General features: G+C 41.7%; 4 protein-coding genes across 4 annotated transcripts; 1 reads left to right on the forward strand and 3 right to left on the reverse strand.

Moving 5' to 3' along the window:
• Positions 1-10,660: 10,660 nt before the first annotated feature.
• On the reverse strand, positions 10,661-14,115 carry LOC121457823 (olfactory receptor 13A1-like). Its single transcript, XM_041666851.1, has 2 exons — positions 14,102-14,115; positions 10,661-11,603 (listed from the first exon to the last, which is right to left on the reverse strand). Exons 1-2 carry the CDS (start codon positions 14,113-14,115, stop codon positions 10,661-10,663), a joined length of 957 nt encoding a protein of 318 aa, XP_041522785.1.
• Positions 14,116-31,079: 16,964 nt separating this feature from the next.
• Positions 31,080-32,021, reverse strand: LOC121457815 (olfactory receptor 13A1-like). Its single transcript, XM_041666833.1, has one exon. It carries the CDS (start codon positions 32,013-32,015, stop codon positions 31,080-31,082), a length of 936 nt encoding a protein of 311 aa, XP_041522767.1. The 5' UTR covers positions 32,016-32,021.
• A 9,421-nt stretch (positions 32,022-41,442) lies between these two features.
• Positions 41,443-42,366, reverse strand: LOC121457968 (olfactory receptor 13G1-like). Its single transcript, XM_041667070.1, has one exon. The coding sequence runs from the start codon at positions 42,364-42,366 to the stop codon at positions 41,443-41,445; it is 924 nt and encodes a 307-aa protein (XP_041523004.1).
• Positions 42,367-63,429: 21,063 nt separating this feature from the next.
• On the forward strand, positions 63,430-64,353 carry LOC121457632 (olfactory receptor 13A1-like). Its single transcript, XM_041666540.1, has one exon. It carries the CDS (start codon positions 63,430-63,432, stop codon positions 64,351-64,353), a length of 924 nt encoding a protein of 307 aa, XP_041522474.1.
• The last annotated feature ends 4,980 nt before the right edge of the window (positions 64,354-69,333 follow it).

A 69,333-nucleotide genomic window follows, 5' to 3' on the forward strand; every position in this document is an offset into this window, starting at 1 on the left:
GTGTGTGTGTGGCAACTTCCTACTGCCCATGCTACCACAAACTATATGGGTAATGGGGACAGCTGTCCCATGCTCACAATTTTGGGGCTGGCTCACTTATACCTCCACTAACAGGGTTGTTTCTGTTATGCTACCCTAGTGTGGTGTAGGGCCTGCTTTCCCAAATGTTGTCTGGTAGGATCAGGGATGTTTCTCCAAGTCTTATGACCACAGTGTCTGCTCTTCCACCTGCTCCAGGCATTAATGGGCCAGGGGGAGGGCTTCTTTCTCTCATCCATGCTACCACAGGACAGATGAAAAATGGGGGCAGGTGTGCCATACTCACTACTTTGGGGCTGGCTCCCCACATCTGCACTAGTAGGATTGGCTCTATTGTCCTGCCCTGGTGAAGTATAGGACCTGCTCTCCCAAGTGTTGCAGCTGGTGGGGGTCAAGGATAACTCTCCCACTCTTAGGACCACAGGGCCAAAGCTTCCACCTGCCTCTGGTGTTGATGAGAAGGATGGAGAAAAGGATGGCAACTATTCCCATCCATACTGCCATAGAATAAATTGGGAAATGTGGACTACTTTTGGTCAAAATTTCAGGGTTGTCTCACCCACACCTGTGCTAACTGTGTTGACTTATTTGTGCTGCCCTGGCCAGTGCAGGGCTTGTTGTACCCTGTTTTTGAACTGGTATTTTTTGATATACAGTTTTTTTGAGTTCATTATGTGTTTAAGATATTAGCCCTCTAACAGAGGTATAGTTTGCTGTGGGATGCAATACAATGCTTTTGTACACTGTAAAGATTTGTCACTCATATTGGCTTAGTAAAACACTGACTGGTCAGTAGACAGGGAGGAAGTATAGATGGGGCAACCAGATTAAGAGAATTCTGAGAAGAGGAAAGGCATAGACAAAGTCACCAGCCAGATGCAGAGAAAGTAAGATTAATGTGAGTTATTAAGAAAAGGTACCAAGTCATGTGGCTAAACATAGACAAGAATTATGGTTAATTTAAGTTGTAAGAGCTACTTAATAATATACTTGAGCTAATAGGTCAAACAGTTTATAATCAATATAAGTCTCTGTGTGTTTCCTTGGGACTGAACGGCTATGGGACTCAGCAGGACAGAAACTTCTATCTATTGCAGTTTATAAAAATCTTTTCCGAATCTGTAGTTTGCCATTTTGTCTGAATGATGGTGTCCATTGGCATACAGAAACTTTTTGGTTTCGTGAGGCCCCATTATTGATAATACTACATTTGCTGTTGGTGTCCTGTTCAGAAAATCTTCCCTGGGTTAATGAGTTAGGACAATTTGTCATTTTCTCTTCTCTCAGATTTAGAGTATCTGGCCTGATGTTGAGTTCCTTGACCCATATGGAACTGAGTTTTGTGGCAGATGATAAGGATCTACCATCACTCTTCCACATGCAGCCATCCAGTTGGATTAACATAGTTTTCTAAAGACAGTAATGTTGAGCTATATCCTTTATCGCTTGTGTCCCAAATCAGAGATGTGTGGTCCAGAAGCAAGTGAAGGAAGGGCTTTTAAAGTCAAAACCACAAGAAATACTTTAATATCTTTTACAAAGAATTTGCAGAAGCCAAAATTTAGCAGTTAGTCATATAAGAAGCAGTAGGTCATGCTGTACATTTCTGGGTGGGGGTCAAGGAGTCAGGGTTGCTGAGAACTTTTCTCTTAGGAACTTCAGTTATAGACAAATGGCGATTAGGTGCCAAGATGGATGCCTAGCACAAAATGGAGTTTCTTTAGCCATCATATTTCACACTGGCTCTAGATCATATGAATCAAAAAATTGATTCATGCTGAGGTAGAGGTTAATATCAAGGCTATAGAGCTTGAATTTGAACAGAACTGATTCTGTTTTAGAAGTACATTAGTAAACAATTTAAAGTCCAAGAGCAGATCATAATGCAAAGGAGTCTGAAAAGAATAGATCCATCTATGGCAGTTTAAGAGGTGGTTTGCCATGGGACTAAGAGTGCTGTCTCAGTTAGGGTTTCTACTGCTGTGAGGAAACATCATGGCCATTAAAAATGGAAAATCATTTCATTGGGGGTAGCTTACATTTTCAGAGGTTTAGTTCATTATCACCATGGTGCGACATGGTTGTGTGCAGGCAGACATTGTGCTGGAGATGGAACTGAGTGTTTTACATCTTGATCTACAGGAAATAGGAAGTTAAACTGAGATCCTGGGCATGGCTTTGTTGTAATAAGAGCAGCGGGGCTGCGTCCCCAACACCCCAGCCGCCTGCTAGCTTATGCCCAAAATAACAACACACAAACTGTATTCATTTAAACACTGCTTAGCCCATTTCTATCTAGCCTCTTCTAGGCTAACTCTCGCACCTGGACTAGCCCATTTCAAATATTCTATGTAGCACAGCTAGGTGCGCTTACCGGGAAGATTCTAGCCTACGTCCATCCTGGGTCGGAGCTTCATTGCGTGTGTCTGCCCAGGAGCCGGGAGCATGGCGTCTCTGCTCCAGAGAGCAGAGCTGTCAGTCTGAGCTCACTTCCTCTTCCTCCCAGCATTCTGTTCTGTTCTGTTTTCTCCACCCACCTGTGTTCTAACCTATGAGGGCCAGCCAAGCAGTTTCTTTATTTTTTTAACCAATGACCTTCCTCCATCATGGCTTGAGCATAGATGACACCTCGTAAACTTTCTCCAACAAGGCAACACCACCACTAATAAAGTCACACTTCCTAATAGTGCTTCTCCCTATGAGCTTACAGGGGCAATGATATACAAGCTACAACAGGTACCAATTAGAGGCCTCAGCATGTTACTTTGCTCTTGTATTTATTTTTTTGAACTATGTTTAATGCTTCTTTTTAAATTCCTTGTTGGAAACCAATTATGAGTGAGTACATCCCATGTTCATCTTTTTGGGTCTGGGCTACCTCACTCAGGATAGTGTTTTCTATTTCCATCCATTTGCATGCAAACTTCGAGAAGTCATTGTTTTTTACCGCAGCATAGTACTCTAATGTGTATATATTCCATACTTTCTTCATCCATTCTTCCATTGAAGGGCATCTAGGTTGTTTCCAGGTTCTGGCTATTACAAATAATACTGCTATGAACATAGTTGAACAAATGCTTTTGTCATATGATAGGGCATCTCTTGGGTATATTCCCAGGAGTGGTATTGCTGGGTCCAGGGGTAGGTTGATCCCAAATTTCCTGAGAAATCGAAACACTGATTTCCACAGTGGTTGCACAAGATTGCATTCCCACCAGCAATGGATGAGGGTACCCCTTCCTCCACAGCCTCTCCAGCAAAGGCTATCCTTGGTGTTTTGACTTTAGCCATTCTGACAGGTGTAAGATGATATCTCAAAGTTGTTTTGGTTTCTAGCCATAAATAAGGGTCACGGAGTCTACAATAGGTGAATCTAAAGAAGCTAAGTAAGAAGGTGAACCCAAGGAATAACATATAGTTATCCTCTTGGCTAAGGGAAGTAGACAAAATTGCCAGAGAGAAAATTGGGATCTTGGGGGTGGGGTGGGATGGGGTAAGGGGAGATGGGGAGATAAAAGTTAGAAGGGAAGGAGGGGGGGCCTTGGGGAAACAGGAGGATTGGGATAAAGGAAGGTTGGACAGGGGAGCACGGAACCACAATTCTTAGTTAAGGGAGCCACCTTAGGGTTGGCAAGAGACCTGACCCTAGAGGGGCTCCCAGGTGCCCAAGCCGAGGTCCCCAGTTATTTCCTTGGGCAGCTGAGGATAGGGAACCTGAAATGACCCTATCCTATAGCAATACTGACGAATATCTTGCATATCATCATAGAACCTTCATCTGGTGATGGATGGAGATAGAGACAGAGACCCACACTGGAGCGCTGGACTGAGCTCCCAAGGTCCCAATGAGGAGCAGAAGGAGGGAGAACATGAGCAAAGAAGTCGGGACCACGAGGGGTGCACCCACCCACTGAGACAGTGGAGCGGATCTATTGGGAGCTCACCAAGGCCAGCAGGACTGTGACTGAAAAAGCATGGGATAAAACGGGACTCTCTGAACATGGCGAACAATGAGGACTGATGAGACGCCAAGGACAATGGCACGGGGTTTTGATCCTACGTAATGTGCTGGCTTTGTGGGAGCCTAGCCAGTTTGGATGTTCACCTTCCTAGGAATGGACGGAGAGGGGAGGACCTAGGACTTACCACAGGGCAGAAAACCCTGACTGCTCTTTGGACTGGAGAGGGAGGGGGAAAGAAGTGGGGGGAGGGGGAGAAGTGTGGGAGGAAGGGGAGAAGGGTGGGAGGAGGGGGAGGGAAATGGGAGGCTGGGAGGAGGTGGAAACTTGTTTTTTTTTTCTCCTTTTCTCAATAAAAAAAAAAAGTAAGCCGGGCGATGGTGGCGCATGCCTTTAATCCCAGCACTCGGGAGGCAGAGGCAGGTGGATCTCTGTGAGTTCGAGCCCAGCCTGGTCTACAGAGCTAGTTCCAGGACAGGCTCCAAAGCCACAGAGAAACCCTGTCTCGAAAAACCAAAATAAAATAAAATAAAATAAAATAAAATAAAAATAAATTCCTTGTTGGAATAAAAACAGCGTTTTGTCTTGTTTTTTGTTTTTCCCCACAGTGTGCCAGGATGACCTCCTTTCTTTAGGAATGATAGATCTACTCTCCAACAGTTCTGTAAAACCATTTCTGCTAGGGAAATTCACTTATTTTTAACGTTGTCCTATGGAATCCTTGAGGTGTTGTATATCTTGGTCTACTTTATGACTACTGCTACTCTTTACATGCTATGAACCTCGTCATAGGAGTGTCCTTTACATGCAGGCAAGTGTTTTTTACCCTCTTCTCCAGTCTACACACCTACCTGGAGAGGGATATGTTTAGAATCCAGAGATTTCCTTCCCATGGTCCTAATATACAGCTCTTACACATCTAGGGAGGCCAACTGCACAGGCCCAATATTCCCATAATGGAAACAGAAAATGTCTTCTAATTGTTCGGAGTTATTGGTGTATGTGTTAGTACTCTAGGATTGGCCATATAGGGAAGCTGAGTCCTAATAAGTTGAAGAGATTAAACAAGCACCTCTTCCTTAGAGATCTTCTAGGGTAAGCTTGGTTTCTTCCAGTCCACATTTCCAATTTTTTTTTTGTGGAGGTTGTAAATGAGGTAAAAGAGAGATAAACCTCTGTCTCCAGCACAATGTCTGCCTGTACACAAACATGTCTCCATGTAAAAATGAGGCCAAGAGTATAGCAAAGCTAGCAAATATTTTCTAGGTTGGTAAGGGTATGTTTTTATCCAGCTATGTAGTAACTTTAAGGTCTAGTGCTTAGGGACATTATCAGGAGATGAAACTATTCCATGTCTTTTTTGGGTTAGGAATGATGTTGAGTCTGTTACCATAGTCCCCTTGGTTGAGAATGAGGGTTGCTTTATCACTGTGGATGGAGTGTCCATGAAAGGAGGACAGGGAGGCAAGACATCCTGTTCTTTGGTTTAGGCAGCAAGCTTTTACCTGGGCCTGTTGGACTAGGTTTCTGGTTTGTTATGTTTTATATAGAGAATTCCACAGCATACTTCCATCCATCTTCTTTAATGGCTAGGCAGAAACCCCAGACCCAGGTTTTAATCCAAGATTGTTTCCTCAATTCATTCCAGGTTAGGACTCTTAGAGTAAAGGGGTTACATTTCCTGTAGGCACATTTCTGCTGAAATGCCTGTAAGGGCTTGAGGAAGGAATAACTAGATGTTGCAATAGACTGCGGTCTTCCCTTTGCTGGAATAAGTGGAGGTGGGCAAGAAAACTTTATTTTAAATGGTGATAGCTTGTCCTAATGGAAGGAGTACCTGATCCTAAAGAGAACCACCAGGAGCAAACCAGTCCATCCCTTGTCAGTTTGTACATGGAATTTAATTAATGTTTCTTTAGTAGCCTTGTTAGCTCTTTCTCCCTGTCCTGAACTTTGGGTCCTAGAGACACAGTGGGATTTCCAAAGTATTCATAGAATTTTAGGAACACTTGCTGACACAGACCTTGGCTGTAAAGGCTGAGCCATTGTCAAGACTCAGATGGAGGGAAGCCTGAACCAGGGAATGATCTCTATCAATAACATTTTAGTAAGTACATTGGTTATTTCTGACCTAGTGAGAAAAATTCTACTCATTTTGAAAAAGCATCTTCAAACTCTAGAAAATATTGGTAGCCAAACCTTGATGGAATAACTTCAATGAGGTTCCCAGTGTTTGCTGGGACTGAGTCCCCTTTACTGATCACTGAGGGGTGCTGATTTTCTTTCTCTTGGGTTCACTTGGGCATAGATGGCAGCGGGTACCTTGTTCAACACTTTCCTCTGGTGATGGAGAAAGTGCTTGTTTATGATTAATTATTTCAACTTGGCTAATTCCAGGTGTGTACTTTGATGAATATGAGAGAGAAGAGATGTCCCCAAGACTTCTGTTGGATGGGGTGTCTGTCTGGAATAACCCACCAGTCCTCTGTCTTTGTGTCCTGCTGTCTGGCCAAATTTTATTCCTCACTAGGGTATATAGGATGCTCTAGCTGGTCTGGTTCAGGCAGAAAGGTGAGAATTGAGGGAAGCCCTAACATTATTAGCAAAAGCCCCACTGGCTCTGTGGCTGCTTATTTTATGACTGTGGCAATGAGTCTGTTTCCTCAGGGTTCAACCGAATTCTCCTTTTGAATTCCTGGGCAATAGACAATAGCAAGCTTCTTTGACAGCCAAAGAGTTGTTCCTAGGGCAGAGACCTCCTCTTTGTTTTTGATCTTCTTTCCCATGGAGGTCTACAGGCCCTGATTCTTGTTAAAGCACCAAGGACTGTTGCAGTGGCTATCAGTATAGATGTTGACTGAATGCCTATATCCCCGTCTTAGTTCCTGGTTTAAGGCTATCAGTGTGGCATTTTGGGCCTGTGTCCCTTGAGACTGAGACTGAGCTCAGATTATCTCAGTGTCACCACAGTGTTGCGTGGAGGGGGACGCTTGTTCTTCCCAGCTGCCTGGCTAGCTTACACCTGAAGTAACCACATAGAAACTGTATTCATTAAATCACTGCTTGGTCCATTAGCTCTAGCTTCTTATTGGCTAACTCTTACATTTTATTTAACCCATCTTCATTAATCTGTGCATCACCAAGAAGTCGTGGCCTACCAGCAAAGTTTCAGCACATCTATCTCTGGTGGCGGCTGCTCCATGGCATCCCTGACTCTGTCCTTCTTCCTCCCAGCATTCAGTTCTGTCTTCTCTGCCTACCTAAGTTCTGTCCTATCAACAGGCCAAAGCAGTTTCTTTATTCATTAATGGTAATCACAGCACACAGAGGGGATTCCCACATCACCACAATTGCTCCGGCATACTTGATCCTGTGCCGTGCATAACTGCTTCCATTGGTGAATAGGGTCACATCTCTCTTTCTGAGGGGCTGGTCTCAGAGATCCAGTCATCCTTATGGTGGTCAAAGACCTGGGCACAGCAGTAGACTGGTTGTTCTTCATGGTCAGGTAGGAGGCATGGTATGATTAACAGTGCAGAGGATTAAAACCTGATCCTGGGTGGATCTATAGGGGTAACCTGATAATGGAGGAGGTATGTGTCTCTGAGGGACACTTCCGTTTATGCAGATGGGAGTGTTTTCAGGAAGGATTCCCTGAAGCAGAGTATCTCCTCTCCATGTGGGCAGCAGCATCCCAGGGACTGAGGACTAGAAAGTGAGAGTGTTTCAATTCACTAAAACAGGGGATCCACTCTCCATGTGGGTACTACTATCCCAGGGATTGGGGACTAGAAAACCTGGGCTAAAGGGAAAAGGAGAAAGTCAGTTGAGCACAGGTGTTCCTCTAAGATGTGTGCTGAGCCACCATGTTGGGAAGAAGTTCTTCACCACATATGCCTACTGCCAGGAAGCCCTGCCTTACAATAGTGTAGAAGGAGCTGTGGCCGCTTCCTGCCACCCAGCTCCAGCACGGCTAGCTTTACCCAAAATAATTACACGGAAACTGTATTCATTTAAACACTGCCTGGCCCATTATATCTAGCCTCTTTTTGGCCAACTCTCACATCTTGATTAACCCATCTCTAACAATCTGTGTAGCACCATGAGGTGGTGGCTTCCCGGGAATATTCTAACCTGCATCCATCTCAGAGAGGAGAGCTATGATGTATTTTCTCACTGTCTTCTTCTTCCCAGCATTCTGGTCTGTCTACTCTGCCTATCTAAGTTCTGCCCTATCAGGCCAAGCAGTTTTCTTTATTAATTAACCAATGAAACCAACAGATAGATAGAAGAACCACCTACATCACAATAGGCTGACACAAACCACCACATGCCCATGGAATGAGTACTCTGAAACCATGAGACAGAACAAATGTTTTGAAAAGGTAATTTTCTCACAAAGTTGAAGAGCTAACTGGTACAGTATGCCTGATTAGCATCACAAATCCTGGTGTGATACAGCATTTAAGAATAAGGAAGTAAGTTGATGAAGAATATGTTTAATCTGAAAAGGATACGGCATCATTTCAGCAGCATCAGATGCTGCCCTTTCTCCACTCCGCTGTCTTCCTATCAGTGTCTTAGAGTGGCCGCACATGCACTTCCCCTTCTCAGTCTTTCCTATGCCTCCTCATTCCAGTTCTCAGAGTGTTTTGGCTAGGAGTAGTAAATGAACATCAAAAGGACCACTTTTTGTATTTGCTTTTTGTTTTGCTTTGGTACTTTTTGTCATATTGTCTTGGATTTGTTTTGCTTTTTGAACACAAATACAGACACACACACACACACACACACACACACAGAGTGAGAGAGAGATTGAGAGCCTGAGTTGGGTAGTTAAGTAGGTATAAATGATGAGGGAGAAAATCAGGAGCAGAAGGAGAAAGAGCACGAGCAAGGAACTCAGGACCGCGAGGGGTGCACCCAAACACTGAGACAATGGGGATGTTCTATCGGGAACTCACCAAGGCCAGCTGGCCTGGGTCTGAAAAAACATGGGACAAAACCGGACTCGTTGAACAAAGTGGACAATGAGGACTGCTGAGAATTCAAGAACAATGGCACTGGGTTTTGATCCTACTGCATGTACTGGCTTTGTGGGAGCCTAGGCAGTTTGGATCCTCACCTTACTAGACCTGGAAGAAGGTGGGAGGTCCTTGGACTTCCCACAGGGCAGGGAACCCTGACTGCTCTTCGAGATGATGAGGGAGGGGGAGTTGACTGGGGGAGGGGAAGGAAAATGGGAGGCGGTGGCGGGGAGGAGGCAGAAATCTTTAATAAATAAATAAATAAAATGATGAGGGAGAAAGAAATATGATTAAAATATGCTGTAGAAAAAAGGTGTAGCCATTGCATTTTTATATAGGATTCATTTTTTTTGTTGATTTTCATTCATAATGTGAAGGAAGAGTTCCACTTTTGTGTGTAAATATTTATCTAGTTTCTTCAAAACTGTTGGAAATATTAATCTTTCTCATGAGTCTGAGTGTCACCATTGTCATAAGTAATCTGGAGTCACTTATGTGAGTTCAGTTTTGAAACTTAAACTTCATCTATGCTCCTCTAATTGCCTTCCCCTTCATGCCAATGCCACCAGTTTTGACTTCCACAGCTCAGTAGGAATCTATGAAAGTTACTTGTGTCTTCCCAAGACACTATAGCATGCTGGCCCCTCAAGTATCCTTATGAAGTTTAGATCCATTAGCCATAGTTTAGGTTTTTTTTGTTTGTTTGATTGTTTTTTTTTTTTTTTTTTTTTACTTTTCTTTGGGATTTTCGAACAGGGTTTCTCGGTGCAACAGCCTTAGCTGTCCTAGAACTAGTTTTGTAGACCAGGCTGGCCTTGAACGCACAGAGATCCACCTGCCTCTGCCGCCTGAGTGATAGTATTGATGGCGTGCATCACCACTGCCCAGCTAGCAAAAGTTTTAAAACAAATTCCTGTGATATTTAGAGGGTGACATTGGATGAAAGGATAAAAGGGCTCTTTTTTTTTTTTTTTTCTATTACCACTGTGAGCCACTGAAAACCTTCCAGGAAGTGGAATGTGGCCACCCATATTTAGATAAACTTTACTTTTGAAATGGTTTGTATTTATCAGGAAATAAATCTTGAGTGTTTTATTTACATTATCTCTAAGACATTTGCTGGTTTTTTTTGTTTTCTTTTATTTATTGAATTTTATTGAGCTCTACATTTTTCTCTGCTCTCCTCCCTGCCTCTCCCCTCCCCCTTCAACCCTCCCCCAAGGTCCCCATGCACTCAGGAGATCTTGCCTTTTTCTATTTCCCATGTAGATTAGATCTATGTATGTCTCTCTTACTGTCCTCATTGTTGTCTAAATTCTCTGGGATTGTAGTTTGTAGACTGGTTTTCTTTGCTTTATGTTTAAAAACCACCTGTGAGTGAGTACATGTGATAATTGTCTTTCTGTGTCTAGGTTACCTCACTCAAAATAATGTTTACTAGGTCCATCCATTTTCCTGCAAAATTCAAGATGTTATTTGTTGTTTTTGAGGTTGCAGTAGGTAGTATATTCCAGTTGCTGCAACTCGGAATGTGTTTCCTAAACAACATTAGGTTCACCACACTCCATGAGGCTGCTCTCAGGAAAGCATGTCTAGGAACAGCCCAGGCCAGGAAAACAGCCTTCACATGTCCACTTAATGTGAGAAAGAGGGCAGGAGCCTCCCCAGGGCCAGCTTGACATCCTTGTTCCTCAGTGTATAGATGAGGGGGTTCAGGGTTGGGCTGAGGACCGAGTACAGCACTGAAGTCACTTTGCTTCTTTCTGGGCTGTAGCTGGAAGCAGGACTGATGTAGGCACAGAACACAGATGAGTAGTACACACAGACCACGATGAGGTGGGAGGAGCAGGTAGAAAAGGCCTTCCTCTTGCCCTCAGCAGAACGCATGCGCAGAATGCTGGCAATGATGCAGCCATAGGAGAATAAGGTAAGGAAGAAGTTGATGCCTCCATAAAAGGCATCTGCTATAAGAGTCATGATGCTATTCACATATGTGGAGCTGCAGGAGAGGAGGAGGAGTGGGGGGATCTCACAGAAGAAGTGGGTGATGATGTTGGGGCCACAGAATGACAGCTGTGTCATCAGACCAGTATTGATGGATGAATTCAGAGCACAGATGGACCACACAGCCATGGCCAGGACCCCACACAGCTGTGGGCTCATTCTAGAGCTGTAGTGCAGAGGATGACAGATGGCCACGTAGCGGTCATATGCCATGACCGTGAGCAGCAGCAGCTCAGAGGATCCAGACCAGACAAGGAAGAAGAGCTGAGTCATACATCCATGAAAGGAAATGGTGTTTTTCTCAGACACAAGACCAAGCAATGCCTTGGGCAGCACAGAGGAGGTGCACATAATATCCATGGTGGCCAGGTTGCACAGGAAAAAGTACATGGGACTGTGGAGCCCAGTGCTGGAGGTAACCAAAACAATGATCACAGTGTTTCCTATCAGAGCCATTGTGTAGAGGGTCAGGAAGCAGCCAATCAGAAACAGTCTCAGACTAGGGTGCTCTGAGAACCCTTCCAGCACAAACTCAGTCACCATTGTCTCATTGGGACTAACCATCATTGTGTGTCTGCCAGCTTCTGAGAACATATTACTGTTCACCTCTCCAAAGCCTGAGTTTTAAACTTGGTCGTCTCAAGATTCTCTGTTGTCAGAAATGGAGAGAGTGAGTGTACTTACATCAGGAAAGCCTCTTGTCTCTTGTGTCCTTACCATACCATTTTGTATTTCATTCACTTTGGGTTTCCCACCTAGAATCTTTCACCTTGTATTCTTGGGTCAAGGGGGACATCTGTACCTTCCTCATCCTTTGAACATGTGGATGAATGAAGCAGCCCTCACCCGGAACCTGCCTGTGCTTTGCTTTCTATCCCCTGTGACACTGTGCTCTGTTGACGTTGACATTGCTGGAAGCAGAGTTCCTCTTACCTCCACAGCAGGTATTTTCCACAAGGGAAACTCTTGAAAAAAACCCACATTGAGATGACACCTGGCCTCCTGGCTTCTCAGTCACTTTCCTTTCTTTGGTATTTGTAGTGGTGTCTCTACTACCCATTAAAACCTGATAATTATCATTACCCATGGTTAAGTACATATATATCATCTGGTTTAGCCCATTGTGACCTGTGATTTCTCCTGTGGATGTCACTGCCTTGACTAACACACTACAAACATGGTTGTGGGAACTCCTTCAGCCAATGGCCTTTGGGACACTAGCCCACTTTGGGCATGCTCTCCTGTACTATACATGAAGATGTAGGGACTTTCATAAGCCCCTTGGATTTTGGATTTGACTTCAGTTCTCCATGCATGCAGAAGAATGAGGATCTCTACTCTTTTTGTGAGTTTGTTCCCAAATAAATAAACCTTTGATATACTCCATTTGGGCTAGTGTGGCACTAATTTTTATTACAACGGTTGTCACCTAATGTGGCCAGAGTCCACATCATTACCAGGACCTGCACATTTGTTTAAAGATTTTTTAATATTTTAATATAAAGTCTCTTTTAAGTTATATAGGTATTAAGAATTATAGGTCATTAGCCATCCATATTTGTCATACTTATATTTAGCCTAATCAGGTTCTTTAGATGCATAGAGATTGTATTCTGCATAGATAGGCAATATTCAACCACTTCAAAGAACTGTAGAATATCACATTTAAATAACTTAGGCAGCACTGATCTTTTCCCAAGAGAATGTTGGGCACTGAAGACACTCACTTGGAGTTTTCTTTCTTCTTGGCACTAACCTTTGGTCAAAACTGCCCCTGCCTCCACCACTGACAAAATACATGGTGTCCAGACTGGACAAGCTGAATACAACCGAAAAGGCTGCCAAATCTTGCCAAGACAGAATAAGACAATTTTTAAATTTTTCCTGCCTCTGAAAATGGTCTGTCAGTTATTCTAGGCCTCAGCCAAACTTGGTTGCCCCAACATTGCAAATGAGACATTGGGTGATAGCCCAGGTACATCCAGTTGTCTCTGTCACTTCTTGCTTAATTGCACTTCATGTTTACTCAAGTAATATTATTTCCTTTCTCAGGTCTTGATGAGGTTAAAGACTAGATAGTTATAGTTACTTTCCTCTCATGACTTAGCCAAACCATTTCTAATATAAGACTTAGACTACTTAAGATAGGATAACTATGGAAACATTTTGCATATGTTTCTGCTTGATGTTGTTCATGCTGGTTGTAGTTCTAATTCTCATACTTGATATTTGTTCTCATTGTATATTTGTATTAGGATTGGAACCCTCTTATTTAGACAAAAGGGAGAGGTGCTGTGGGAACTCCTTCAGTCAATGGCCTTTGGGATCCTAGCTCACTTTGGGTGTGGTCCCCTGTACTATAAATGAAGACATAGGGAGATGCATGATCCCCTTGTCTGCTGGATTTGGGTCCAGTTTCCTGTACACCCAGAGAACTGTGGATCTCTACTCTCTCTGTGAGTTTGCTCCAAATAAATAAACCTTTTTTATACTCCACTCTAGGCTAGTGTGGAACTACTTTTTTTTTAATCACAAAAATCTATCACTCCAGAGAGAATTTCTCAAAATCTCTGCCTAAAACTGGAATGTACTTCCGGGCCTTTCTGTCTCAGCTATCCACAGTAACATCAAAGTCAGCAGACGCATCACTGAAATCGTTGCCATAGTCTACAGATGTTCTTGTGTGCTTTAAATGGCCATGCATATAAAATTATTACCACCTACCCAGGGCTTTAAGGCTTTAAGAAGCTTATTTTATAGAGCACAGCTCCATCTCTCTGACTCATGGTTTGCCTTTAGCTAATGATAGATCCTCAGTAGATTCATGTTCCATGGGCCAAGAATGTGTTCTGCATCCTCTTGCCTCCCTCATCCATCTGGTCTTCAAATTCTGCAACTGGAGCTTTCCCAATATTGTACCTTATCTTCTCAATATCTTCACCTCTTTCATATTTTTGAATTCTTTCCATTTACAACATTCATTTTTCTCCTCCATCACCCAAGGTCTGTGCACCTTATGATAGACATCTTCCCCTAGGTTAAACATATTATGCCTCTCCTCAGTCTTTCAGCAAAATATACTCCATAGCTTGACATAGAAGATCCAGCTGATACCACCCATTTGTTCTTTCTATAGAATATTTCATGAGTTCATATGTAAACACATTCTACCCATATCTATAAACAACTTTGTGGAAATGATTTGCAGCGAAACTTACCTGGAAATATTCTTTGCTTTGCATGTCTCTTTCAGTGGCCAAGATAAAATGAAATTTTCCCTTCATTTCTGAGCACATCCATGACATATAGCCTGTGAAGTATGTTCACTTACTGAATCCAGTGTCACTCTCCCCTCCACACTTTGCCCCACACCAGTCTTAAAACTCTTCATTTTCTTCGATCACACTTTTTCCCCTATATCATTTCTATTATTATGGCTTGCAACCCATTTTGTTCCCATCGTAATGGTAAATGTTTTATTTACAATTTAACATTTTATTACTGCCTCCATTTGAAACTAGAGATACTCACATATCACATTCACCCTTTGCAACCACATGGACAGTGTTATGTCTGACCATATTTCTCGCTGCCGTTGATTCAATTGCATAAAGAACACCAATTCATAGTTTGATATTTCCAGTTGTTCATGGAAAACAAATGACAGAAACAAATTACTCATATGTTCTTGGCACTTTCTAGCTCTGTCTGACTAATTCAAGTACACCTGAACTTGTATTACTCTCCTGATAGTTCTGATAATCTGGGGGTGATATTACCCTAGCACCAGGGAGTGTTCATTAACTTGGCCCTAGGCTGATGTAGAGGGAAAGATTTAAAAATAATTGAAACCCATAAAAATATTTACTATCTGACCAAGGCATCCTTCCAAAGAGAATGGTTTCCAAAAAGTCAGAACAAGCAATAGAGATAAATCCTGGTCTCATAGTTAGTGGCTGCACAGTCTGCCCAGTCAGAAGCCTTACGCTCTCTAAGGAGTGGATGGGGGTGGGATGGGGAAAAGGTGGACAAAGTGGGAGGAGCAGAGGGAGTGGGAACTGAATTTAGCATGTAAAACAAGAAAAGATAGCTTAAAAAAATAAATTAGAAAACAAAATAAAAAATATTTACTGTCTGATAGACTTCTCCTATAACCAACAGTACAGCTATAAAATTCTAATTACATGGAAAACAACTAATAGATTCCTAAATGACATTCCTAAAAGGCAGTGGCAGAAAAATGTAATAAGTTGGGTGATTTGTGGACCCAGAAATGTGTCCATAGACCTATGGCCACATGATTTTTTACAAATGAAGCAAAAAAAAAAAACAAAACAACAACCCCACAATAGATAAATGTTGTCATCTTCAACTAATGGTGTTGGTCAAACTGGACAATTACACATAGAAAAATTATAATAGATCCTTATCCACCATCTTTACAAAATTAGACTTCAAGTGGATCAAGACCTCAGCATAAGACCCAACAACCTTAAAACTGAAAGTTGACAAAAGAAGAAAATAGGGAATATGTTTGAATTCATCACTACAGGAAAGGACTTTCTGAACAGGACCATGGGAGTATTGAATTTGAGACCAATCATTGACAAACAGGCCCATTTGTAACTGTAATGTTTCTGTATAACAAAGAATACCGCTATTTGAAGAGGCAACCTACAAAATTGTAAAAAAAAAAAAAACAACAAAAAACAAAAAAACCCAAGAAAATAACAACAACAACAACAAAAACAAATACTCTATCATCTGACAGAGGGTTATCGCTAGAACATAAAAATAATTAAAACTGTTAAGCAATAAGAAAACAACCTAACTCAAGCTGGGGAATGAAACTAAATAGAGAATTTTCAACAGAAACACAAATAGTTGAAAAATAATTTTTTAAATGTTCAATTTACTTAGTCATCAGAGAGGGCAAATTAAAACCCCTTTTAGATGAACTTTTACTCCAATATGAATGACTAAGAAAAAACTGATAGACAATGCTGGGAAAGACATGGGAAAGAGGAATACTTTTTTTTTTTTTTCGAGACAGGGTTTCGCTGAAGCTTTGAAGCCTGGTCTGGAACCAGCTCTTATAGACCAGGCTGGCCTCAAACTCACAGAGATCTGCTAGGATTCAAGGCATGTGCCACCACCACCTGGCTAGGGAAAGAGGAATACTTATTTACTGCCAGTGGGAGTGAAAACTGGGATGATTACTATGGAAATCAGTAAGGAGGGTCTATATATAGTACAAGCTTCAGGCAGAAACCTGAAAGATTTTTGCAGCTCTATTCACAATAGCTAGGACATGGAAACAGTATAAATGTCCACTATAGGAATAATAAATGATGAACCTATGGAATTGACAAATGTAACTAACATTGCTCAGCTGTTAGAAAAGTGAAATTATGGCATTTGCAGGAAAATAGGTGGACCTGGAAGCAATCACCCTGAGTGAAGTAACTCAGACCTAGAAAGACAAATGTCCTATATTCTCTCTCTCTCTCTCTCTCTCTCTCTCTCTCTCTCTCTCTCCTTTTATCTTTTAAGCTTCAGCTATGTGTGCTTCCTTTGGAATACTCATAGAGGATAGCATCTAGTAAGGTACCATGGGGAGGTAGAAGAAGAAATGACACAAAGTTTTAAGTATGAAAAAGAGATCAATAAAATGATAAAGTAAGGTGAAATATGGGATAAAGAGCAGAAGAGGGATTGTGCAGAGCATATGTAACACCAAAACCTTTAAAAACATATTACAGAATGAAACCTGTTGCAGTAGAAGCTTCCTAAAATATATGTATATACAGGCATAAAAATTTTAAGTAGTGGGGGACAATATCTCAATTAGACACCACATGCTGCCAAATGAAAGTCCTGTAGCAGGAATGAGTTAACTCTAAGAGATGCTGATCACTAGGTCCCATTGACTCTCAGACATTACAAGGTATTTCTATTATTCCTGGTTATCTTCCAGAATGTGATAGTAAAATCCTACTTCTGGAGATACCATTATAACTTGAATCATAAACATGGAGAAATCAAGTGGGTACTGGTCTTTAAGCATCACCCCTATGCTAGCTTCCATAGTAATTGAAGATTCTATGCACGTTACTTGAGAAGAAAAACATCATCCTCAGTCTCACCCAGCTCTGGACCCTATGGGCTACAATAACAACATGCTTGACAAGATATGCTCACTGGTGTAAGAGTGGCACAAATGTTATGGGTAACTAACCACCTTCTGGCTGAATTTATGGCCCACTTGGAACTGCTGACAAGGTCAAGGAACTGTGGCAATATAGATCATTGGCCTATGTATTCATCAGATAAGAGGGATGAAGAAGAGGTAATATATATGCACAGAGGAATGTTATCCAACCATACAAGCATGATGCCTTTTAGAAATAAGTGGATGGGAAAGGAGAACATTGTCAAGAAAAATAAACCAGACACAGAAAGACAGATACCACCTTTATCTCTCACAAGTGGAAACCAGAAAACTCTGTCTTAGCAGAATAATGATTGACAGATGTGATAAATGGTAAAGGTGAGGAAGTGCTAAGGGAGACAGGACAATGGGAACCAAGCACATTTAGACAGAAACATTGGTTCTATGACTCTGCATCATGGAGTGACTACATGCCGCAGTCATCCCTTATGTGTTTGCAAATAACATGAAGGCAGGAGCTCAAAGCTTGAGAAGACAGAAATGACAAAGTCACAGAAATATAAACATTTACTGAGAATATGTGTACACATATTGACATATCAACCTATATCCCAACAACATATGCAGTGACCGTCTATTACTAATAACAGTATTGATTGACAGAATTCATGATAGCTTTTGTTATTCATGACATCCATTCAGAAAAATATATTAGAAAAGTCTTATATCAACATAAAACAGTATGGATGGAGTCTAAAGTTTAAGACGAGCACAATAACTGTTCACAGTGAAGTTATGTGGGTTCATGGGAGGGAAATGCACTCACAACCTGATCTGTAACAGAAGATGCACACCTGTGTCACCTCCTAATTACTGTGACCTGAACAAGAGGGTATAGAGGACTTTTGAAAATGTCTTGCGTCTTCATATAACTGCTACATGAAGGGAGTATTTGAAGCCTGGTTAAAAAATGGAAACCTCTTCTTTAAATGAACCTTCAAACCTATAAAGAAAGATCACTTTTATGTGTTAAGTTTCCTTTAATGAAAGCTTTGGAATTCATCATCCAAATCTTTGAAGTGTGTTAGAGCAAACGGAAACTGTATTTAGGGTAATGGGAGCCCCATCTTTTAAAGAGGAGAGAGTAACGGGAATGGGGAGAGTGTGACCTCTGTGGAACTGGACTATTCCTGGAGAGATCGCACAGAGACATGTCTTCTGAACAGTGGGACATAATGCCTTTGCTACTCTAGGAATCCCAAAGCAGCATCTATGCTCGTACATTCACTTTGCAGCAGTGGGAGATAGAAGGTTAGTGTATGCACAGCTCTCACAGGTCTGGACAGAACAGAAGTACATCAATGATTCCATATCATGTGTGTCAAATTTTCTGATCAAATCTGTATCAGCCGCATTGATAAATAAGGTGTTCCACCTGTGTTCACTGAGAACACTTAGAAACAAGAATAGAATGATTGCAATGAACACCCGAAGGCTGACAACATGATCCCTCAGTAGAGGGACAAGGAGCAGGTTCAAGACCTGGGCATTGACAGTGTGGTGACAGCCTGTAAGATTCTTAGTGTTGTGATGAATAAGAAGTACCTCTCCTAGGAGACACAGACACCATCAGGGCTCTATTTTTTTTTTTTACCCTGAAGTTCCTAGACCAGTAACAACTAGTGATACCAGACAGGTGCCCAATACTGGGATTACCAAGTCTATATTGAAGCTGGCTAGCAAACTGGAGGAGTGGAGGAGGGGGAGGGAAATGGGAGGCTGGGAGGAGACGGAATTTTTTTTTTCAATAAAAAAAAAAGAACCACCAGTGGGAAGGAGATTAGAAGTTTATCGCCATGACTATGAATCTGTGATGGACAAAGACTGGGTTAGGCACAGCACTTTCACAGTCTCAGTTCCCTGAAGAGTATGTGTCTTCTTCACAGGAAAAGTGATATGGAGTAGACAGAGGAACCCCAGTGTTTGTACTATCAGAGAAGACAGACTACAGAGAGAAGAGATCGGTGGGAACTCACTTTGGGGTACAAAGACTGCCATTTTACCTGCATTTGTCACCTAAGGACCTGTCTTACTGTTATACCTCACAAACTAATGGACAGGTTTTTCTTTTTTCTTCTTCCTTCCATTCTATCTTTCTTTTGTGTAATATTTTGCATGCATGATGGGAAGTAGAATTCTACTTCTGGAGAATTATAAATAAATAATTATTCTTTTCATAATTCTATGTTTAGCAAACAATATTTTGATGCCTATCATTCATATTGGCCTAGCAGACAATATTATCTTACTCAGATGTGATATTGTTATATAGAGGGGAAATTAATAAATAATTTTCCCAAATGGTCAGCCATACACATTGTGAACCAGAGATTACAGTTGAGTACACCCATGCCCTTTTCCCATAATTCTCTCTTCATGGTTGTGCATTTAATTTTGATTGCTCGTATTCCCATTTGTGCCTAAGTAGATGTGGGAGAATCTAGTATACAGGTGGTGGAGTTTGTGGCAGAGCAATTTCACAACAAATACTCATGACTACATGTAAGCCAGATCTCAGCAAGGCTGAATGAAAAACCTTCAGAAGCTGAACCTCGACCAGGAGCAATGCAGCTGTCACAATCACAAACTGGCGAGTCTGCAGATCCCATGATAGTTCCTCAAAAATTGGTAGAGGAAATCTTTACACTTGCAGCCCTTTTATACAAAGCCCTCCCCCTTTTTATTCACCTATTTTTCTAGCTACTTCTGTTTAGATGAATATAATTGTTTCTTTAAATTACTCCCAGTCATGGAAAACCTTATCTGTTGCAGACTGTATGGCTAGCACCAGAAGGCTGGGCTGTGTTTTCAACTCCATGGAAGGCGAGGGTCATTTTTTGAACATCAACATTAAACTCTGGACAATAGGGTAAGAGAATCTCTTTGTGGCATTTTCTTACCATCCTCTCTGGATGATATGACCAAACAAGACACCACTCAACTCCTATGTAGTTATGCATATAGATAGACAGACAGACAGATAGATAGGGAGATAAATAGACAGACATACAGATAGATATAGATATATAATATATTCATCTAAACCTGTTGATTTCATTTCAACATTAGTGTGAATATTGTGCATGACAAATAAAGAAGTCAGATTTTGAACATAAGGAACAAATAACAGATAAATAAACTCTCTCATCATGATTGGAATCTAGACATTCTCCTGTTTCTACAATGGAGCATGAAACCACATCTTTCTGTCATAATCTTTTCTCTGACCCAGAACTCTTTTTCAATCTCAGAACTCACTGAGAACATAAGTTGTTGACCCTCTGTGCTGATACCCAAATACTGGAATAAATGGCACTTCCATAGTGAGACTTTTGTTTTGAACTCCACTGTGAGCTGGAAGAGCCACACAGTGGAAATTAAACTCCCACTTACCTTTATCTGTCACAGTGAACTCAGGTGACAGATGGCTCCCACAAAGGTGCCCATGGCTGAGCACAGACTCTCTTTTCCTACAAGCGCCAAGTCTTTAGTGTCCCTCTGAAGCTCCTGTCCTTCATAAATACCAGTGATTTTCTGAGACCAGGGACAAGTGTTTGTCCTAGGGACTCCTGGGATAGAAACTGAAGGAGAACGCTCTTAGGATTAATTAAAGGGGACTTGTGGCTTCATGACCCACGCTCCCTGCAGAATGATGTGGAGGAGGATGGTCAAGGGAGTTTCATAATATCAGTAGCAGCAGTCTCTCCTTTATACCTCCCTCCACCAACACTCTGCATGCTTCTCCCAAAATTTGGTTGGTATTCTTATGACTTGTTTGGAAGGTCTCACATTGATATAAATGAACTCTTCTGTATTCTTCTGAGAGTACTTCATTTGACTTTTACACTCACACAATGGGTTTATTCTAAGTATGTTCTATATCTGTGCCTTCCTTACCTCTTCTTACACTCAAGCCTTTCAATGTTATTGTTATGATTCCAGCATTTCCATTCTGTTTGCTACATTTATAAGCATTTAAAATATAAGTCAGTCTTGAGACTATATATATATGGCACTATACATCATAACAGTTTTTATTTAGTAATATACATTAATATTCATATACGTATATGCAGTCAATAACAAATAGTAAATAAAAAGCTACCATGATTTGGAGGGGAGCCTGGGAGGAATATATGGGAAAGTTTTGAGAGAAAAAGGAACAGAATAAAAATTAAAATCAAATTATAATCTCAACAAATTTTATTTATTTTTTTTTGAAAGCAAATCATTTTTATTAGAAAGCAAACATGTAAAGGAATAATATATCTTATATTGCTCCTTTAACTTAAATCAGCTAGATCTATCTTTCTAGTTTGGGCTAAAAGAATGACTGCTGAGCATCTGCTAGGAATTGATGGGAAATGTAAACTTTTGTGTTGTCAAGCTCTCTGAAAAACGTTAGTCTCATCTCACATACTAGAATTCAAAAGACATGGATAGCTGTTTCCTTCAGTAGTGTGTTGACTACAGAGTCCACTGAGTAATTTTTTTTTTTGATACTTTAGGTCTAGTTCTCACTAGAAATTCTTTAACTGGCTTCTTTTTTTTTATTTTTTTAACTTTTTTTTTTATTGAGAAAAGAGAAAAAAAAACAAATTTCCTCCTCCTCCCAGCCTCCCATTTCCCTCCCCCTCCTCCCACCCTTCTCCCCCTCCCCCCACTCCTCTCCCCCCTCCCTCTCCAGCCCAAAGAGCAGTCAGATTTCCCTGCCCTGTGGTAAGTCCTAGGTCCTCCCCCCTCCGTGCATTTCTAGGAAGGTGAACATCCAAACTGGCTAGGCTCCCACAAAGCCAGAACATTACGTAGGTTCAAAACCCCGTGCCATTGTCCTTGGGTTCTCATCAGCCCTCATTGTTCGCCATGCTCAGAGAGTCCAGTTTTATCCCATGCTTTTTCAGTCACAGTCCAACTGGCCTTGGTGAGCTCCCAATAGATCAGCTCCACTGTCTCAGTGGGTGGGTGCTCCCCAAAATTGCCGGGGAGAAAATTGAGATCTTGGGGGTGGGGTGGGATGGGGGTAAGGGGAGATGGGGAGAGAGGGGGGAGAGGGGGAGAATGGGGGGGAGCTGGGGAAAGGGGGAGGATTGGGATGAAGGAAGGTTGGATGGGGGAGCACGGAAGCACGGTTCTTAGTTAAGGGAGCCACCTTAGGGTTGGCAAGAGACTTGAACCTAGAGTGGCTCCCAGATACCCAAGCCGAGGTCCCCAGTTAGTTCTTTGGGCAGCTGAGGATGGGGAACCTGAAATGACCCTATCCTAGAGCAATACTGACGAATATCTTGCATATCATCATAGAACCTTCATCTGGTGATGGATGGAGACAGAGACAGAGACCCACACTGGAGCACTGGACTGAGCTCCCAAGGTCCCGATGAGGAGCAGAAGGAGGGAGAACATGAGCAAATCTCAACAAATTTTAAAGATAAAATTTATTCAAAATTTTGCCGGGCAGTGGTGGCACATGTCTTTTATCCCAGAACTCGGGAGGCAGAGGCAGGCAGATCTCTGTGAGTTGGAGGCCAGCCTGGTCTACAAGAGCTAGTTCCAAGACAGGCTCGAAAGCGATGGAGAAACCCTGTCTCGAAAACTTAAAAAAAATATTCAAAATTTTATGTGTCTTCAGATTCTTCATTAAAAATCCATAAATAAAATCAATTTAATTACAATTTTAATTGAATAATAATTTCTCACACAATAAATTTTGATTGTAATTACCTCCAACTCCACGATTCTTCCTGTTGTGCTTTCCTGTCACTTTAAGGGACAAGCCACGCCCACTTACATTACCTCTGACCTGCCCGCTGCCATCTTGGCCTTTTCCTTTTCTGCTTTCTTGACGTGCGCATGTGCCTTATCTCTTTCTCTCCTTTTATCTCTTCTCTCTCTCTGTCTCTCTGTCTCTCTCTCTCCCTCTCTTTGTAATAAATATTTTATCTTTATGCCTATCTTTTGTGTTTATGTGTCTGTTACCTGCCACCACCGCATGCCTTCCCGGTGGGAAACTTGGCGTGTGCCCTCCCGCTGGTGGGAAACTGTAGCTGTTTGTTTTATGGCGGGCTCTGCCAGCCCGCACAGAGATCGTTCTTAAGAATAACACTTCCTACCCACCCAACTCCATGTCTTTTCATCTTCTCTGTCTTTAGAAAAAAAAACAACAAAAATGAGCAAATGCAATAAACAAACACACACAACCAAAGTCCACAAAAACAGAAAGTCAGAAATTGTGATATATAAGTAAAAGTAGAGAAAGAGAAGAAGCAGCCAACCAAACAAAAAAATCCTGTTCAGATAGTTTTTGTTTTCCATTCCTGCTGGTCATGGGGCCCCCACATAAGCAGGGTTTGTATACCCAGTGATGCTCTATTGGTCATAGGGCCCCCACATAAGCAGGGTTTGTATACCCAGTGATGCTCTATTGGTCATGGGGCCCCCACATAAACAGGGTTTGTATACCCAGTGATGCTTTATTGGTCATGGGGCCCCCACATAAGCAGGGTTTGTATACCCAGTGATGCTCTATTGGTCATGGGGCCCCCACATAAACAGGGTTTGTATACCCAGTGATGCTCTATTGGTCATGGGGCCCCCACATAAGCAGGGTTTGTATACCCAGTGATGCTCTATTGGTGAGAATGGATTATCACTGAGTACTCCAAGGTCTCTTTCTATTTGCACATTGCAAGGCTGTGGACTTCTGCCTTTGCTCCCATGTGTTACAGGGGAAGACCTCTGATGATGGTTGAGTGAGACACTGATCTATGAGTATGGCAGATGTTTTTTAGGAGTCAGTTTGTTGCTACTTACCTTATCAGAACTACAGTGCTTGGTGTTCCCCTTGTTTCATGCCCTATATAGTCTCATGTTTCTGGCCATTGGAACAGTGTCAGGCATGGGTTCTACTCACAGCGAAGACCTTACATCCAGTTAAGTAGTGGTTGAATACTCCCAAAACTTTTGTGCCTCTGTTACAACAGTTTATCATGCAAAGAGTTCACCAATGTAGTTTGAGGTGGGTAGTATTCACCTTCCTGTTGCTGCTTTCATATTTTTAACACCTGAAAATATTTTATTGTATAAATCTACCCCTAATTTTATTAATTAACCTATTAACAGACATCTATAGTGTTTTCAATTTCTGGGATTTATGAGTAGAACAGCAATTAACACTGATTATAATTATAGTTTTCCTTAGTTATGATAAAAATAAAGAAGATATAAATATTGTAACTGTAATTCTTGCTTGATATCTTTTTTGTTATATGTAATTTTACTATGTTATAGTTAAAACCTTCCTTTTTATTTAAACAGAAAAGAGGAGACAATGTGGGAAGTCCTTCTGTATTTGTGATGCTTTTATTGGTTAATGAATAAAGAAACTGATTTGAGCCTATAGCAGGGCAGAAAAGAGCTAGGCGGGGGGGGGGGGGGAACTAAACTGAATGCTTGAAGAAAGAGGGTGGAGTCAGGGAGTTGCCAGAGGGGAAAGACAGGAGCTGCTAGTTGAAACCTTGCTGCTAGGCCTCAAGCCTCATGGTAAAATATAAAATGATGGAAATGGGTTGGTTGATTCTAGATGTAAGAGCTAGCTAGTAATATGCTTAAGTGATTGGCAAGCAGTGATTAAATTAATATAGTTTCTATGTGGTTATTTTGGGTGTGGGCAGCTGGGAACAAATAAATGGCCTTCTTACTATGGTCTCAGGTCTTGATGTGCAGGAATGGCAACTCTCCTCTGCCCATGAGTCACAAAGCAGATGAGGATTGGGGACAGCTGCCCCATGACTCACCCATATCTCCACTAACAGGGTTGGCTCTGTTGTACTGCTCTGGTGGGGTTCAAAGCCTGCTTTCCCCCATCTTGTGTTGCAGCTTGTGGGAATTAGGGATGGCTCCCCCACTCTTATGACCAAAGGATCATCTCTCCCATCTGCCCCAGGCATTGATAGTTGGAAGGGATAGCAATTTTCCTCTGCTGGTACTGTCACAAGACAGATAAGAAGCTGGGACTGCTCTCCCATGCTCACACCTTTAGGGCTGGCTCACCCACGTCTTTGTTAATAGAGCTGGTTCTATTTTTCCACTCTGGTGAGGTACAGGACCTGCTCTCCTGAATGTTGCAGCTGGTGGGGGTAGGGACAGCTCTCCTACTCTTATGACCACATGACTAGTCTTCTACCTGCCACAGAACAGATGAGTAATGGGGACAGATCTCCTCCTAACCCCAGACTGCTCATCAATGCCAGGGGCAGGTGAGAGAGCAAGACCTGTGGTCATAAGACCTGGTAGGCTGTCCCTGACCTCCACATGCTGAAACACTTGGAAAAGTAGGTTCTGCACTTTGCCAGGGCAGCTAAATAGAGCCAACTCTGTTAGCAGAGGTGTGAGTGACCCAGTCCCCAAACTGTGACCATGTGACAGCATGCATTTCCCATCTGCTGGACCAACCTACAGCTGCCCAGGCCCAGACCCAGGGTTATGCCTCACCTGCCCCAACATTCACCCTATCTATGATCTGTTGGGACGGATCACGTGAAGGCACCTGACCCACAGACCCCAAAGTTTCAGGATCTCCAAGACATGGGTTGGCAGCTGGAGGGCCAGGAAGAGTCTTAGTGGGGGCTCAGCATTGATCATGAGGTGGAGACCAGAGGCCTCGAATTAGACTCTTTGCGATACACGCTTGGAACAGAGATATATGAAGAAAAGGCATACAGTGTGATTGCATAGTCTTATTGGAGCGTCCATGATAAGCCTTTAAATTTTATCCCTATTTCTAATGACATAGTAATGGCATGCTCCAAGGCTGGTCATAGGAGACCAACATTCCTGCACCTCTGAAGTTAGCTCATGTTCCTTCGAATACTCCTAAGGCTTTCTCAAGATTGGATCATACTTTATTCTAATAGACAAGATTGAGCTTGAGTTGAATAGCAATTGGTGGCTGATGTGAGGCCAGTCTGGAGGCCAACACTCTAGGGAACTTCAGCATTAATTTTCATAGGAGAGGGTCAGCCTCTCTCATTCCTTAGTACTCTTCCCTGCCATTTTCTTTTCTTCTGAAAAGAGCAAGTCACTGTGTGGCTGGGTGTGAACTCCTTAGGTTCATAGGGGCTTTTTTCTTACTGAATGTGTTAGTGACACCAAGTTTTCCCAACAGGGCTCTACCAGCACATCAAGAAGAAAATGAGTTCAGTACCGTGTCCAAGGTTTCCTTCCCAAGTGGTGTTCCAAGAGTAGGTACAGGTCCCTGTGGTACCTTGGGTAGTTGTTATCTTCTTAGTGAGTGGCCCAGGGACTGGGTCAGAACTCAATGGACTGCACCATTATCCACCAGGAAAAAGAGAGTTCTGCCACTTACTTTCCCTGTGATGATGGGTTCCTGGGGACTCATGGTATTGATCAATGCCCCCATCTATTTGATGCTATCAGATTGAGGATATATCATTTTTTAACTCTACATGGTGTGCACTCATTCCTCATTCTTCCAAGGTCCTTTTTTTTTTGAATTTGCACAGTGATCCTATTGAAACTGATTTGTTCACCTGGAATACTTTTGTTTTCTGCTGGGCCCCTCAATGAACACAGCTACCCTCATTCTGACCAGTCTCCTGTCCTTCTCTGGGTTTTTACTGTTAAAAACCTGCTAGCTAGTTCTAAAACCTGTGACCTATTCATTCCATTGGACTTTTCTAATTTTTATAACTTCCTGTGAATATCTGGGGTGGACTGGGTGAGAAAAGCAATATTAATAGTCTGCTGTTTTTCTGGGGCATCTGGGTCAATGGGGGTAACCTCCAGTAATCCTCCTGGCAGGAACCCAGCAAGAGATTCCTGATCTCCCTGAATTACCTTAGACACCTTTGAGAGATGAGCTGGCCTTCTAATGACTCACTCATTCTGGTCAGTAGGGCCTGGGGGTGTGTTTCCAGTGCCCCTGACCTTGGTCAGGAATGGGATCCCAGCTTGGTAAAGTTGAGGGAGCATTCACTTGGCTCTTCTTTCTGTGTCTACCCTGCTTACCCTCGGACCTGTTGCAGACTTCTCGCCTTCAGATATGGTTTGATCTCTCTCCTCAGTGGTAAAAAGGGCACCCAGTGGCTGCATACAATCATCCCGTGTGGCTTGATGAGTAAAGAAAACAGTTCCAGCAGATTGATGAGGGCCTGAAGTGTCTCTGAGAATGGAATAATCTGGGTCTTCCAGTTATGTAAGTCACTGGTTGGAAAAGGAAGATGAACTAGAAAAGGATCTCTGGGCCTTTACTCCCTCCCAGCTCCTTGTTCTGCTGGGAGAGATAAACTATTGGCGATGCCTTTCTTAGGAGAACAGCTTGTATCTGGCTTACATTGTTTAGAGAAATTCCAGCACACTTTGATTCTGTGAAGGTGAGGTAGACAGGTCAAGATAGATTCTTGGGACAGCAGGTACATGGTCACCTTCAGACACAGTTGGGTTCTGGATTGACTGGAGGCAGGGCATGTCTACATCTTCCACCACAGGGGCCAGAACAGAGAGTGCAGACATTTTATTTGGATTTTTGACTCATTGTTTTGGCAACTAAACAGAGACACTTGTTTAAAACACAACATTTCAGCCAAGGAGGGAGCTCTAGGAGGAGGGAGAGCCTATTATCAATCTTAGGGAACTGGTCAGAGTGGCCAGGGTTCCCTGAGAGCACTTGACAGACTCTCTTGGCAGTTTGAGTGTTGACTGACCCTGCATCTGGTCATTCTAGTTCACATGGAGTACAATTTCGGTCACATCTCAACTCTGTCGTCCACTCCCTGGAACTCCTGGAAGATTTGCAGCATGAAATTCAAAGGAGACTTGGCTGTACTCAGTGTGATTCCCATTTTAGCAACAAATACTACAAGCACACCAGAAAACACAAATCTATCAAATAAAAACACATGACTTAAAAAGACAGACTGTCCACACAGGCTGAGGAGAACAGACAAACACAGTTGTGGTGGCCACCTTCATTCTTATGCCACAACCAAGGGTATAGGAGGATGTCTCTGTTCTATCACTGAAGACTGGGTCTCTGATCACGACCAATCTCCCATCTTTCTCTAAATATCCTGACTCCTTGATCAATTTACCCATTGGTTCTATTTCAAGTGCCTATTTGCCGGAAATGTTGGCTTTCATTTTGTTATCAATTTGCAAAGTTATGGAGGAAACAGTCTGGTTTTCCCTGGGTGCCCAGTTCCACAAACATGCTCCCCCTGACATAAGCCTCAGCCTCTGAGCGCCAGTACTTGCCCTCATCCAGGGCTTGTCCCCGACTAGTGACTCTAATTCATGCAGCAATGGTTGAGCTTCTCTGGGCCTCCAAGTCTGTCTCACACTTGCCTCTGTATTCTCCATCCCTGAGTCGGCCATCTTCAGGATCTCTCTGGGGTCTCCAAATATTACAGAGTTCAAGACCACTGGTAAAAAATCCACAGGCTCAGTTCAGATTATGATTAGTTTATTAAAACTAATAGACTTGAGACAGTCTCTAACCCAAATCAGAGGCATGTGATGAGGAACTGAGTGAGGAAGGCTTTAAAAGGTAAAAATGAGAACAAATCTTGGCATATCTGCACAAGCAAACTACAGGAGTCATAGAGCTGTTCTGCTCTGCAAAGATTGAGCAGTCAAGGAAACCTCAAAATAGTTTTTTAATTCTGGCATTAGCAAGTTACAGGAGCCAAGCTTTAGCAATTAGGCATATGATAACAAGCAGATGGTTTTACCTGCACAGTCTTGGTGGGGGTCAAGGAGTCAGGGTTACTGGGAACTTCATTCAGGAGCTTGAGTCAGAGATAAACGGCTCTTAGGTACCAGGATGGATGTCTAGCACAGAATGAAGTTTCTCTAGCCATCACACCACCATGATGAGAATGGCCGAATGACGTATCTAAGAGCTGTGTGCATGTGTGTGTGTGTGAACATGTGTGGACTGGGTGTTTGGGTGGTTGTCAGTTGTTCTGCCGCTTACACAGCAGTCGTGAGACCAGCAACAGATGGAAAGGTACAGAAGGTGATGTGAAGCAAACAGTGCCAGAGAAACCAACAGGTGAGACAGGCGAAGAAGGCGAAGAAGGAGTAGCATTTAAGAATAGAGAAGTAAGCTGATGAAGAATGTGTTAGAGCATCATTTTAGCAACAATTTCTGCAGATGCTGCCCTTTCTCCACTGAGTAGTTGACCCACAGTGATGCACCAGTGTTACTCTTTATTGTCACCATGGCTGGATTAAAATAACCTAGGAAATCACTGAGGGACACTTCTGTCCATGCAGCTGAGAGTGTTTCCAGGAAAGAATTACTGAAGCAGGGGATCCACTCTCCACGTGGGCAACATCATCCCTGGTACTGGGGACTAGAAAGCCTGAGCTAAAGAGAAAGGAAAAAAACCAGTTGAACACAGGAGTTCCTCTAATATATGTTCTGGCCACTCTGAGGGAGGAAGCTTCTGCACTACATATGCCCACTACCATGAGGCCCCACTTTACAATACAGCAGAACAAATAGCCAAGTGTCTATGGAATGGTTCCTCTGAAAACATGAGATAGGATAAATGTTTTTGAGAAGGTATTTTGCCCACAAGGATGAAGAGCTAATTAATACAACATTTCTGATTTGCATCATAAGCTCTAGTGTGGAGTAGCATTTAAGAATAGAGAAGTAAGCTGATGAAGAATGTGTTAGAGCATCATTTTAGCAACAATTTCTGCAGATGCTGCCCTTTCTCCACTGAGTAGTTGACCCACAGTATCTTAGCAGGGGTCACAGACACACTTCTCCTTCCTCTTTCTGCTTCCTCTTCCTATATTCTGTTATCAAAGAATTTTAGTTTATCTAGGAGCAATTGGTACAATTGTTCAATGCAAAACAGACTCCGTGTGTGTGTGTGTGTGTGTGCGCGCGCGCGTGTGCATGCGCGCACGCATGCACACATGTTTTTTGATTTGTTTTGGTACTGTTTTGTTTTATCGGTTTGGATTTGTTTTGGTTATTTTTTGTGCTTTGTTTGAGAGACAGAGACAGAGAAAGATTGGGTGAGTAGCAAAATGGGTAAGCAGGCTCTGGAAGGAGTTGTGGAGGTGGGGAAATATAATGCAATGTTTTACCCTAGCATTTTTGTCTGTGATCTATTTTTTGATAATTTGGATTTATATTGTGGTGTAAGACTTTCCCATTACCCTTGGCATGTAAACATTCATCTTGTTTCCCCAAAGCATCATGTTGGAAATAATTACCCTTTCTCATGTCATCATTGTCATAAGTACCCTTGACTGACATATGTGAGTTAATTTTTGAAACTTAAACTCAATCTCTGCTCCAGAGATGACCTCTTTCTTCATCCCAGCTTTGATTTCCACAGCTCACTAGGGAGTTGTGAAATGGAGAACCCAAGTTACTCAACTTTGTTTTCCCAAGACCCTGTGGCTATGCTTGTCCCTCAAGATTCCTTATGAAGTTTAGATTCTTAGCCGTTGTTCTGAACAAAGCCCTGGGATGTTTGCAGGGTGACACTGGAGGAAAGGGCTTTGTTTTGTGACCATCACCGTTGTCACCTACAGAAATCTTGCAGTCCAGGAACATGGAATCTCCATTTAGATAAACTTTAATTACCTTTGAAATTGGTTGTGTTTATCAGGAAATAAAGCTTAAATTTTTTCATTGCCTCTAAAAATATGTAGTCCTTGCATTAGAGAATGGTTTTTTTTAATCAGAAAGAGGTACATCCATGCTCCATGAGGCTGCTCTCAAGATTGCACATGGAAGAAGAGGTCAGGCCAGGAAAACAGCCTGCATATCTCCATTTAATGTGAGAAAGAGGGCAAGAGTCTCCCCAGGGCCAGCTTGACATCCTTGTTCCTCAGTGTATAGATGAGGGGGTTCAGGGTTGGGCTGAGGACCGAGTACAGCACGGAAGTCACTTTGCTTCTTTCTGGGCTGTAGCTGGAAGCAGGACTGATGTAGGCACAGAACACAGATGAGTAGTACACACAGACCACGATGAGGTGGGAGGAGCAGGTAGAAAAGGCCTTCTTCTTGCCCTCAGCAGAACGCATACGCAGGATGCTGGCAATGATGCAGCCATAGGAGAGCAAGGTGAGGAAGAAGTTGATGCCTCCATAAAAGGCATCTGCCATGAGAGTCATGATGCTATTCACATATGTGGAGCTGCAGGAGAGGAGGAGGAGTGGGGGGATCTCACAGAAGAAGTGAGTGATGACGTTGGGGCCACAGAATGACAGCCGTGCCGTCAGACCAGTGTTGATGGATGAATTCAGAGCACAGATGGACCACACACTCATGGCCAGAACCACACACAGACGTGGGCTCATCCTAGAGCTATAGTGCAGGGGGTGGCAGATGGCCACATAGCGGTCATAGGCCATGACCGTGAGCAGCAGCAGCTCGGAGGATGCAGACCAGGCAAGGAAGAAGAGCTGAGTCATGCACCCCTTGAAGGAGATGGTGTTTTCCTTAGATACTAGGCCAAGCAGTGCCTTGGGCATCACAGAAGAGGTGCAGACAATATCCATGGTGGCCAGGTTGCACAGGAAAAAGTACATGGGACTGTGGAGTCCAGTGCTGGAGGTGACCAAAACAATGATGACAATGTTGCCTATGAGAGCCATTGTGTAGAGGGTCAGGAAGCAGCCAATCAGGAGCAGTCTTAGACTAGGGTGCTCAGAGAACCCTTCCAGCACAAACTCTGTCACCATTGTCTGGTTGGGACTCAACATCATGATGGAGAGTATCTGTCCACTGCTGTGTTTGCTGTGTTCTGAAGAAGTACCAGTTTACCACTTCAAAGTAGGCTTTCCAGACTTGGTTATCTCAAAATTCTTGCTGTCAGAACGGGGGGAGTGAGTGCATTTCCTTCATCGAATCCTCTTCTCCCTTATTGTCTGTACCACACCATTTGAAACCAAAGATATTTTATTTACGTTGCATTTTCCACCTAGAAACTTTCCCTGTGTACATTTGGGTCAAAAGGGAATCTGTTCCTGCTTCATCTTGAGCATGTGGGTTGAGTGAAGCATCCTCACTCAGGACCTGCCTGTGCTCTACTTCTCTGTACATGACCACTGCGCTGTGCTGACAGTGCTGGAAACACAGCTGTACCCCTCTCTGCTACAGCAGGTATATTCAATCTGATGGCAACTTTTAAATGGACGCACACTCTTGTACCTTAGTATCCAAGCTGCTGGCCCCTCACTCCCTTTTCCTCTCTGATATTAGGAATGGAGGCTCTCTTACTCATCTCTAGGTGATAATTTTAATTCCTCATGGCCAAATAACATGTATGTTTGAATTTTACTTACTGTGATTTCCCCGTGTTTGAAAATGTCCTGATTCTCATTCACTGCAAGTATATCACCCTGAGATCATTTCTCTATATCTGAACCTAGAAACCCCAAAATACTTCTGAAGTTTTCTGTCTCAAAAAAAAAAAAACCCACAGGGACATCAACACCAACACACCCACAGCTGAGATCATTGCATGGTCTACGGACATTTCTGTGTGCTTACAGTGGCCTTATATTGAAAGTTTATCATCATCTTTCCAGTGGTTTAAGATACTTCTTTTTAGAGTGCAGCTCCATCTCTCTGACTCTTGGTTTTACCTTTAGTCTATGCCCTCGATAGGTCCTCAGTAGATCCCTATTCCATGAGCCTAGAATGGTGTTCTGTATCTTCTTACCTCCCTTACTCAACTGACCCTGAAGCCTGGAGGTATAGTTTTCAAAACATTGTAATTATTTTTTGTGCTACTTCTCTAGAAATATTCTTTGCTTTGCATCCCCTGCAGTGCCCAAGATCAAAGAACGTTATCTTTCCTGACTGAGCAATTCACGGTATATCAGTCTGTGAAGTGTGTAGTGCTTACTAAATCCAGTTCCTCTCATGCTCACATCCCCACTTAGTCTCTGCCAGTCTTTAACACTTTACTTTTAAAAGTCACATTTTATCTCATACATCTTTTCTATAATGTGTCTTCCAACCATTTTTACTTCCATCTAAGGAGGAAATGTTGAAGTTTAAAAATGACATCAGTCTCCGTATCACATCAGAGATATTAAAATATTGTATTTACCCTCTGCAACCATGTAGTCAGTGTTATGTCTGACCATGTTTCTGTTGACTTTCAAATTCATTGCACCGGTGAATACCAGTGCATAGTTTGGTATTGTAATTGGTTCAGCAGAAACACAATTCCACAAACAGTTCCTCAAACGGTCTTGTCAGTTTCTGCATCTGGGTACCTGGTTCAACCATATTTTAAATTTTGAAATACTCTTCTAAAAGTACTAACAATCTATTGATTATATTAAATCCCAACCCCAGGGTTTGCCTCTCTCAGAGTACAGGGAGAGGTATTTGATAAGACTGACTCAAAACTGAGCTAGAGGGAAAGATTTAAAAATAACTGAACCCTGTAAGAAACATTTGCTGTTAGATTGAGTTCCCCAATTTCCTATATCACATCAAAATCTTATTACATGGACAATAACTCATTTCTAAATGGCACACATGAGAAGAAATGACAGATTAATGTAAATAATAAGATGATTTGAGGACCCAGACCTATGTCCATACATCTGTAGATTCACGATTTATTTCCACAAAGGGGGCTGATCAAACTGGAAGTTACACATAAAAGAATTAAACAAGATCCTTATTTCTCATCCTGTATAAAACTAAACTCCAAGTAGGTGAAGGACCTCAACCTCAGCATAAGACTCACCATTAAAATGACAAAGGCGAAAGTATGGAATATCCTTGAACTCATTGTCACAAGAAAGATCTCTCTGAGTAGGACGATGGTAGCACAGGCATTATATCAATGATTGACAAATGGGGGGCATGAGGCCATAAAGCCCTGCACAGCAATGAACACCATCACAGCAAAAGTTTCTTTAGGTGACTGCCGGTCATGCCATTTCTAATCTGTAGCAGAACAGGGAAAGACTACAGGGCTTTTCTGGTGTTTTTAACTCTATGGAGGGTGAAAGTCCACTGTATCTCAATAGTGGACTCTTGACAACAGGGTATCAAAATCTCTCTGTGACATTTTCTCACCATGCTCTGTGAATATCATGGTCAAGCAAGGCAGCATTCAAGTCCTACCTAATAATCAATATAGATCTTAGATTCAAAATTAGTGTTTGTAAAAGTCAGGTTTTTGATGTAAGAAAGAAAATGGACATCATAAACTCTCTATTGTCATTAGAAGATAAATATTCTGTTGTTTGTACAATGGAGCATGAAACCAAATCTTTCTATCATAACCTGTTCTCTGATCCAGCCCTCCTCTCTCAAACTCAGGACTCATTGAGAACATGAGTTCATGTCCCTCTGTACTGACTGACATCCAAACACTGAAACAATTGTCACTTTTATAGTGAGAAATTTGCTTGGAGTTCCACTGCTAGTCGGTAGATTCACATAGTGGAAGATTAGCTGTCACTCACCTCCCATGTCAGAGTGCAAAAGTGCACCCTGTTCTGAACACAGACTCTCTTTTTTCCGCAAGCACCAAGTCTTTAGTGGCCCTCTGAAGCTCTGTCTTCTGTTGTGTAGAGGTCATTGGTCTTCAGATATATCTATGTTTTTGTGAGACCAGGGATAAATGTTTGTCCTGGTGCCTCCTGGGATAGAAACTGAAGGGGAAAGCTCTTAGGATCAATTAAGGGGACTCCTGGCCTCGTGACTTAAGTTCCCTGCAGACTGGTGTGGAGGAGAGCGGTCAGGGAAGTCATATCCTATGGGCAGGAGCAGTTCCCCCTCAATGCCCTCCCTCCACCAACACTCTGTATCCATGTCCTAGAGTGTCATTGGGATTTTCATGTACTGTATAGAAGGTCTCACTCTGATATAATTCAACTCCTCTGTATTCTGCTGAGTGTACTTCCTTTGAATCAGACACACATGCAATAACTTTATTCGAAATGTGTTATTGTCTAAGCCACACTTCCTCTTCCTATATTTAACCTTTTCAATTATATTGTTAAGAATTGATATTCCCTTAGTACTTCCATTTTGTTTGCTATATTTTTAAGCATTTAATATATTTATTCATCATATATATATATATATATATACTGGTATCATTATAGACTTAACAGGTTGCACTTAGGAATATATTTCTATTCATATACTCATATGCATGCAATAACAGTAACAAAAAGGGGGTCACACCTTTGGAAGAGACTATGTAGGATTATAGAGAAGGGTTTGGGAGGAGGAGTGGGAGGGGTGTAATGCAAATCAAATTATAACCCCCAAAATTTTAAAAATAAAATTTTACTCAAAGTCTTATGTGATTCAATATTCTCCATAAATGAAAACCTAAATAAAGCCATTATTATTATTAAAAGTTTAAATTGTAAAAAAATTTTATATAATATATCCTAATCACTGTTTCCCCTCCCTCAACTACTTTCAGATACTCCTCACGTCTCCACTGACCCAATTCCAATGCCTTTTCTTTCTCTTTTGAAAATCAGCAAGCAAGCAAACAAATAAATCCAAACAAGGCATAATAATAATAAAAAACAAAAGAAACACACAAATATGCACATACACACTCTCAAGATTAACAAAAACACAAATCAGACCATAATATATAAGCAAAAGGTGACCAAGACAAGAACTGCCCCCTCCCGTTATTATGAGACAAAGCATCCCCCCAAATACAATTGCATTCATTTTGTGTTGATGGCCATGAGACCTGCTATTGAATATGGTTGATATACCCAGTAATATGCCAGTGTATAGAACTAACTAACTCATTTGTAAGCAGTTGTCAATTGGAAATACTTTCTTGGTTAGGCATCAGCGTCTGTGTCCACTTTCTCTTCTTAGTGCTGGGTGGGACTCTGTCTAGCTTGAGCCTATGCAGTACCCATGCATGCTGCCATAGTTTCTGTGAGTTCCTGTCTACATCCATACTCTCCTATCTGGAAGATACTGTTTCCTTGGAGCCATTCATCTCCACTGGCTCTTAAACTCTTTATTCCTTCTCTCCCTTATAGATCCATGAGTCCTGCAGGGAGAAGTTTGAGGAAGACATACCACCCAGGACTGAGTGTTTCAAAATATCTTAATCTCAGCAGTGTCCAGTTGTGTGTCTCTGTGCTAGTTTCTATCCACTGCAAGAAGAAGTTTCTGTGATGATGGATGAGCAAGGCACTGATCTATGGATATATTAGAATGTAGCTAGAAGTACATTTGTGACTATTTCTTTAACTGACCTATAGTATTTGGTTTCTCCCTAGGCTCATGCCTATTCAATCTCAGGTTGTTGGCCTCTAGAGTAATGCCAGGCATGGGATCCATCTTGCTAAATGGACCTTAAATCCAATCAGGCAAAGGTTGGGTTTTCTTTAATGATTCTTGTTAAATTCTGCTTCCAGTTTTGAAATGTTTTCATTATTTCGTTCAACTGTTTGTGTATTCAGTGATGTCATTAATGGATCAATGAGAAGTAGCAGTGCAAAAAATTAGCACCTACAATATCACAGAGGCAGAGTGTGGCTATAACTGGACCTGGTGAGCACCATGCCTATTAGACACAGGGACATCTCAGGTAGACTTTCCATGTCAGCAGCAGAGTATCTCATTTTCTTGAGGACTCAAGAGAATTTTAGTGTTCCTAGAGTAGGTGGTGAGTGCCAAGTACCAAGGCTACTTTTCAGAATACTCAATGTGGTCTACATGGGCAATACAAGTCAGCATGAAAGGATAAAACTGGCCATCTAAAGCATGGTTAGAAACCTGAAATACCTGAGGATGTAATATTAGAGCATGCGTGAGTGATAATTTGAAAGTTCATACCATAGGCTTCAATGACTATTTGGATAACACAGGTAAGATGAAATGGGATAATTTCTTGATTCATGAAACAGGAATGTCCCAAGAGCCTATTATAGGAAGAGTGTTAAATCATGGGAAATGCTATCATCATTGCTTTGGCGAACTCCAGAGTGAGTCTTTATAGACCAATATAATGTTTTTCTGTGCAGTCTGGCTACCATAGACATTGTCTGCATCTCCTCTGTGCTGCACATGGTTTAATTGGTCTAATTTCCTAGAAAAAAATACCACCTATTTTCATGGATCACCTCTAACTCCTGGTGTGGTTTATATTTTCTGAACTGTTGTTCATGGTCATAGCCTATGATCACTACTTGGACATTTGCTTTCCTCTACGCTATAGCTCCTGTATGAACCAGCACATATGTGGGCATCTAAGATGGTATATGGTCCATCTGTGCCCTAAATTCTTCCATTAATGCTGCTCTGATGACATGGCTAGCATCCTGTGGATGTAAGGACACCCACTTCTATGAGACCTCCCAGTTCCTACTGCTCTCCTGCAATGCCTCAAGTGTGAAAACTATCATGGCTCTTTCCTGCCTTCTTGCCAATGGCTATTATCACCAGCAACCAACACATGTGCTAAGCTGAGGGAAAGCAGAAGTCCTTGTCTACCTTCTCATTCCATCTGCCTTAGTTAATGTTTCTATTTCTGTGAAGAGACACGATCACCATGGCAACTCTTATATGGAAAACATTTAATTGGGCTTGGCTTACAGTTTAGAGGTTATCATCAGGGTATGGAGCATGGCAGGCATGATGCTGGCTACATCTTGATCAGAGGGCAACTGGAAGTTGACTGAAACATTGGGCAGTATTCTGAGCCCACCCAATAGTGACACACTTCCTCCAACCCACCCTAACTCATAGTACCACTCCTAATGAAAGTGTGGGGGCCAATTACATGCAAACTACCACACCACTTTACTGTGCTCTCTATTACTCACACAAGTTCTGTGTCTGCTTCCAACTACTATCTAGATAGAAGTTAATTGCGTGCAGTGATGTATGAGATCCTGAGCTGATGTGAGACACCCCTCTGTATGACGTGAATATGTTTTGCTACCATTGGTTAATAAAGAAACTTCTTTGGGCCTATAGAAGAACACAATATATCCAGGCAGGAAATCTAATATAGAAAGAGTAGGTGGAGTCAGGGAGATGCCATATAGCGGCTGAAGGAGACAGACAACTACAAAAGGTTCTGGTAAACCCTGAGCCTTGTTGTAAAATATAAAATAATAAAAGTGGGTTAATTCAAGATGTAAGAGCTAGCTAGAAATATGCTAGAGTCATTGGTCAAGCAGTGTTTTAATTGATACAGTTTCTGTGTGATTATTCTGGGTCTGGGTGGCCGGGAACAAACAAGCAGCTTCAGCCTACACTGAGCTACAGACTGGACCCCTAAACCTATACACTGAAGAACAAGAATGTCAAGGATGCTCTGAAGAGACTCTTATACCCTCTTTAATGTTAGTTGAAAATATGAACATTGCCATTCTGACAGGGTAAGCCTGTCTCCAACTTGTCTTGCTAAATGTCTTTGTGCTTTGTCTTGTCTTTATGCTTTGGCTATGGCCATTATAGAAAATTGCCTTCATACTAAATATATGTATATGTGCTTTTTGTTCTGTGTTGGTAGTTTTGATTAGTTGATACTTATCTATGTATGCCAAATAAAAATTAACCTACTCACCGCCACCCCAAGTCCTGACAGGTACTCTTCTTTTATATAGAAAGTCATGTTGCCTTCCCAAAGAGACACAAGACAGCCTTGCTTCTCTGAGTTAAGTTCTTGTTTATCAGCTACTGCATGTATGTGTACATGACTATAACAATCTGAACATTGGTAAATAAATTATCTGTTCTCAATATCTTCTCCATACTTTATATGTGGTCAAGCACTGTTGTTCAGTGGTTCACATGCTACCCCTCAGTCTTCCTTTACTAGGCAAAAGTGTCACGTCACTATGGAATCATTGAGTGCAGAGCCTTGTGGCAGTACAAGGTGTAGTGGAGATGATTCCTTACCTTGTAGCAGCTGGGAACAGAGGAATAAAAACTGGTTTCTCCTTTTCCCCTTGTCCCATGCCTCCCTGCCCCAGTGCCTGTTTAGGTACTGCACACATTGAAGATAATGCACAGCTGTGCAATGAGTCCTTTTTGGAAATAGTTTGCAGATAATCATGGAGGTGTCCCTCAGCAATATTTTTGGAGATCAATCCAGTCAAATTAACAATGACTATATTAACCATCACAGCCATAAACCATTGACACGGTCCTGTTTTATCTGCTATTTTCCTCCACACTGCTTGATTCAACTGTTAATCATGTTTTTTAACCATCTGCTCTGTATTAGTTACGTGACTCTCTAGGATATAGACAAATACCACAATGTATGAAAGGCTCAAGGTATACATGCTCACACTTCTCACTGTCAAGAAAAGTCCTCTTAAAACATTTTAAATGCCATATTCCATAGGTCTTTGAAGTATATAAGATTATCTATCTAACTGTAATATATTTCTGTATATCTAGAAAACCTAACCACATGACCAAAAGTTTGATTATTATAAATGACTCATCTATTAATCTATATTTCTTAATTATATGTTACAGTTTTAAGTGAGCTGCACAAACACAATTTCTTAAACAAGAGCAGGAGTACATATACACAGTATAACAAAATCGACCTTAGATTTGTATCAGTATACCAAGACCCATACCAATGTAAAGTATTCATTTCTATATAATATCCCTCTCTAAATGAAAACAAACATTAATAAACAATCATTTTGGAATTTGGATGATGTTTTCTCCAAACTGCTTCCTGCTGTTTCTGGGGGTGAAGTATTTTTAGGGTTCACAGAGACCTTTCAGGGGATTTGTTCCATCAAACCATATTAGCCTGGTAGGAATCCATAGGTTCTCATCGTCGGTGAAAACAAAAGTAGAACCTTTTTTACAAAGTAACATACCTTAGACTCAAATTTTTTTTTTTTTTTGGTTTTTCGAGACAGGGTTTCTCTGTGGTTTTGGAGCCTGTCCTGGAACTAGCTCTTGTAGACCAGGCTGGTCTCGAACTCACAGAGATCCGCCTGCCTCTGCCTCCCGAGTGCTGGGATTAAAGACGTGCGCCACCACCACCCGGCCTTAGACTCAAATTTTGAAGTCAAGATAACTTTAAAATTCATATGTTGGTTTAGCCTAGCAGCCCCTGGAATCAAATGTCTCTCTGCAGTCAAAAAAAATTAAAGAAAATCTAATAGTATACATAATCCAGAGTCTCTGCATATTTTCCATCTTTACGTGGCTTTTCTCTATAAATTTTTAATATTTATTGTCTTTACTCTTTCAATCTATGTACTGTCTCTTTAAAAACTTTGTTTTATTTTTTTAAAACTATTTACTTCTTTTTGTAACTGTTGATACTCTTTGTTTTCTCTCTCTCTCCCAAGCCTAGGTATATTTTTAAATGCACTGTGACTTATTCAGAGGTTTATTTTTGTCTGAGGAAAGATAGTCATTTACTAGCTAGATGCAGAGGAAGCAAGATAAGAATTCCTCACTGATGAAAGGAACCAAGATACGTGGTTAAACATAGATAAGAATTATAACAATTATGAAATAATTTAAGTGGCAAAAGCTAGTTAATAATGAGCCTGAGCTAAAAGGACAAACAGTTTATAATTAATATAAACCTCTGTGTGTTTCTTTGGGACTGAAAGACCGGGTGGGACTGAAGCTTCCATCTTCAAAGGCTCTCAGAGTCAGCCCATAACTCAGATGCTCTGTGAGGATTTTCTTCCCTCAAACTGGGGATGAACCAAGCACCAGGGAAAGCTGTGATATAAGAGCAAGAAAGATGAAAACTATAAAAATAAAACAGGCAAATGCCAAGAACAAGTGTGGGCAGGGTTCATTATTCTCTGTCTCTTTAGCCATTCACTCTTGGCCCTACAGAGTATTAAAAATTATCAAGTGGGGTTCATGAAAAGACTCAAGATTTACCTAGATTTGATTCAGTAAATTATAGAAATACTTTAACATTTAATAACATTGAACTTATAAGCATATTTTTCTACGAGCAAACTAAAAATGGTTAAAGTTATCTAAAACATTTGAAAGACTAGAAATCAGTATTATCTGGTAGAAAGTATTGTATTTCTTAGCTCAGGTCATAACTTGACCTGTATCCCCCAGAATCAGGAGATGCCTAAATAAAGGCTTAAATGAGCTTTCATACTCCTTGATTACTTCTTCCAGAATTCCTTTTGAAGCTCAAAGTAGTCAATGTCGAAACTGAAGTTTTTTAAAGGATGTTTTGAATTCCTTGTTTCTCAGGGTATAAATCAGGGGGTTCAAAGTTGGAGTCACAGTGGTGTACAGAGCAGTAATAGCCTTGTCCAACACACCAGCAGTTCCTAGGGCTGGCCGGACGTAAGTATATAGTACAGTGGAGTAATAAAGGGTGACCACAATCAGGTGGGCAGAGCAGGTGGAAAAGGCACGCTTCTTGCCTTCAGCTGAGCGGATGCGCAGGATGCTGGCAATGATGAAGCCATAGGATGTCATGGTCAAGAGGAAGTTCAAACCAGACAAAAACATGTCTGCAATGACAGTCATGATGTCGTTGATAAAGGTGGGGCTGCAGGACAGCACGAGCACAGAAGGGATCTCACAGAAGAAGTGTTTGATGAGATTGGGACCACAGAAGGACAGTGGCAACACTAGACAAGTGAGCACCAAGGCGTTGAGAGCCCCTGTAAACCACACAAAGGTTGCAAGGGCCACACAGACCCTGCCACTCATGAGGGTTCCATAGTGCAATGGCTGGCAGATTGCAAGATAGCGGTCATAGGCCATAGCAGAGAAGAGCAGAAGCTCAGAGCTCAGGACCCAAGTGAAGATGAACATCTGTATGAGACATCCCCCATAAGATATGGTGTTCTCGGTCACCAGGCTCTGCAGGACCTTGGGTAGGACAGTCACAGTGCAGATCACATCCATCAGGGCAAGGTTAACTAGGAAGAAATACATGGGTGTGTGGAGGCTGGGACTTCTATGGATGACTGTGATAATCAGGCCATTGCCAACTATAGCCACCATGAACAAGGTAAAGAAGAAGCAGAAGAGGGCATCCTGGATCCAGGGGTCATCCATGAAGCTTTGTAGGATGAACATAGTCACAACTGACTGGTTCTTAGGAGCCATGGATAACACTGTGTATGCCCAGGATGGGAGTTGTAGCTTGGGGCTCTGACAAAAGAAGAATGAGCTTTATTCCTGTTAACTGAAAACTATTTAAATCTCAGTTAACAATTAATTCTGTGTAATAAGGAACCTATTCTGGTAAGAAAGCAATATTTAAATTTTATTCTCATGGATCACACGTTAAAGTAATGAGCAGGTCAAGAACACACCACACATGGGCTCTGCTATGAATATGGGTGGACCCTGAATGCAAGGTCCCTGAACAAATTGTTCCATATATGCTGTATCTCATCCCACAAGGATTGAGAAATGGCCATGGTCACATGAATCACTAAGCCCACAGTGACTGGAGATTGTGCTGTGGGTTCTGGGAAGACATGAGTTATCATCATCAGTGGGGCTGTGAAAGGGTGCAGTGGCAGTGAGAACAGTTTCCTCTGGTGCTGGCTGCTTGCCTGAGATTGTGGGTAATAACATACAGAAGATTCACTGAGTGACCGATTCTCTAGAGACAGAACCAATGTGGCCTTTGTGACAATGTGAACTTCTCATGCAGCTGACAACAATGACCCCAGAACTTCCTGTCTTGGAACTCTATTCCACTAGAACACTAAAGAACACTAATCTAGGGCATAGCATTCAAGACTCATATTCAAGCTGATGCAAAAAAAAAAAAAATAGGCTCTCCTAAGGATTCTAGGATGACTCTCAACTTTAGGCCATAGGAACTCAATTGGTCCCAGACGCAGTTCTTGCAAGGCAGCTCAGAGAGCCATCTGAAGGAACCAAACCATCCCTGTAGGACTTCACATTGCCAGTCACTGTCCAGAACACACAGACCCTGGATGATGAGAACATAGGTCTCTGTTGAGAAGACATGGAGTTGTGGCAACCCAGACTGGGTCCTGCTTGACTATGTGTGTACTGGTCACTTGACACTTCCCACTACCAGACTCTGCCAATTAGGGCATAGTGAAGGGAACATCCCTGAGTGTCAGTTATGAATCAGAAGCTAAGGTCAGACCGACAGTGACAGGTGACAGGACATTGCCCTGTGGTCTGCTACATGGAACGCACACAGTATGGCAAGCTGCTCTCGTCCAACAATCACATCTAGTGTGAAAACACAAGTCAAGCTTCACAGCAGAGTATTTCACATGTTTCCAGAGTAGAGTGCTCTGAAACACAACAGTCCTGGGTGTTCATTCACTGGCTTCCCCACCACTAAGCACCACCCCCGTTTCTCCATCTCACAGTGCTCCGGAGGGGATTGCAAGGAGAGGGGTGTGAGAGACCATGCTCTCTGTGCTGGCTTTGGCCCCATCTTAAACCCAACAAATCACGCTCAATGTGATGATGGCATAGTCTGGGCAGGAAAGCTTGCCAAACTTCAACCAGGGTCAATCTTTATTCTGTTCTCACAGGGCATCAGATCAGGCTGCACACAAAGAGTGGACCTTCTGTTTCACAAAGAGCTCTAGTAATCACTGGGCAGTGGCTAGCGTGTGTACATGGTGTCACTGAACACTGAGAGGAACAGACCCGGCTGCCACGATTAGCAGATGAAATACAGGAGGCTAAGATTTAGCAGACAAAATACTGGAAACTAAGATCTACAAGAACACACTTTCTAAAACATGTCTCAAATACTGCCCAGGAAATCCCAATTCTAAATAGTATTTGTTACTAATATAAAATGCAATGTGATCTGGACTTACTCTTTTATTTATTTGTTTGTTTTTCACCACCCATATATTATTTTTTTATTTGTCACCCCTCTAGTCCATACATCCCCTACCGTATGTGTCTGTGGGTCTGGCAGCAGTTGAAGATGCCTCTGCGTCAGCATTTACACCTCTGAGAGATGAAACACCATGTCAAACATGTGAGAATATGCTCCCTGCCCCACACTGACCTCCTATATCTGCACTATAGTACAAAGGAGGCAGGAGCAGCTTGCTGCCTGTGTTGCCCAGGTAGCCTGAGATGATAAGAAAACAGTGAATCCACGGTCAGTCCTCCTCCTGGGGGAAAGTGAAGTGATTCTGCAGGTCATCCCGACTGGGATGAGGGTGCAGTGTCCATGGGTCACAGGTGCCCCAGAGAGGCTAAAGAGATTGATGCAGGAACTCCTGCTGGAGTCTACCCACAAACATCCCAATCACCCCCATCCTCTCTCTACTTCCCATTTGAGGTATTGAGACTTACTTACTCCAAAATTTCAACTAGCATATTCCTACCGTGTCTCTGTGTAGTTGTGAGCAACACACATGAAATCTACATGGGGAGAAAATATCTCTGTTTTCAAAAGTCTGGCAAAGTACATGAGTATGAAACCTACCTGTATGTTCACAGGCATGGGGCTGGGTATCCAGCCAAGTGTGTGGAAAGAAAACTGCAGAGAGAGAGGGGGGGAGGGAGGGAGGGAGGGAGAGAGAGAGAGAGGGAGGAAGGGAGGGAGGGAGAGAGAGAGAGAGAGAGAGAGAGAGAGAGAGAGCAAACGTACTATTAGCCATTATCCTGTCCTTTATCTCACGTCTTTGTGATAGTTGTTTCTGAACCTGTTGATTCTCCTCTGTGGATGTCAGAAACATCCATAGGTACACATTTATGTTCTTCTGACATCAGAGACCCTGTGGCTCCAAGCCCACCCCTGGACTGTATACATACATCTCCTGGTGAACAGCTGACAGGAAAGAAAGGACATAGCTGACTTAAGTGGCCATACACATTAGGAGTTGTTGAAATGAAGGATATTTTTCAGATGAGTCCTAAGACTTTGCCATAGTGTTGGTGACTCGTGCCCATAGAGATGCCCTGGACCCTACAGAAAATTATCGGCTAGGTCACATACTCACCAGAACATTTGGGCTTCAGGGATGCTTTGGTCCCGAGAAGTACAGTGGTGTCTGTTAGTTTCAGATAATCCGGGCTTAAATCTAGGTAGCTTTTGCTGTGTGATGCAATCCATGGCAGTCTTGGCCCCATGGGAAGCCTACCTCAGGGCCCTGGCTGAAGTGGCCTTGCAACTATCTGTCAGGTCAACAGAGTGGAAAGTGTCAGCAGAGAGGAGCTTAGCCCCAAGGGCAGAAGGAAAAATCACAGGTTCTGTTTGCCATGGCAGGAACTCAGATGCTTTCCCAGTTGGAGCTCACTTCTTCACACCCAAGTCTCAGCTGAAAACACAGCAGAGAAGCTCTCAGGGTTAGACGTTCACTGGTTTAAGTTCACCAGGAAAGGATCTCAGATTTCTCTAGCTTCATGGGCCATCACTGCCTGTATTGATGTTGTAATGAACAATTTTGTGTGGAAAGGGACAATCTACACATTGTATCCTGACCTTGACTGACAGAGATTGAGTATCCACGTGAGCTAGGCAAGACAGGAATCCAAGATACAAGAGCGTTCTGTAGCATGCCTCAGCTCCCCTGGAGCTATGGGGAGTTTTAGACTCATCAGACTGCTTCTTTGAAAGTCTAGTTCCTCAAAAAAGTGCCAGCCATGTGTCCTCAAATGAATTCACGTCTCCAATGTATATTCTCACACTTGCTCTCCAAGTCAAAGGTTTTGGGATGTCAGTTGTCTTCAGTTTCGATATGTACAGAAACATAATACAGTTAAAAATGGCATCCTTAGTCTGGGAAGGTTTTTATGTATATTTAAAATTCAGAAGTAGTATAAACATTTTTATTTTAATTTGTAATGTCTATGCTCCTTCATGTTTATCACAAACACACACACACACACACACACACACACACAAAATCACAGATACACATTTTAGGACAGCAATTTAACCTTTTTTTCATTCTTAGTTCCTCCTGTTGGATGTTGCCAAAGAATTATTATAGTCTATAATGTTTGCTATCAGTAATAGCATTTCAAAACAAGTCTATACTTAAGCTGACAAAGAACTACACCTCTTATCTAGTGTCTTTTCATCCCTTTATGTCATCCACAGACACCTATAAAATCCTCTATCTGGGACCCACAGAACCACAACAGGCTAGGAATAGGTCAGTACTTCTCACTCTTCTTCCTGACCCCAATCCAAACTCTCCAGTCACATTCCAGCACTATAGCAGCCTGGGTGAAGGGGCCTCTCCTCCCACTCCACACCCAACCTTAGGGGACTTCACCAAGCCTTGGATTGAACCCAGTTGTTCTGCTTGTAGACCCTCTCTTCTGCCTTCCTCTGCACCTAGCCCATCTCCATTCCTCCCTGTCAAATTCTTTCAGAAATGCTTTCAACTGGACTCCCATTAGTCACACCTGGTAGGGATGATGGTAGGTGAGCCACACTATCCTTCCTGCCCTCCATTATGATCCTTTCCATTCTTGTAGGGCATTTTATTTGTATTTTAATAAATAATGTTTGCCTGAAGACCAGAGAGTAAAAGAACATCACTGGTCAACCTGACAGATCAAACAGTGGCAACACACACCTTTAATCCCAGGAGCCACACTAGATGCCGTAGAAACAAGACAGTGGATGTCTTTAATCCCAGTGGTGAATGCCTTTAATCCTAGAACTAGAGAGGAGTTTAAGATGGGAGGGGACAACTCTTAGACTCAGCCATTCTGAGATTACTTGGAGGCAGGATCACCATTTTGGAGTGAATCTGAGGCAAGAGCCAGAGGCTGCTTTCTTTCCTTTTGGATCTTTATGTTGAACCCCAAATTCTCTCTCTGAAATTTTATTAATCATGCTTCACATCCTCACGCACACCCAGTAACAACCTGCTTACAGTGCCTGTACTCTGACTTCAGTTTTATTCACTGGAGACTTGAGCTCTTGCTTCAGATACAGGGTCCCCTAATGTCTCTGTTTTTCTAGATAATTTTTTAACACTAGCCTAGTTCAAGAATACCCCCTTTCTACCATATTTCCAACTCCATATGGATGCCAATTATAGGTGTGAACAGGATCCCCTTTAGTTTTGAAACCCAGTTCGGCCTTTTCTCCATGGCCACATCTATCCCACTCTGACATGCAGTCACATAAACAAGAGCTCTGTACTGGGAAACCCACATTCACCAGACTTTTACAAGATCCAGAGGGAACAACAGAAACTAGGGAATTGAACACCCACCCAACAAAGACAAGATCAGGTACCACCACCTTTCACTTCAGTCATCCCATTCCAGATGCCTAGACACCAGCACAAAACCACAAATACCTAAAGTCAAGACAAGGATGCTTCCACAAGAACCTAGTATCCCAACTACATCAGACCCCAAGATATGTAATATAGTTGAAGTGCAAAAAAAGGACTCAAAAATGATTGTGAATATGTTCAAGAACCTTAAATAGTATGTGAGTATATTCTTTATTGGAGTCTGAAAACACAAATGGTAGAATGAATATATTTACAACAATTCATGACATGAAAGAGGGATTTAACAAAGCAAAACAAACAAACAACAGAATCACTAAAGAAAACCCAAACTAGCCATGAAGTGGTGGTGCATCCCTTAATCCCAGCATTCCATAAGCAGAGGAAGGAGAATCTCCGTCAGTTCAAGATCAGTCTGGTCTATAAGAGTTAGTTTGAGGAGAAGCTCCAAAGCTACAGTGAAATCCTGTCTAAAAAACAAAAAAACAGATAAACAAAAACAAGAAAGAAAAAAGAAAAACAAAACCCAAACTGAGATAAAACTGGAAATAAAATGTTTAAGAAGTGAAACATCAAAACCTCAGAAGACAAACTCACCAATATAGTACTAGACTTGGAAGAGAGAATCTCAAAAGTTGAAGATATGATACAAGAATGGATATTAAAGACAAAGAAAATGTGAAATCTGGAAAATTCCTGAAACAAACCATCCAGGAACTCTGAGACACTATGGAAAGACTAAATATATGAACACTTGGGATATAAAGAGAAGAGCCTCAGGCAAAAATCAGAGAAAGTATTTTCAACAAAAATTCCCTAACCTAAAGAAGGAGGTGCCTTTCAAAGTATAACAAACACACAGAATATCAAATAGACAGGAAAAAAAATTCTCCGTGACACATGATAATCAAATGCTAAATGTACAGAACAAAGGAAGAATATTAAAAGCTATAAAGGGAGAGAGTAAGTAACATATAAAGGCATGACCATTAGAATAACACCTGACTTCTTTTTTTTTTGTTTTTTTGAGACAGAGTTACTCTGTGGAACTTTGGCTGTCCTGGAACTCAGTCTCTAGAACAGGCTGGAGTCTACCTCCCAAGTGCTGGGATTATAGATCTATGTCACTACTTCCCGGCAGCACCAGACCTCTTAATGGAGACTCTAATGACCAGAAGGATCTGGACAGATGTTCTACAAACTCTAAGAGATCACTTATGCCCATCCAGATTAGTAAAAAGTGGAGATGATGTAGGTGGGTTTACAACAGAGTGGTGCTAATGTGGCCAATTAAATCCAATTAAAAACCTGAGAGGGCTTTAAAAAAGGGAAAGGGAGTTTAACACAGATTTTTGCTGTTTGCTAGGACATGCCGTAGAGAGATTTCCTGTTTCAGCAATAGTGGCAGAAAAAAAAGCTGCGCCATTTTAAAACGCAGCTTCCTGGGCTGTGCCGCCAGTGCAAACTCCAGCTATGGAGCATTTGTGGGCTGGATGTTGGTGTAGCTGCTCGGGATCAGGAAGAAAGTACTGAGACCATGCCAATGGTTCGCCGCTCCCCGCCTGCACCTGGGCGGGCAGGCGGCCGGATCAGGTTTACTAGGCGTGCACAAGCGGGAGAGCATGGCGGATTTCTGCCGCCATACAGAGAGATGTTTCCAGGCTGCACAGTGCTCTGCCTGGCAGATTTGGATGTAACGTAGACAAAAAGCTCATTCTCAAGAGTTAAAGTGCTGAATGTGACTCCTACCTGGAGGCAAAAAAAGCTGTGCAGTTTTAAAACGCAGGCTTTCTGGGCTATGCTCCTAGCGCATCCTCTGTCTCTTGAGGGAGACAGAGAATTGGATGGGGTTTTGTGAGTAAAATGCTTGCTTGCTTGATGGCAATGTGGACTTGCTGTGTGCCTGGAACCATGTGCTGCTCAGGGGCACCAAATAGATCTGAGGCAGGAGGGGCTCTGACTCTGCTTTGCCATGCTAAACTGTGCTGAACTCAGGCAGGAACTATGGTAATTATCATAATAACAGTGCAGTTAAGGTTTAGACTGGGTAGAAAACAGGCGGTACCATACCGTATTACCCTTACATGATGCAAGTTACGTTTTTAAGAAGTGCTTAGCATTTTAAGAAGATCTCCTGGACAGTAAAATAGTTACAGGTAACGCAATAGGACAGATTCAGACAAAAAAGACCTCTAAATGGGTCAATGTTGGATGAGTGTTATGTAGGCTTGGGAGAGAGAAGAAAAAGAATATAGAGAATAAAGTTAATGCCTTAAAAAAGGGGTAAAGTCTTTAAAGAGATGGAGTACAGATAGTTATAGATTAAAAGAAAAAAAGAAAAATATGCCACATAAAAATGGAAAATTCACAGAAAGTTTGGATTCTGTATTTTCTTTCAATTTTTTGACTGTGAAGGAGCTAAATACAGAGAGACATTTCATTGTGTGGTCTGATAAGCTGATCCAACATGTATGTTCTAAAGGTATCATGACTTTCAAATTTGGGTCTAAGGATATGATGTTTTGGAGAGGGTCTTCTTTTGTTTTCACAGAGGATGAGACCCTGTGGATTGTTTCTATCCCAATATGGTATGATAAACCATGCTCTCCTGAAAGATCACCATGAACACCTTCAGAAAATTACTTCACTCAACTGCCAACTGAAATGAACCTAGCAGACAGGTTATACCATGAAAGACCTAAATAACAGCGCCCCCCAGTCAGCATGAAGCAGTTTGGAGAGAAATAACTGCACCCATATTCCCAAATATTGTTTATAAATGTTCTTTTACAGTTAAAGGGGGATATGATATAGATATGAATAATTTGCATTGGTATAGATTTTGCTTTATTGATAGAGATTTAAGGTCAATTTTGTTATGTGTATATGTATTTCTGATAGTGATTAAGGTACCGTGATTGTATAGTTCATTTAAAAATATAATGTATAATTAGGAAATATAGGTGTTAATGGATAATCATCAATAATAGTTAGGCTTGTAGTCATGTTAGATTTTCTAGATATATAGAGATATATTTCAGTTAGATAGATATTCTTCATATCTTTCAAAGACTGCAGAATATGACATTTAATGTTTTAATAACTTAGGACTTTTCATGACAATGAGACACATCTGCTCCTGGCAACACCAATCTACTTCAAGAGGAAGATGGGCATTGAAGAGGCTCCTTATGGAGCTGGTTAGCCATTTGGGCAAGAAACTGCTCTTACCTGGACTGTTGCATAAACTGGACACAGAGAACCCACAGAGAGAAGACTGCTGAACTTGCCTAAAGGTGAGATGATCTTTCGGGGTTCCTGACTCATGAAAGAGTCTGTGAGACATTCTTCAGGACACAGAAAAAAGAGACTGAACTGTCTTTGAATTTTCCTGCTTCATGGAAATGTCTGCTGGATTCTATGGGCCTGTAGGCTAAGATGGATGCCCCAATAGTACAAAAGAACTTTGGGTGACTGTCCAGACAGCGAGATGTCTCTGTCATTTCTAGAGTTTTAGAATTGCTTACTTCTTGCTTAATTAGGTAATATTATATCCTTCTGGAGTCTTTGATGGAGTTGAAAAATGGATAGTCATAGTTTTAGTTTTCCTTAATTATGATAAAAGATAAAATAGATATAAATATTGTAACTGTAATTCTTGCTTGATAACTGTTTTGTTATATGTAATTTTACTATGTTAAAGTGAAAGCCTTTCTTTTTTGTTTAAACAGAAAAAGGGGAAATGATGTAGGTGGGTCTTCCATCTATGTGTTAATTTCATTGGTTAATAAAGAAACGGCCTTGGCTTTTTGATAGGGCAGAACTGAGATAGGTAGAGTAGACTGGACAGAATTTTGGGAGAAAAAAAGCAGAGTCAGGCAGATGCCATGCTTCTTCTTCCCAAGATGGACAGTGGTTAGAATCTTCCCAGTAAGCCACCACTTCATGGTGGTACACAGGTTATTAGAAATGGGTTAGCCAAAATGTGAGAGTTAGCCAATAAGAGGCTAGAGCTAATGGGCCAGGCAGTGTTTAAATGAATATAATTTGTGTGTTGTTATTTCGGGTGTAAAGCTAGCCATCCAGGAGCTGGGCAAGATGAAAAGCAGGCCTGCCCACAGCTCCCATTACATGGAGAAATCTCACACTAGAGACTTAACAGCACACCTGAAAGCTCTAGAAAAAAAGAAGCAAACTCAGCCATGAGGAGCAGATGACAGAAAATAATTAGATTGAGGACTAAAATCAATAAAATAGAAACAAAGGAAACAATACAAAGAATCCATGAAACAAATACCTGATTCTTTGAGAAAATCAACAAGATAGACAAACCTTTACCCAAAATAATCAAAAGGCAAAGAGAGAACATCCAAATTAACAAAATCAGAAATAAAAAGTGGGACATTACAACAAACACTGAGGAAATCCAGAGAATCATTAGGCTATACTACAAAAACCTGTGCACTGCAAAACAGGAAAATGTAAACGAATCGGACAATTTTCTGGATAGTTATCACATACCAAAATAAAGTCAAGACTAGGTGAACAATTTAAATAGACCTATAACCTGTAAGGAAATAGGAACAGTCATCAAAAGCCTCCCAACCAAAAAAGTCTAGAAAAGATAGTCTCAGTGAAGAATTCTACCATATAGCTAATACCTATATTCCTCAAAGTGTTCCATATAATAGAAACAGAAGAAACTTTGCCAACCTTTTTTTATTAGGCTACAAAGATTCTGATACTAAAAACACACAAAGACCCAACCAAGAAGGAGAACTATAGACTAATCTTATCTAATGAATATAGATGCAAAAATACTCTATAAAATACTGACAAACCAAATCCAAGAACACATCAAAAAAATTATTCACCATGATCAAGTAAGCTCATTCCAGGGATGCAGAGATGGTTCAACATACAAAAATTTATCAGTGTAATCCACCATATAAATAAACTTAAAGAAAAGAACGCTTATGATCATCTCATTAGATGCTGAAAAAGCATTCGACAAAATCCAACACCCCTTCATGATAAAGGTCTTGGAGATATCCATGATAAAAGGAACATATATAAAGATAATAAAAGAAATATACAGCAGCTGTCAGCCAACATCAAATTAAATGGAGAGAAACTCAAAGTAATTCCACCAAAATCAGGAACAAGACAAGGTTGACCATTCTCTCCATATCCATTTGACATAGTTCTTGAAGTTCTGGCTAAGAAAATTGGAAAGAAAAACATTGAACTTTTGCTATTTGTAGGTGATATGATAGTATACATAAGTGACACCAAAAATTCCACTAGGGACCTCCTACATTTGCTAAATACCCTCAGTAATGTGGCATTTGACTGATTCTTGTGCCTCTTCTTGGGTCTTTGTGAGCCTCTAAGAGAACAGCTCAGTTGATTCTGTAGGTCATGTTCTACTGGTATTCTTTACCCCTATGGTTCCTACAAATCTTCATCTGCCATCTTCCTTTGTGTTCCCTGAGCTACAAAGGGAAGGACCTGATAGAAATCTCCAAGTTGGGCTCTCTCTCTGCCTAATGTTTGGCTATGTGAAGGCGTAAGTCACAAAAAATGCCACACCAGTTTGGAATTATGATTAATAGGGTGGTATTTATTTAAAGGGGAAAAAACTTACAGATCACTGTCCCAAGCAACAGCCCTCTATGCAACCAGGAAGGGAGTCTAGTCGCCTGCGGAGCAGGAAGTGAAGAGAGAGAGGAGAGGGAAGTGGCTGCTTTTTTAAAGGGAGAGAGACCACGCCCCAATGGGCTGGTATCTCAGCAGCTATAGGCTGGAGGAGTGGGAGGACCTCCCGCAACACCTCCCCCTTTTGTTTAAATAAGAGAGTTCTAAACCTACTATGAAATTATATACAATAAGTACAAATATCCTATTCTAACTAGCTTGGTCTTGTATAATAAATAACTTGGCCAAGTCATGAGAGAAAGTAACTACATTTATATAGTCTTCAACCCCATCGAAGATCTGAGAAGGGAAATAATGTTACCTGGGTAATTAGGAAGTTCAGTAAAACAACTTCCAAAACATGCAACAAATCACAGAGACAACTAGCTACCTGGGCAATCACCCAAAGTCACATTAGCAGCGTTGAAGCAACCAACTTTGGCTAAGGCCTAACATAACTGACATACCATTTTCTAAGGCAAGCAACTTTTCAAAACTATCTTACCCTGTCTTGGCAGGATATGACAGCCCTGTTTTATCCATTGATGCACGCTCTGTATCTTTGTCAGTCATTGAGGTATGGGCATTTCTTTGCCCAAAGGCCAGTTCTGCCAAAAAGAAAGGCTCCAGGTGGAGTGTCTTTGGTGCTCAACATTCTCTCGGGAATAGAGTGGTGTTGCCAGGAGCAATTGTGTCTCACTACCGCAAAACTCTGAGTTAGATTAAAGGCCATTTTCTACAGCTCTTTGAAGAGGTCGAAGATTATCTATCTATACTGAGTATAATCTCTATATATCTAGAGAACCTGATTAGTCTAATTATAAATGACAAACTTAGATGACTATTAATCTATATAATTCTCAATATCTATCTAACTTAAAGACTAAGAAAATAAACGACTGTGAAACAAATGAGGACAATGACTTCCAAATATGAACAATGTACAAATATACATTGCAGTAGGTAAATATATATCAATACACAAATATTATATAAATATCTTAATCAGAGGTAGAAATGTACACTGCAATATGGTAAATATATACAATATATATATATATCAATACAATATATGTCAATACATAAAAAATGTTTTAAACAGAGGTAGAAACATGCATGCATACAATAGTCAATATAATTTAACTTTGTATCAATATACAAGAATCTATACCAATATATTTGTCTAAAAACAGTAACTCACAATTACAAATCTATTATCACATCATCCCTCTTTTTTTTTTTCAAAATAATCCCTGAGCTTATAAAATTCCTCCCCGACCCTCAATCGTATACTAATTATAATCAACCCCTAAATGATGTCCCTAAACCCAAGGGCAAACTTTACTGGGAGAGGGGACGTCGTCCTCTAGAATTACTTCCAGCTGTCATGGGGGCGATGTTCTTTCTGGGGGATCCTGTGAAAGTAAAATGATGGTTAAATTTCAAGATCAATGTCTTTTAAAATTGCAAATAGTCTCTGAGTATTTTGTGCAGGTCTGGCCAAAATGTTGTATAAGATGTGCACCATTTCAGCTAGCCAAGTTGGAACTGTCTTGTGCAGCTGGTACCCAAAGCAGGTCTTGTAGTAGCGCTATCAGTATCATGACATCATATCAACCAGGTGGAGTTGTTGTTATGGGGCCCCATCTTCTTCCTGGAAACTTCAAATGTCACTTCAGGAAAAACTCATTGTTCATTGTGAAAAACTTAAACATTAATCATATAGACATATATGTATATATTCATTGAAAGGCATGATAGATACATTCAATGAAAAGTATGATAGATATGAAGAAAAGCAAAGATGTTTTCTAAACTCATATTTCTTTCTGTCCCATATCATGGCTCTTGACATGAGACAGAAACTCCAGAAACTCTGGGTTTTTCTCTTACTAACAGGCTTGGAATTGGAGAGGGACTGAGCCAGAGTCCAACTTCAAAACCAGCTTTATAAATTTAGAAATATGGTTTAATATTACTTACACAACCCATTCAGTTTTCTTGATATTTCCTATTGGGCAGGTATTTTTCCATCTGTCAGTATCCAAACATCCAGGGTCCCTTGAATTTTTCAAAGATGAGTGTTTTCCTGTGGAGATAGGAACAGAACCCTGCCCCTGTTCTATATGTTTTTCTTACCACCTGTATGAATATCATCATTGTAGATGAGTTGTCATTTCTCCTTTCCAAGAGGTTTCTCCTCTTCAAATCGAAACTTTATTAATTTTGATGGTATCCACAATTTTTCTTCTCCTGTGGAAACAAGAGCAAAACCCCTTCCCCAACGTAGCACATCTCCTGGCTTCCATTGAGAGGTCAGCACATCTTTGAAATAAATCGGTTGATTTAGTTCAGCAGACTTTTCCATTATCCAATGTCTTTCTGCTGCTGTCATTCCTTTCTCATTAGCGTTAAGAAAATTCAAGGTTAATAAATCATTATGTAATCTATTTCTGGGGGTATTTTCAGTCCCTTTCTGTTTGTTCAGCATATCCTTTATAGTACAATTTGATCTTTCTATAACTGTCTGACCTGTAGGATTACTTGGTATACCTGTAATGTGTTTTATATTATAATAATCAAAAAAGCGTTTCATTTTCTTAGATACATATGCTGGACCATTATCTGTCTTTATTTGTGCAGGTATACCCATGATGGCCATAACTTCTAATAAATGTGTCATTACTGAATCAGCCTTTTCTGAGCTCAGGGCAGTAGCCCATTGAAAACCTGAATACATGTCTATGGTATGGTGTACATATTTTAATTTACCAAATTCCATAAAGTGGAACACATCCATCTGCCAGATTTCATTTCTCTTAGTACCCTTTGGGTTACTCCCTGCAGGCAATGGTGTTTGATTATAGAAAGAACAAGTAGGACATCTCTTTATAATGTCCTTAGCTTGTTGCCAAGTAATGGAAAATTCTTTCTTTAGGCCTTTACTATTGACATGATGCTTCTTATGAAATCCTGAGGCCTGCAACATACTTCCAATCAATAATTGATCAATCTCAGCATTGCCTTGGGCTAGAGGACCAGGCAGACCTGTATGGGACCGGATGTGTGTTATGTACATCGGACAAAGCCTGTTCCTGATTATGTCTTGTACCTGGATAAACAATGAAGTCAACTCTGTGTCATCTGGTATAAATTCAGCGGTTTCAATATGCAAGATAACTCTTTCTGCATATTGTGAATCTGTAACTATATTAAGAGGTTCTTTAAAATCCCTTAGCACCATAAGAATGGCATATAATTCTGCCTTCTGGACAGAATTATAAGGGCTTTGTTCCACCTTACTCAATTCATCTGACTCATAACCTGCTTTCCCTGATTTATTTGCATCAGTATAGAACGTACGGGCTCCAGTTATTGGAGCATCACGTACAATTCTAGGAAGAATCCAAGAAGTTCTTTTTATGAGGTTAAGTCTACCACTTTTGGGATAGTTGCTATTAATTTCTCCCAAAAAACTAGCACAAGCTCTTTGCCACGGTTCATTGTCTTCCCATAACTTTTTTATTTCTTCAGTAGTAAAAGGCACTATAATTTCTGCTGGGTCTATACCTGCTAGTTGACAAAGTCTCAGCTTACCTTTTAATTCAGAGACTTTTTCCACATAAGTTTTTAATTTTTTACTTGGTTTATTAGGTATAAATATCCAATCTAAAATAATATCTTCCCTCTGCATTAGAATCCCTGTAGGAGAAATTCTGGAAGGCAATATGACTAGGATGCAGCTAAGATTTGGGTTCACCCTATCCACATGTGCCTCCTGTAATTTTTCCTCAATCATTGTCAGTTCCTTTTCTGCTTCAGCTGTCAGTTTTCTTGGACTATTCAAATCTTTATCACCATCTAAAGTTTTGTTTAAATGAACTATTAGATCAGGTGTTATCCCAACAGCTGGTCGTAGACTGGAAATGTCTCCTAACAATCTTTGGAAGTCATTAAGAGTCTTTAAGCGGTCTCTCCTAATTTGTGCCTTTTGCGTTTTAATTTTCTCTAACCCTATTCTGTAACCTAGGTAATTAATAGAATTTCCTCTTTGAATCTTTTCAGGGGCAATTTGTAATCCCCACCTAGGCAAGACTTTCTTTACTTCTTCAAACATCCTTTCTAAAGTATCTTTATTTGAATCAGATAACAAGATGTCATCCATGTAATGATAAATTATGGACTTGGGGAATTGTTTTTTTTTATATTGCATAATGTTTTATTAACTTTGAATTTTCTTTTTTCTTTTTTTTTCTTTCTTTTCTTTTTTTATTGAGAAAAGGAGAAAAACAAAAACAAAAACAAGTTTCCACCTCCTCCCAGCCTCCCATTTCCCTCCCCCTCCTCCCACCCTACGCCCCATCCTCCCACCCTTGTCCCCCTCCCCCCACTCCTTTCCCCCTCCCTCTCCAGTCCAAAGAGCAGTCAGGGTTTTCTGCCCTGTGTTAAGACCTAGGACCTCCCACCTCCGTCCATATCTAGGAAGGTGAACATCCAAACTGGCTAGGCTCCCACAAAGCCATCACATTACGTAGGATCAAACCCCCATGCCATTGTCCTTTGCGTCTCATCAGCCCTCATTGTTCGCCATGTTCAGAGAGTCCAGTTTTATCCCATGCTTTTTCAGTCACAGTCCAGCTGGTCTTGGTGAGCTCTCAGTAGATCAGCTCCACTGTCTCAGTGGGTGGGTGCACCCCTCGTGGTCCCGACTTCTTTGCTCATGTTCTCCCTCCTTCTACTCCTCATTGGGACCTTGGGAGCTCAGTCCAGTGCTCCAGTGTGGGTCTCTGTCTCTATCTCCATCCATCACCAGATGAAGGTTTTATGATGATATGCAAGATATTCGTCAGTATTGCTCTAGGATAGGGTCATTTCAGGTTCCCTATCCTCAACTGCCCAAGGAACTAACTGGGGACCTCAGCTTGGGCACCTGGGAGTCCCTCTAGGGTCAGGTCTCTTGCCAACTCTAAAGTGGCTCCCTTAACTAAGAATTGTGGTTCTGTGCTCGGACTTGGGGAATTGCTTACAAATTATTTCCAATGGCTTACTTACAAAATATTGGCACAATGTAGGACTATTGAGCATACCCTGTGGGAGGATAGTCCATTGATATCTCCTATTAGGCTGAGAATTATTGTAAGTAGGCACTGTGAAGGCAAATTTTTCTCTATCCTTTTCTTGTAACGGTATAGTGAAAAAACAATCTTTCAAATCAATAACTATAAGAGGCCATCCTTTTGGTAACAGAGAAGGCAAAGGAATTCCAGATTGCAGTGGGCCCCTAGGTTGAATTACTTTGTTGACAGCTCTTAGATCTGTCACCATTCTCCATTTACCAGATTTCTTTTTTACAACAAACACAGGAGAATTCCAAGGGCTGGTTGATTCTGCAATATGGTGAGCATCTAGTTGCTCTTGCACCAGCTGTTCCAATGCCTGTAGTTTATTTTCAGCTAGAGGCCATTGTTTGATCCATATTGGCTTCTCAGTTAGCCATTTTAAAGGTAGGGCTGTTGGTACCTCTAAAGGTTTGGTATTTGCTGTATGTTCTTGTACAGCCTGAATGGCTGATGACCTTTTTCCATAATACCTCATCATATCCTTCCCAGAATTATGAGTTCCTGGAACTACAGGAATGTTAATCTGGGTATTCCATTGCTGTAGCAGGTCACGGCCCCATAAATTTATGGCAATATTGGCTATATATGGCCTTAGTCTTCCTATTTGTCCTTCGGGCCCTATGCATTCAACCCATCTTGTGCTTTGTTTTACACGAGATAGGGTTCCAATTCCCAGGAACTGAACATCTACCTCTTGAAGAGGCCAATTTGGATGCCAAGATTCTGGGGTAATGATACTTATATCCGCACCTGTATCTAATAAGCCTTCAATAAAAGTGCCATTTATACAGACTCTTAGCTTTGGTCTTTGATCATTAATAGAAGTCTGCCAAAATATATGTTTACTCTGTCCTACTGGGTTTTTTGACTCATCCTCCACACGTAATTCATCATTTAGACCAGTATTACTTTTTACAGCTGAAACTGGAGCTTTTAATTTTCTTGGTGAGGCACGTTCTCCACTGTGACTGGGAATTACTGGGCCACTGTTGGCTTGGGGGCCTGCGAGAGGCCCCCCAAGGAGTTTCCCGATGATAGCAGATTGCCCCGTCTGTCTGTTGTTGACCTACATTCGCTGGACCAATGCCGGCTTTTACCGCATCTCCTACATATACCTGAAGGCCAAGGTCTCCTATTTTTGTCATTCCCAGAAGAGATATTATTCCTAGAAATTCTTTGCCTGCAATCCCTTTGCAAATGTCCTAAGTTACCACAATTAAAACACCTGGCAGTTTGATGTCTCCTCATTGCTTTGGAAATCGCTTCTCCTACCCAAGATTCATCATTATAGCTAAACGTCTCAACATTCATCGAATGCTGAATCCATTCATCCATAGGTGCTGATCTAGACTTTAAAGGCCCAATTATCTTTTTGCATTCTATGCTTGCATTCTCAAAAGCTAGAGATTCAAGAAGTATTCGTCTAGCTTCTGGGTCTGTTACCCCTATGTCCAGAGCCTTAATTAATCTTTGCAAAAAGTCAATAAAGGGTTCTCTCTGTCCCTGCCTAATTCTGGTATATGATTCAACCCTTTTTGCTGGATCTTGTATCCTATTCCAAGCATTTAAAGCTGCTTGGTGACATAGACACAGTACTTCATCATCATAAAGAGCTTGGACCTGTGGATCAGCATATTCTCCTGCACCAAGAATTTGATCTTGGGAAACCTCAACACCTTTTGCTCTTTCTTGCTGTTCCATATGTTTGGATTCTTCTCTGAAATAAATTCCAAACATCAAGGAATGTCCATTATCTAAAACTGCAGACACTAACTGATGGAAATCATGGGGGGTAGCTCTAGCATTAGAAGCCCAAGTCCTTATCATTTCCTTTACGTATGCTTTGTGCAAGCCAAAATTAACAACAGCTTGCTTAATTTCTTTCAGATCATTCATTGCTATTGGCATCCATCTAGCTTCTCTGACTCCCTTTGAGCCTTTAGAAGTTGACACTTTGTCAGAATTAAGTATAGGGTATGTCGCTAGAACCCTGGGTAAGCCAGTTCTAATAGCTGGTGGAGGCATTGTATTCTGTCCTTGTGCCTCCTTACTCTGTTCACCAGCTGCAATAATTTCTCCAATCTTTTCAAATATTTTTATGATTGTCTCTCTTAAATCCTGAATCTCCTGACCTGTATATATTTCCAGTGATTTCACTGAGGCATCAATTTTTTGGTCCCCATTCTGCACCTGTGATTCCAAAGCTTTAATTTTTTCCTTCAAAGATAACATGTCCTCCTTAAACTTTTCTTGTATATCATGTAGATTCCCATATAGGAGGTACATTCTGTCTGTTACCTTATCAAAACTTTGTGATAAAGTCTGAACGTCAAATTCAACAGCCTGAACCCTTTCAGGTAACTTTCTAATACCCTTGGATATGGAGTCAATTTTGTCTGTCATAGTATCCACTTGTTCAGATAACCACTGATTTTCAATAATTTTAATCTTGTCAATTAGTTGTTCATTATTAGTTCGTAAAGATTCTATCGTTCTTAGGAGGCCATATTCTTCCTTAATGATAGAATATGGAAAAGAAAAGTGAAACCTAGTAACAAGCAAATCAAGGTATCCCCATAATCATATAAACCTTGTATGATGTAATCCATTGTATTAGTAAATATAAATTTACTAATACATTGTATTAGTGATAACAAAGCAGTAAAATTTGCGTTAGAAACGAAAACTGCCATATTACCTATTTTCCAGCAGGTGGCGCTGTTGCCAAGTTGTGATGAAAACGGGGTCCTGTTTCAGTGCCTTAGTAGATGTTAAAAACTGGAAAATGCAAGTTTCTTAACAAAGTAAATGTAATTAAATCAATTCCAGAGACGGAACCATAAACCCAGAATCCAGGGGTAGAGAAGAGCAACCTGGAAGCCGCTTATGCCTCCACGTGACAGAGTCACCCTGAGGGGTTGCAGCTTTCAGCAACCGCGTGCTCTGGTTCGCGCCACTTAAGACCTGTGCTTGCAAGGGAGATTTAAAAACAATTCAGAAAAGAGCTAACCACGCGGGCAGAGACTACGCGGGCCTGTGGAGTTTAAATCCACGTGGGGAGGCCAAGGCCGCTGCTGCAAGGCACAGGCGGCAGCTGAGGAAGAGAGGGCTCCCGCCAAGCCGAACTCGCGGCCGGAACCCGAGCAGGGAAAGGAGAGGTTCTAAAACCAAACGTTGGGTGCCAAAATGAAGGCATAAGTCACAAAAAATGCCACACCAGTTTGGAATTATGATTAATAGGGTGGTATTTATTTAAAGGGGATAAAACTTACAGATCACTGTCCCAGGCAACAGCCCTCTATGCAACCAGGAAGGGAGTCTAGTCGCCTGCGGAGCAGGAAGTGAAGAGAGAGAGGAGAGGGAAGTGGCTGCTTTTTTAAAGGGAGAGAGACCACGCCCCAATGGGCTGGTATCTCAGCAGCTATAGGCTGGAGGAGTGGGAGGACCTCCCGCAACAGCGATGGATCTCAGCATCTGTTCCCATCAACTGCCAATGGAAGCCTCTCTGACAACATCATATCACATCTTGATGTCCTCTAGGAATTGCTTAAATCTTGAGTACTGCTAAAACTGTTGAATTTGCTGTTATGCTAAGTGGGCGAGGTTTTGTGAGGGATTTAGAATGTGTATATTGACAGAGATCAAAGGCTTTAAAGGATTTGTAACTAAAGGTGGCCAACGGTCATTTGGTTTGTGAAGTATGAACATTTTAGCTCCTTTGGATTTTTTGTAAAGGAAGATTCTGAATAGGTTACTTTATGCACTGTTCTATGACTGCAAGAGATGATTTGCCCACCGGCTGTGGGCCTTCTGGCTCTGCAGGGAAGCCAATCTGCTGCTAAGAACTCAGGTGCCTTGTTATCTATACCCAGTGCCACAGAACATGGTGGAACTGAAGTCCTGTTTACTGATGCTGATCGTCATCTCCACAGACTTCACACACTCTGTCCTCATGAGAGGGTTTGAACACTGCAATGAAAAGATGCATACACTCGTGACCAACCTCAACTGTGATGTCCCATATTGACCACACTCCCCATGCAATGAGTGAGAGTGGCCCTTACTCAATTTCCCTATACGATGAGGGACCAATCAGTATTGGTTTATTGACAGAATTATGTCACACCAAGATGATATAGTTAGGTGAGGTGAGCCCATAGACTATGCTTGGAATTGTATGTTAATGTGAAATCCATCTTCTTACATGAATCAAAAGGACATGACTCTCAGCCATGCTGTCTTGAGAGCATCCCCACGGTAGAAGTCACAGAAAGGTCAGTGTCTTAGACCTGTGCATATGGCCTCAGGTGCCTACTTTACCTGTGCCTTAGAGTTCTGGTGTCTTAGCTTATGGCCCCAACAGGGACTCCTGTTTACCTCAGAGTGGGTAATTGCTCTCTGAGGGCCACTCCCTAGCAATCTCAATCTCCACACCAAGGAGCAGGCCCTACTTTAAGGTCAACAGCAAACAAAAGAAGCACAGGACTCTCACCCTGTGGCCACACTGCATGTTCTCCATGACATGCAGACATCTTGGACTTAGATGGAGACTCAGGGACAACTTCTCTTTCCATGTGAGCTGATCCTTCCTCTATTCACAACTTTCCTATGGGCATCTACCTTCTCTGCTTCTCTCTCTCTCTCTCTCTCTCTCTCTCTCTCTCTCTCTCTGTGTGTGTTTGATTATTCTCAAAAGATATTTGGTTTTGTTTACCTATTTCAATATTTAAAAATCTGTTATCAGAGTCACTTTCCTTCACAGTTTCAGCTTGGAACTAAGAGCTTGGCCTCTGTGAGTCAGCTTTGGGATGTATCTGAGCCATTGATCCATGCAGAACAGAAAACTTGCCCTGTGACTTGGTTCTGAGGCATCCCTAGATCTCTGAGAGAGGCATGGTGGTTTCCTGTGAATCTGGTGCAGAGCTCAGAGCTCAAAGACACCCTATATTGTGAGAGATGATGTCATCATGTTAATTATGTGCTTTCTACAACAACAGCACCCAAGGCAAACATTCCTAGTCACACCTGGATGAGCCCTATGTGAGATGATGGACGCTCTACACCCGGTGTCTCCTTGATCACACCCACCTGTGTCACAGTAATTCCCAGGGGCTCAGTCTCAAATCGCAATGAACAACTATACGGATGTGGTAGAGTTCGTCCTGCAGGGAGTCTCTGGGGATCCTTGGTTCCAGGCATCTTTCTTCGCTTTATTCTCCATTGTCTATATTATGGCTGTTACAGGAAACACCCTCATTTTCACGGCCATCAGCCTGAACCCAAGTCTTCACACCCCCATGTACTTCTTCCTTGCAAACCTGGCTCTGATGGACATTGCCTGCACATCCACTGTTCTTCCCAAGATGTTGGAGGGTCTGGTGGGGAAGGACAACCACATCTCTTATAAGGGATGCTTGACCCAGATTTTCTTCCTATCCTGGGTTCTGGGGGCTGAGCTGCTGCTGCTTACAGCCATGGCCTATGACCGCTATGTGGCCATCTGCCGCCCACTGCACTACAGCATGCTGATGAGTAGTCCCATTTGTGTCCTGCTGGCGGGCAGTGTGTGGACCATCAGTGCAATCAACTCATCTGTGCACACTGGTCTGTTAGTACGACTCCATTTCTGTGGCCCCAATCAAATCCGCCACTTTTTTTGTGAAATTCCAGCACTGCTACTGCTGTCTTGCAGCCCGACCACCCTCAACAACATCATGGCTGTCATTGCAGATGTTTATTTTGGTGTGATCAACTTCTTGTTTACCATGGGATCCTACAGCTTCATCATTGCCAGCATCCTACGCATCCGCTCTGCCGAGGGTAAGAGGCGTGCTTTCTCCACCTGCTCTGCCCATCTGGTGGTGGTCACCTTGTATTACTCCACTATCATCTATGCCTATGTTCAGCCTGGATCTGGATCCTCCATGAAAAATAGCAAGGTGGCTGCCTTATTGTACACAGCAGTCAGCCCTACACTGAATCCCCTCATTTACTCTCTGAGGAATAAGGATGTCAAAGTGGCCCTCAGGAAGGTGTTTTCCTGTGTCTGTTGAAGAGATAGAAAACATTGGTGTGGCGTGATCCAGCTGTTGATGAACTAGTTGGAACCTATGACTAAAATCTGATTCCATGGGAAGGAACAGAGGGCAATTTCTGTGACAAATGTATCCACAATGTGCCTGTCTTGGAGGAGCCTCTGCCATTTCTTTTTGTTACTTTGGGCATCCATGTTTGAGACAGGCTGCATGTCTGTAGCCTGGTGTCACTGATGTAGGGATTTTGGTATCCTGTGTAGTTGAAAATCATCAAGATCCTGATATGAACTTCAGAAGAACTCTGTCTGGTTGGGGGAGAAAGTACAGTGAGGTGGAGGAGAAAGGAAGATGGGTAGGGGCAAGGAGAACTTGAGGGAATGGTATGGTTAAGATGGAGGGAGGACAGAGATGGAAGCAAGGAAGGAGGTATCTTGATTGAGCGAGCCATTATGGGACTGGCAAGAGACCAGGAATTGTACAGATTCCTAGGAGTCCACAGGATGAACCCTGCTAGAACCTAAGAAATAGAGGAGACAGTGCCCAAACCGGCCTTGCCCTGTAGTCAGATAGATGAATATCTTTTTAAGGAACAAATTATATGCTAAAACAATCATATTTCAATAGCTATAATTACTTAAATGTCATCACAGAGCCTTCATACAGTGGCTGATGGAAGCAGAGGCAGAAACCTGCAGCAGAGCACTGGTCTGAGCTCCCAGAGTCCAGTTAAAGAATGGGAGGAATGAGAATATGAGCAAAGAGGTCAAGACCATAATGGGGACATGCACTGAAACAGTTTACCTGAGCTAATGGGAGTTCACCAACCCCAGCTGAACAGGGATGATCAGCATAGGTCCCAACTAGTGCCTCTGAATGTGGGTAACAGTTGCATGGCTGGGGCAGACTGCGGGCCACTGGCAGTGTCACCAGGATTTGTTCCTATTGCTTGTACTGGATTTTGGGGACCCTGTTCTCTTTGGATGGATGCCTTGCTCAGCCTGGATATAGTGCAGAGGGCTTTGGACCTTCCCCAAAGCAATGTACCTTGTCCTCTCTGAGGAGTGGGTGGTGGGTTGTGTGGGAGGATAGGTCGAGGAAATGGGAGGATGGGAGGGAGGGAGAACTGGGATTGCTATGTAAAATGAAAGAAGATAGTTTGTTTTAATATCTAAGAGAAATACAATTAAAGAAATTACAAAAAACATTTAATAAATTCAATGAAAACAAAATAATATACATAATTCAGACTGTGTTTTTTTCAATCTTTATGTGCTTTTTTGATAATATTTTACTATATCTTTAAAGACTATTTTTTAAACTATTTCTTTTTATGACTGTCTATACTGTTATTTCTCTCTCTCTCCCAATCTTGTGTACATTTTTTTAAACACGCTGTGTCTTGCTTAGAGGTCTATTAATGTCTGAATTTGTCCTATTGTGTATCTGAAATACTTATCTGACAAAGAGTATTTTTTAAAATGCTAAGGGTGTGGTTCCTATGGCCCAGATGCTGCTCTGCCCCTCAGCCTTTCAATATAGCAGAGGTATGTTTGCTCTGTGAGCCCCATGTTCACCACCCCAGCTCCATAGATATAGTGTGACTAAGTCACCACCACTAAACAACTTGAGCATGCTGCTTACAAACCCCATTTAAGTGTTCTGTAACAGAGCATCCCTAAAGACCCAGAGCCATTCCTGCCATTAGATAGAACCAGGTAGATGTCTCTTAAAGGAACAGTACCTCTGTTAGTTGCCAGAAAGCATAGCCTATCTCAAAACTATGCGACTACTAAGACACTTCAGTTGACTCACACTTTTATGTTTGTAGAAGCCCTTTTGTAAGTTCTCTGGGGCTTTATGTGAATGTACGTTGCCTACTGTTGGATGCCATTATGTAATCAGACCCTGATTTTTTTATTCCTGGCCACTAATACCTGAATAATAACACAAAAATGTAACCCTTTCTATTAATCTGTGTATCTCCACAAGGCTGTGTCTTTACTGGTACTGTTCTGGTGTCTTTCTCCTTTGGCAACTACATAGCATCTCCCTGAATTCATCTTCTTTCCTCTTCTATCTCTGCTTTAAATTGCTGAACCTAGCAGACAATGAGGACTACTGTAAACTCAAGAACAATGGCAATGGGTTTTGATCCTACTGCACGTACTGGCTTTGTGGGAGCCTTGGCAGTTTGGATGCTCACCTTACTAGACCTGGATGGAGGTGGGTGGTCCTTGGACTTCCCAAAGGGCAGGGAACCCTGATTATTCTTTGGGCTGACGAGGGAGGGGGACTTGATTGTGGGAAGGGAGGGAAATGGGAGGCGGTGGCAGGGAGGAGGCAAAAATCTTAAATAAATAAATAAATAAATAAATAAATAAGAAATAAAAAATAAATAAATTGATGGACCTCACTAAAGATCCAGAGCCATTCCTATACAGGAGTTCCCCTTGTTGATGTCCTGGAGCTGCCTAAGGAATGTTGCACATGGGGCTATTTAATTCCAGGTTTCAGTTACTGGGAACCAATTTCTTCCCTTTACATTTGATTCTTTCCTATCCAGCATTTTGGCCATAAAGAACTGCTGGCACCCCATTTAGTTATAATCTCTAAAGGCAAATGTGTTAATATTTTAACACACCTATCTGAATCCAGTTACATGTACTAAACTCACTCCATAGCTTGAGAGCGGGAGGCATCAGATCTTGAATCACACTCACTCATGAAAAGTAGAAACACAACCCCACATCCATGCATGGATATCTCCAGAGCTAGTCCTATTTTACAGCTTTACTGGTATTTCCAAAGCTTGGAATCCTTCATAGGGATAGCCCTTGTGTTCCACTCCTGTCTAGCGTGTCTACCTGTCTCATTGCATTGCCCTTGGAGGCTCGCCCACCTGCACAAAATCCCAAACTTCCTCCCACAAGATCCTTCTTCAGAGAAGTCTCTGTTTCTACCTCTGGGTCTAGCCAACCTTCATTATGCCCAGAATTCAGGTGTTATCCTAATGGGCCCGCCTTTATATGTTACTTGCCCTTTCCCCATTACAGCTTTTATTATTCTTCCTTTGTTCTCTACATTTAGTATTTGATTATCATGTGTCATGGAGAATTTTTTTACGTTCCTATGTATTGGTATTCTGTGTGTTTGTTATGGTTTGAAAGGCACCTCCTCCTTTAGGTTAGGGAATTTTTCTTCAACGGTTTTGTTGAAAATATTTCCTCTCATTTTGCCTGAGGTTCTTCTCCTCTATCCCAAGTGTTCCTATATTTAGACTTTTCAAGGTGTGCCATATTTCCTGGATGCTTTGTGTCAGGAATTTTTTAGATTTAACATTTTCTATGTCTTTAATATCCATTCTTCTACCTAATTTTCAACTTTTGAGATTCTCTCTTCCAAGTCTAGTATTCTAATGTTGAGGCTTACCTCTGAGGTTTTGATCCTTCTCTTCCTAAACTACTTTTTATTTCTAGTTTTATCTCAGTATGTCTTTTCTTTTTTTCCTTTCTCTCTCTTTCTTTCTTGCTTCTCTCTCTCTCTCTCTCTCTCTCTCTCTCTCTCTCTCTCTCCCTCCCTCTCTTTCTGTCTTTTTTTGTGGGGGAGGATTGTTCTAGACAAAATTTCTCTGTAGTTTTTGAGTATTTCCTGGAACTAACTCTTGTAAACCAGGGTGACTTTGAACTCACAGAGATCTGCCTGCCTCTGCATCCTGAGTGCTGGGATTAAATGCATGCAGCACCACCTCCAGATGAGTTTGGCTTTTCTTTAGTGATTCTGTTCTTTGGGTTTGTTTTTTTTGTTGTTGTTGTTTTTTGTTTTTGTTTTTTTTTTTGCTATGTTAAAGGGTTCTTTTATGACAGGGATTTTTATCATTATATTCATTCTACTACTTCTATTTTCAGATTCCAATAAAGAATTTACTCTCTTACATTTAAGGACCTTGAACATATTCATAATTGCTTTCAAGTACATTTTTATTCAACTATATTACGTATCTTGGGGCCAGCTGTAGTTGCTTCACTGGGTTTTTGTGGTTGGATCCTGTCTTGAATTTTGGTATTTGTGTTTCTGTGCTGGTATCTAGGCATTTGGAATGGGATGACTGAAAAGTGTTGATATCTGGTTTTGCCTTTGTAGGCTGGGTGTTCCATTCCTCAGATTCCGTTGTTCTCTATGGATATTGCCAAAGTCTGGTGGCTGTGAGTGGCCCAGCAGGGAGTGCTTTTGCCTGTGACTGCGTGGCAGAGTGGGATAGATGTGGGCAAAGAGGAAAGGCTGAATGGGGTTTCAGAGATAAGGGAATCCTCTTCACCCCTAGGATTGGGGTCCATGTGGACTAACAAGTGTGATAGAAAGAGGGTATTCTGGAACTAAGCTAATGTAAACCAAAGAATTATCTGGAAAGACAGAGATATTAGGGGACCCTGTATCTGAGCCAAAAGTTGGAGTCTCCGGGGAATTGAAATGAGACTGAGGGGACCTGTAAGCACATTGTTCCTGGGGTGGTGAGAATGGAAAGATCCTAATGGAGGGCAGGTGAATAGTGTGGTTAACCCCCCAGAATCCCTACCAGTGTGACTACTGGGAGCCTAGTTGAAAGCATTTGTGGGTTCTAGAACTTGTCAGGAAGAAATGGGAATGGGCTAGGCACTTAGGAATGCAGATGAGAAGGTCTATAGGAAGAAGATCCAAGCTTTAGTGGAGTATTCCAAGTTTGGGTGTGGAATGGGAGGAGAGGCACCTTCAACCAGGCTGCTATAGGGCTGGGAATGAGACTGGAGAGTTTGGAATGGGGGAACAGGAAAAAGAGTGAGAAATACCTACCGGTCCTAGCCTGTTGTGGTCCTGTGTGTCCCATATAGAGGGTCTTTATAGGTGCCTGTGACTGACAAAAAGGGATGGGGAGAGACTAGATCAAGGGTATAGCATTTTGTTAGTTCCTCTGTAAGCCTATAATTCTCTCAAAATGCTATTATTAACAACAAATATCTTAGA

This window comes from Microtus oregoni, unplaced genomic scaffold (assembly GCF_018167655.1).
Source record: "Microtus oregoni isolate MIOR12 unplaced genomic scaffold, Mior012 000016F_ref0000370, whole genome shotgun sequence".
NCBI lineage: Eukaryota > Metazoa > Chordata > Mammalia > Rodentia > Cricetidae > Microtus > Microtus oregoni.

Coding starts and splice junctions, on each gene's coding strand:
- LOC121457815 (XM_041666833.1), bottom strand. CDS start 32,015: ATGATGTTGAGTCCCAACCAGACAATGGTGACAGAGTTTGTGCTGGAA.
- LOC121457968 (XM_041667070.1), bottom strand. CDS start 42,366: ATGGCTCCTAAGAACCAGTCAGTTGTGACTATGTTCATCCTACAAAGC.
- LOC121457632 (XM_041666540.1), top strand. CDS start 63,430: ATGAACAACTATACGGATGTGGTAGAGTTCGTCCTGCAGGGAGTCTCT.